Source organism: Pinus tabuliformis, chromosome 3_1, assembly GCF_031772625.1.
Source record: "Pinus tabuliformis cultivar Carrire ecotype Pingquan chromosome 3_1, CPIR1, whole genome shotgun sequence".
NCBI lineage: Eukaryota > Viridiplantae > Streptophyta > Pinopsida > Pinales > Pinaceae > Pinus > Pinus tabuliformis.
In genome coordinates this window covers 42,597,431-42,669,519 of record NC_142301.1, presented here as the reverse complement: position 1 = coordinate 42,669,519, position 72,089 = coordinate 42,597,431, and the positions used below count along the sequence as shown (strand labels likewise).

General features: G+C 39.4%; 1 protein-coding gene and 1 pseudogene across 4 annotated transcripts; one reads left to right on the top strand and one right to left on the bottom strand.

Annotated features, from left to right (window-relative positions):
• Window positions 1-14,074: 14,074 nt before the first annotated feature.
• LOC149185673 (uncharacterized) lies at window positions 14,075-23,547 on the bottom strand. Of its 3 annotated transcripts, none has more exons than XM_089412458.1 (3): window positions 16,233-16,506; window positions 16,089-16,147; window positions 14,075-14,624 (listed from the first exon to the last, which is right to left on the bottom strand). In XM_089412458.1, the coding sequence occupies exons 1-3, from the start codon at window positions 16,388-16,390 to the stop codon at window positions 14,458-14,460; spliced, it is 384 nt and encodes a 127-aa protein (XP_089268584.1). In that variant the 5' UTR covers window positions 16,391-16,506; the 3' UTR covers window positions 14,075-14,457. The 3 variants fall into 3 exon arrangements, 1 of the variants encoding a protein (XP_089268584.1); XR_016256067.1 differs by lacking the exons at window positions 16,089-16,147; window positions 16,233-16,506 and adding exons at window positions 23,148-23,263; window positions 23,378-23,547 and having other exon boundaries at window positions 14,516-14,624; XR_016256068.1 differs by lacking the exons at window positions 16,089-16,147; window positions 16,233-16,506 and adding exons at window positions 23,148-23,263; window positions 23,386-23,547 and having other exon boundaries at window positions 14,516-14,624.
• On the top strand, window positions 17,691-18,508 carry LOC149185674 (galactinol synthase 4 pseudogene; annotated as a pseudogene). The gene is made up of 3 exons (XR_016255562.1): window positions 17,691-17,913; window positions 18,008-18,142; window positions 18,263-18,508. The product of XR_016255562.1 is annotated as a galactinol synthase 4 pseudogene (transcript).
• Window positions 23,548-72,089: the final 48,542 nt, after the last annotated feature.

Here is a 72,089-nt window from a genome sequence, read left to right as displayed (position 1 = left end):
AAGTGGAGTCTATTCTGGGTTAATTCACATAAGGGAAAGCCAGGAAGTTATGAAAGACCTATGCGCTTGTGTGGCTGATGCGTGTTAGCAAGGCCACCTGGAGAAAGAGAGCGCTAGCTTTGAAATTTGTTTGATTTCAGGGAGGCAGAATCTACATTGGAGCATTTATGTGCTCATCTTGGAGAGTTCGAGGAAGAATTTGTCAAACAAGCATGGTTTGGAGAGTGTAAGGTTGTCTTGGCACAATTCCCAGAAATTCGAAGTCAAGTTCATCGTGGGAAGCCTCGTCCGATGACATATAAAAGGTAGTGACTGTTCCAGCCGAATTCTGTTGGATTAGCTTAATGCTCATTCTCATGCTGCCGAAGAGGTATTCATTTTTGGACTGAAAACCAGAACCTGAAGATCGATCCATCGTGAGCTGAGTTGTTTGGTTATTATCCAACAATCTAACGGTTCGCCATAAGATTTCGAAATTGTCATTGAAATTAGAGGATTCTACTGAGGATAGAAACGGAATCAGAATCAGAACCAGGACTAAACTTGTGTATATTATCTCTCAAGAAAAGATTCCAAATCCCAAAAGCTTTGCACAACTCTTCATTGCTGCTATTGTTATCAAAAGGTTGGATTGTCGAAGTTATGCTATTTTGTCAACACAAGCTCTCCTTGCAGCCTCCAGTTCCCGAAACGTAACAAAGCCATAGCCCTTGGAGCGCCCAATGTTCTTATCAGTGATGACAACGGCCTCCAAAATCTCTCCAAATTGATCAAAATAGTGCCTCATCATTTCGCGCTGAGTTTCCCAAGCGAGGCTGCCAATAAAGACTTTGGTAATAGTTTTATCTTCGAATTGGCCACCGCCACCACCATCAATCTGTTGCTGCTGTTAGCGCTTGAAATTTCACCTCAGGCTGAAAAAGGTAAACTCCAAGGCAACATCAAACCACTTAGCCTCGTAGCTAGCTCTACGAGGCAGGAGAGGGCTCTCTCCGGTCTATCTCGGTAAAGATCTTCAACGGGCGAGATAACCAATGAGGAAACACTGATTTTAGGCTAGTAAATTGATAAAAAGTTAGATTTGGGATTTTTAGGGTTTTGGTGGAAAGTTGGGGAAAGGCAATTCTGGGTGCGGGGATTGGACACAGTTTTTGCAGGGGGTTCTTTGGGGCAAGTAGGAGACTGTACTGATGCCTTTGAATTAAGTGAATGGATAGGATTGACCGGTGAGGAGCTAAAGAGAGCAAGAAACCTTCAAGGGTTCTCTTTAGACAGATGAAAACATAAATATTAAGCAAACTTAAAAGCAGAGCATGGCAATCATGAATTCTACTTTAACACTTCATTTGCCTAATTTGCAGAAGGAAAAGTAAGAAGATGAATCACATAACAAACTTACAAGTGCAAATAGAAACACACCATCAATACATGTAACCACAGGAATCCCAAAAAGGACTGCAAAACCCTGGTCTTTCTTCCTTTGCCAAAATTGCAGAGATACAATGAGTAATACAATAGAGCTTTCTCCCTCAAGATTCCAACCCTCCAACCTCTGAAAATGACTAAGAAAATACATAATATAGGCAAGCTAACACCTTTCCTTGCCTCTAGGGGTCGAGCTCATCCTTCTAGGAGCTGTTTCAACCAATTCTAAACTGAGCACTAAAATCTAGGTAGTCAAAACAACTTGCCTCTATAAGCTAGGAAACCAATTTATTCATTAAATGTTTGTTATTTTATGAATGAATCTTCTAGAATAGGTAAATAAGTGTCATGTCAATCATGAAAATACATTAATTACATCAAATAGGGTGAAAAATCCAATCACAAGTCAAAACTGCTCAAAGCTGGGCGAATTCCTGAGTTGTAGATGAATTCCTGTGAAAACTGCCCAACGGGTCGCGCCCTCTTTCTGAACGGGTCGCGCTACTTTGGAGCTGATTTTGTGGTACTTCCAGGTGTCCAAATGAGGCAAAAGTGGGCTTGTTGGAAAGGTCTGGATGTCTAATTTCCAACCCAAGTGGAATTTCTGAATGTGGTGGCCATTTTCCCCTCCAAAATTGCCATCTCCCAAGACTGCTTCCTGTGTGTCAAAAAGGTGGCAGAAAGTCATTTTTTGCTTGTTTTTTGACTTTCTGGAGGCCCAAAACTTGGTGAAATTTCTTGGAAATGGCTGAGCAAGTGTATCTTTGCATGAAAAATCCAAAAATTCTGAGTTTTCCCAAAAAGGAGTTGCCCAATGAAAGGGTCGCGCGCGGCGTGCGACCCATTTGTGGAGAAAACCTGTTTTTGGCACAAAAAATTCAAAATTGACAAAATTTTCTCCAAATTTCTTGAAATTTGGGCTGGGAGTCCCCAATAAAGTACCATGCTTATTCAAAGAGGCTTTGGCCAAAATTTGGAGTGGATCGGGCCTTTTTCGTCGTTTTAGTGCCTTGGCCAACCTCCTTGGATCTGGCGATTGCAATTTTGACATTTCTCTAAAACCATGACACCTGTGCAAAAAGTGAAGGAGGTTTTTCTTCTTTGGCATGTTATGGACAAAAAACTCTCTCTGTTTACCAAAATTCATCTTTTATTGCTCTGGAACATCATTTGAGTTCGACTTGTCCCGATGTGTGAAACAAGGAATTTTGTCGAAATGGAGTGAAATGAAGGGGATAGGGGGCTTCTAAATTCTTGGGGAAAATTTTGGGAGTGGGGAGGGATGTTAGGAAGCAGGGGAAAGTGGAATCTCAGAGATTGAGCGAGGGGAAGGGGTCCAAAAGGGAAAAACACAGGCCCAACCTAGAAATTGCCAGGTTGTAGCTAGAAACTAGGGTTTGTGCAAAAATGAGGATTTTGGGGGATCTCAGTGATGGGAAGCATTTGATAAGGTATATGAAGGATAGGGGAAGGTGTATGAACATCTGGATACAATATTTGCTGATGATTTGACCGTCCAAGAGAAATTGCCTTCAAAACCCTAGGAGAGGGAAATGACCTTACCTAGGCGCAACTGAAGCATGAACAAGGTGTACAATGACTAATTAGACACTGAGATGATAATGACAACCCTATGAATGATGATAGACTCAGCTGAATGATGATATGGACTGACATTTGGACAACTTTAGAATGAGTGAAAGCAAACCCTAGACCTAATGCCTAGTGACCAAATTTTGCTTGAAAACTCTTTGAAATGACAAAATTTGACCTGGACACTCTGAGACCACTTTGTAAGAGCATATTTGATCACTGGAGGAAGGCTAGAAAGACTGACACTAACATTGGCTCCAATGGGGATGGTAGCTCCTTGGAGGTGCCAAGAACCTCAGACCTCTGGGAGAGCAGACCAGTGTTTTCAACCATTGGGTGATGGAGTCAAAAACTCAAACTAAAATTCATGACTGAAAACTGATGACTCAGATGAGACAAATTGACTCTCACTCAACTAAAACTGACTCAATACTTAAACACAACCGACAAACTAGAAATGATGCTCAAAGGGGAGCTTATTCATCAAAACCTACTCTAACAGTTTCATTCATCACTTGATCAAGTGAAATGAAACAACCAGTGCAACCAAGTAAGTATTCCGTCTGCTGTTTGAATTCTCCGCAAATGCTCGCTTATGAACAACAAGAGAGAACTACTAAAAGGCAACTCCCATGATAACTTAGAAACAGATCCGTTGAATGATATGAATTCTCTATCCACCTCCAAAAACACTGCATAAGGATCTTGAAATTCAAGCACACTGGAACTTAGCTCATCCAATAGATTACTTCTCTTCTCCTCATACCATGAATGCAAACTTTGATCTGAGCCTTGTGACGAGACCTCTGCTGAAAATGACAAAGAAACCGGCTGCCGGATCAAATTCATATCAGCACATGTTTCAAGCTCACATGTAGTCAATGGAGAAAAACTTTGACTGCAAACCTCATCCAAAACATCAGCTATTGGATCATGAAAAACTTGAAAAGACTGCTGCAATCCCATTTCTATTGGTTCCATTGTGATTACATGATTGCCTACATGCTGCTCATTCTTCACTGAAGATGGACTATGCAAAATTCCCTTCAAATACTGAAATGATTCAAAACAGAATGGTAGGGAACCTTCTTGTATCATTTGATCAAATATGTCAGCTTCCATGCCTTCATCTGCAACTTGACAACCAATGGCATTTGGGGGATGCAAATCTGAATATGAGAAGTCTGGAACAAGGTTTTTATTGCCTTCAAGATGATTCAAATCAAGACTTGTTGACATTTGATTTCTGATTGCATGGTAGTTATCTCTGATGAACTGACATGAATCAAAACAAAAAGGCAAAGATCCTTCACTTACTTCAAACTTTGATGCACTTTCCTCATCAATGTCATAGCTGATATGTGATGGCTGAACATTGTTTTCAAGCTGCTGAAAATGAACTTTTTCCTCCTCCCACAAACTAGTTGTTGATTTGTCTGTAAGATTAGCTTTTGTTTGGAGAACATAATCATCATCATACTGATCAAACTGAGGCAAATCATCAGTATAAAAGACATCATCAAGCATGCATGTCATATCAACAGATCTCTCTTCTCCAAGGTGATCTACAAAACAATCATTATCAGATCTATGACAACTAGGATAAGAAACAAAATGTTTTGGATCAACAACTTGTTCTTCTTCAATCAGCGAGACATGAGCTTGAACATCATAATCATTCTTTGCGTTGATCTTGTCCATCATATTTTCCACTGCACTTACCAAAATGTCAAGCTTCACCTCTAGAGATGTTGATTCGGTTGGATCTATGTTTTTCATCTCTTCTTCTTTCAACCTTGCCCATCGGATCAGCAGATGCGCCTCTACATTTACTGCACTGTTTTGCATCTCATGAAGCGTTGCAATATCCCTTTCTCTCAGCTAAAACTCCATCTCCGGATCAAAGGCACCCGGATAGTGCAAGAGAGCAGATCTAGGAGAAGGTCTTATATCAACTGGCATTGAATAATAAACTTGGTTAAATCTGGCTGAAAATTGTTGTACTGTCTCCCCTGGCAATCTTTTCAGCTGGTTATACTCTTCTACAATCAAGAAAAGGTTTTGTCTGATCATCCACCTGTCGAGAAAAACTTTGACGAACTACTGGAAATCTGAGATGCTCGCATCAAGAAGGGTTTTGAACCAACTCTTCACTTTGGCTTGCAAAGAAAGAGCAAAAAGCCTAATACTAACATCTTCTTCATCAACTTCAGAAAGATCTAGAAAATTCTCAAAATTCTGCACATGTTGCTCAGTGTTGACATTCTTACATTCACCATCAAACCTCGGCAAGTATAGATCATAATTTTTGGGGAAATCATGAAGAACAGGAGGTAAAACAAGAGGTTTATACCGATCTGGAATTTTACAAGGTGTAGGGGTATGTACAACAGGTATAGAATCAGTCTTGGTTTCTTGGGGTTCATCAATTTGAAGATGGTCATCACAAAATTCGGAAAAAGGATCCTGATCAAGCTCAAAGGCATGCAAATCTTTGGTATTCACAATCATCAAAGGGAAAGAATCAACTGCAGGCCTGGGATCTTTTCTCAAATACAGTATACTTTGCAAAGCCTTCTTGACATTCTTGGGAAAAGAGAAGAAATAATTTATGACAAAGAACAAAATATCTTGGATGAAATTCCAACTTGAATACCTGGTCTGTCCATGTTGTCCTTTCATGTTTTTGTTGGTCGGGATCATCCTCCAGTGGAGTCTTTGGATCTGATCTCGAAACTGATTTAGAGTCACCAGGTGAATGATTTCAGCCTTGCCAGTGTCTGATCGTTGTCCACCATCAACAATCAGATCTGAACTTGATACATGTACTGGGGTGAAATGCAAATGAAGTGTTGTATTCACAAGCTCACGGAGATGGACTGAAGCAGCGTTTATCTACTTCCTCTTATGCAAAGCAAAAGCGTTTCGAAGGCTACCTGGCATAACTTTAGGCTCCGTCTAAGACTTATGAAACACACACATCAATCAACAGACAAGTTTGTTCTCCCCAGTATGGTCGCCAATATGTTAGCGCTTGAAATTTCACCTCAGGCTGAAAAAGGTAAACTCCAAGGCAACATCAAACCACTTAGCCTCGTAGCTAGCCCTACGGGGCAGGAGAGGGCTCTCTCCGGTCTATCTCGGTAAAGATCTTCAACGAGAGAGATAACCAATGAGGAAACACTGATTTTAGGCTAGTAAATTGATAAAAAGTTAGATTTGGGATTTTTAGGGTTTTGGTGGAAAGTTGGGGAAAGGCAATTCTGGGTGCGGGGATTGGACACAGTTTTTGCAGGGGGTTCTTTGGGGCAAGGTAGGAGACTATACTGATGCCTTTAAATTAAGTGAATGGATAGGAATGACCGGTGAGGAGCTAAAGAGAGCAAGAAACCTTCAAGGGTTCTCTTTAGACAGATGAAAACATAAATATTAAGCAAACTTAAAAGCAGAGCATGGCAATCATGAATTCTACTTTAACACTTCATTTGCCTAATTTGCAGAAGGAAAAGTAAGAAGATGAATCACATAACAAACTTACAAGTGCAAATAGAAACACACCATCAATACATGTAACCACAGGAATCCCAAAAAGGACTGCAAAACCCTGGTCTTTCTTCCTTTGCCAAAATTGCAGAGATACAATGAGTAATACAATAGAGCTTTCTCCCTCAAGATTCCAACCCTCCAACCTCTGAAAATGACTAAGAAAATACATAGTATAGGAAAGCTAACACCTTTCCTTGCCTCTAGGGGTCGAGCTCATCCTTCTAGGAGCTGTTTCAACCAATTCTAAACTGAGCACTAAAATCTAGGCAGTCAAAACAACTTGCCTCTATAAGCTAGGAAACCAATTCATTCATTAAATGTTTGCTATTTCATGAATGAATCTTCTAGAATAGGTAAATAAGTGTCATGTCAATCATGAAAACACATTAATTACATCAAAGAGGGTGAAAAATCCCATCACAAGTCAAAACTGGTCAAAGCTGGGCGAATTCCTGAGCTGTAGATGAATTCCTGTGAAAACTGCCCAACGGGTCGCGCCCTCTTTCTGAACAGGTCGCGCTACTTTGGAGCTGATTTTGAGGTACTTCCAGGTGTCCAAATGAGGCAAAAGTGGGCTTGTTGGAAAGGTCGGGATGTCTACTTTCCAACTAAAGTGGAATTTCTGAATTTGGTGGCCATTTGCCCCTCCAAAATTGCAATCTCCCAAGACTGCTTCTTGTGTGTCAAAAAGGTGGCAGAAAGTCATTTTTTGCTTTTTTTTGACTTTCTGGAGGCCCAAAACTTGGTGAAATTTCTTGGCAATGGCTGAGCAAGTGTATCTTTGCATGAAAAATCCAAAAATTCTGATTTTTCCCAAAAAGGAGTTGCCCAATGAAAGGGTCGCGCGCGGCGCGCGACCCATTGGTGGAGAAAACCTATTTTTGGCACAAAAAATTCACAATTGACAAAATTTTCTCCAAATTTCTTGAAATTTGGGCTGGGAGTCCCCAATAAAGTACCATGCTCAGTCAAAGAGGCTTTGGCCAAAATTTGGAGTGGATCGGGCCTTTTCCGTCGTTTTAGTGCCTTGGCCAACCTCCTTGGATCTGGCGATTGCAATTTTGACATTTCTCTAAAACCATGACACTTGTGCAAAAAGTGAAGGAGTTTTTTCTTCTTTGGCATGTTATGGACAAAAACCTCTCTCAGTTTTCCAAAATTCATCTTTTATTGCTCTGGAATATCATTTGAGTGTGACTTGTCCCGATGTGTGAAACAAGGAATTTTGTCGAAATGGAGCGAAATGAAGGGGATAGGGGGCTTCTAAATTCTTGGGGAAATTTTTGGGAGTGGGGAGGGATGTTAGGAAGCAGGGGAAAGTGGAATCTTAGAGATTGAGCGAGGGGAAGGGGTCCAAAAGGGCAAGACACAGGCCCAACCTAGAAAATTGCGAGGTTGTAGCTAGAAACTAGGGTTTGTGCAAAAATGAGGATTTTGGGGGATCTCAGTGATGGGAAGCATTTGATAAGGTATATGAAGGATAGGGGAAGGTGTATGAACATCTGGATACAAGTTTTGCCGATGATTTGACCGTCCAAGAGAAATTGCCTTCAAAACCCTAGGAGAGGGAAATGACCTTACCTAGGCGCAACTGAAGCATGAACAAGGTGTACAATGACTCATTAGACACTGAGATGATAATGAAAACCCTATGAATGATGATAGACTCATCTGAATGATGACATGGACTGACATTTGGACAACTTTAGAAGGAGTGAAAGAAAACCCTAGACCTAATGCCTAGTGACCAAATTTTGCTTGAAAACTCTTTGAAATGACAAAATTTGACCTGGACACTCTGAGACCACTTTGTAAGAGCATATTTGATCACTGGAGGAAGGCTAGAAAGACTGACACTAACAGCTGCTATTGTTGCTATTCCATAGCAAAAAAACATCCTGAAAATTATCCTGAAATTCTCCGAAAGCCTTCGTACTCAGTCTCGATAAAAAATTGGAAGCAAGGATATAAGGATCCAGATAATCACCAATGTGTGATTGTATATATGGCGGTGGATTACAAAGCTTGAAGAGTTTCTGCTATGTCAGTGACAATCAGGTTCCAGTCACCCATATGTATCCGCCATGGGAATCAATCCTCCTCCAGAACAACAGAAAACTTTATTGAATTCGGATGATTCCTTCTTCCGATGTATGCTGGTGGCTCCAAGAGCTCGAGATCGCAGGTTCGAATCTCAGAGGGAATACAACAACCCTTTACCTTCTCACACGTGAATTGGATAGTTTAAATAAAGTGAAAAAAACATATAATAATAAATTTTACGTTGATGGTTGTTTTTTAAGAAAGTGGAGAAACATATAAGCGGAGATTATTGGATATAAGTGAAGTTTCAGAAGGTTAGTATGTAATAGAGATTTCTTGAAGTGATTTTAGTTTGTAATTTTTGGAGTGACTCAATCAAGTCCATTTCAAAGTCAAGTCAACGTCGAAGTTGTAATTGAGAAATTGCTTCAAGGGAGTGTGAGCTTGGAATTATCATTGCTTGAGAAGGTGAAGGTTGATGTACTCCCATATTTAAATAAAAACATATCTTTTTGGTGGTGATTGTGTCCTAGATCTGCCTGAAATTGAATAAGGGGATCTTAGGTACACCATGTGTATGTTTGTGATGGCGCATGATTCTTGATATTGTTTTGTTTTGTGTCTAGTTTTGACACTAACCTTCATGTGGTATCCTTATAATATGATACACATGTAGCACACAATAAATTAGCAAATTGAATTTCACATCATGTAACCAAAGCAATCAAGTTAAGGACGCTACAACAACAAGCATTTCAATCCAAGATGACATCAACATCATCAACTCTATTTGTATCACTTGCAGATGAACATTTTTTAACTGAATTGTACAGGTGAATTTTCGATTATAACCGATACCCTAATTTGAATTGTTAAGGTGAATACATTAAGTCAAGTAAGTATTCAACTGAGTCATCAAGATTGAACTTGTCATTTGTCTCTTGGGTGCATTTTCGATAGTGTTCGACACCCTTCCTTTTTTAAAAATCAACACATTTAGTGAGTACATTCAAGAAAGCACAAAGTGTCAGTAATAAATCAAGCAAGTTCAAGCAAGCCATCTAACAAGAAATCATCATCAAACAAGTGTATTCTATTCTTCAAGTGAACAATAAGCAATAAATCAAGCGAGCGTGTCATTCAAACAATCAATTCAAGCGAGTGTGTCATTCAAACAACCAAGCAAGCAAGCGTGTAAAAATGAAGTGTTAAAGTTCAAAGCACGACATCTACAACAAATGATCCATTGTGAAGTTGATTGAAGCATTCACAAAGTGTTAGTGAAGCATTCCAACAAAGCGATCATCATCAAGTGAGCGTGAAATCAAGAGTTCAAGCAACCAAGCTATAAAACTCTAGCAAGTGTTTAAAGCATCAACAATAAGCAACAGTACAAGCGAGCCTGAATTCAAAGTGAGAAAACTAACATGGCGACACACATTCAACTGTCCCAAATTCTTAACAATTTGATTTTATCATCAGCTGGCGACATGGTGAACATCAACAAAACAACTCTTGCTGATATTCAAGTGCATCTTCAACATGCACATGAAATGATTGAGTTTCTTCAACTAGAGTCACAACTTCAAAGAGATGAGTTGCAACAGAAGAGTGATGTTTCCAAGTCTTTCATCTGTACAAATGAAGATAAATATGTTGATTCCAAGACACTAATCCAACCAACTTCAAGCGTCGAAGTGGTCCCTAATCGAGTTCAACTTTCTTCCAAACCAATCATCAAGCCATGGGAAGAAATCCAAAGTAACAAAAATCGACAAGGCTTAGGATATGTCAAAGATGACGCCAAATTGCATATCCCAGATTATTCAAGGCCCATTAAGTTTGTTAGTGCAGGGTTTCTTGCACAAATCACATTGGCTAGTTTTGAGAAAGTTGACGACAAATAGAAATACACAAAAATTGAAGTTGCAATCCAACCAAACCGCCTTCATTGTCAAAGAACTGGTCATCTGGAAGATCATTGTTTTGATCTCCATCCTTGTCACCGTTGTGGAAAGTCAAATCATTCATCAGCACAATGAAACAAACAACAACAATCAAGCAGATTGAAGATTGATTATTCATGGATTGATCCTTGGGAATGGTCATCCATGGTCAGAAGATTGTATAAGTTTTACAATCGAATTCTACAGTTGAATGAGGGAGTACACCATTGAAGCACTCCTACACCTAAAGGGGGGGAGTTCAAATATAATTTGAAGAAAATTGTCTCTCCTTTCAGCTGACAAAGGGAGGAAAATGTCAATGAAATTGACAGTGGTTGTCAAACTAAAAGTCTCGACAACATCAACGAAGCAGCCAATGGGAATTTTTATCAGCGAGTGAGCATCAACAAATTTGCTAGTGGGTGATCGACAACAAAGTCAGCCGTGAGCAGTTTTCAAACACAACAAAAGCAACAATGAGTTTTTTTTCAACGTCATCAGCCAGTGGGCATTCTCTATATTTTGTCAGTGGACAAAGGATGCTGATTGCAAGAAAAGGACAGATGGATCCTTTTGCAGCTTGGCACGTGATGGAGTTGTCAAGCAACATTCAGAGATGCATCATACATGCAGTTGACTCATGGTCTCTTCAAATTGCAGTTTCTTCAGCGTTCAGCTTTGACGGTTTTTCAGGCAAATCCAAAAGCAGGTTATAGCGTACAACCTCAATATTAAATGAAATACTCCCTACCATATCCTCCTAATTGAAGCAAGTCTTTCCCCTGATTAAAAGCATGGCTATGGCTAGATATCTTATGTATAAGAAGTTATATAACATGGACACAAAGAGGTTTCCTAAAATTGCTTCTAACTCTGGCCAAAACCCCCACCTTTAGCTCAAGAGAGGGTGGCATAAGTATGTTTAGTCTTTGTCCAACCATTAGGAAATAAAGGAGGAGATCATCTTGCAGAATCCAGATAATATTAAGAACATTATTACTTCTAAATTTAAGGATAAAATGTGGGGAAATAAAGAGCTAGAGGGAAATAAAAACTATGATATTATAAGATAGTGATGAACCCTAATATCAAAAACCAAAATTATCTGTGTCTTGACTAGTGTTAAGAAAGAAAATTAGCATTGCCAAGATATGAACTAATTCATGAGCTTCATAGTGAAACTATGGGATGAAAGAGTTTGTCCCCTATGACATCCTAACAAGGTTGAAGATGGAAAGCATTTTGTCCTAAATTGTTCATCTTATACTTACATTCTTTCTAATTTCAAAATATCTATCACACTGACAATCTTCTTAACACTTTAGCTCAACAATACTATGGTGGTTTAGGAGTGCTTCTCTCACTTCTTTTTGGACATATAAATTAAATCTAAAAAAAACCTCTCATTAATCTCTTACCTTCTTAAGATTCAGTGATCTTAATAGACGTTAAATTATTATTATCATCATAATCATAAAAAATATTTGATTTCATTTTATTCTCTGAAATATTTTTATTTTTTTTAATTTAAAAAAAAAAATGAAATTATTAGGAAAAGCATTATATAATTATATAAATGTAAATTTATATAATTTTTTATTTCAATTATTTTATTATATTCTATTATTTATAGTAAATAGTTAAAAAAAAACTAAAATATATAATTAAATTATTTTTAAAAATAACATAATAAAAATGATTAAAACTGACTTCACGATTAGATTAAATGATTCATTTTAAAATATTATAATTTTATTAGATAGTTGCAATAAATTAATTTGTATTAATACATAATAATAAGTGAAATGCCTTTTTTATTTTGAGTAAGATTGCTATTTTTAGTTATTTAAAATGTATTTTTAAATGTTTAGTACCATGAAAAATATTGAAGAACTCAAATTTGGAAAATAATAATGTGATTAATCCGAAAGGCATTCTCATTTATATTAAGTTTTGGTGGAACATCATGTCAAATATATCATCCCAATAGGGAAAGATAATTGAATGGATGACTTCACATGAAGGAGTGCCTTAACAAATCACCTGATCACCTTTTATACAAGACTCATGGACTATTAATAATATATTTAAAATTTCATATATCACTTTCATATTAAAAATTAAATGAGTTACACATCTTCCTCTTTTCTTTTGTGGAAGCAATTGAATTTTTTTTATTTCAATTTATTTTCTTTAAATGTTAAAATATTTTGTTATAATTAACATACATGTGTGCATGTGTGTGAATTTTTCTTGGGTGGTTTGGTGAAATAGTTGTTATCCTCCCCACCCAAGTTCAATTCTAGTAAACATACATGTTAACGCTTTGGAATTGGTTGTAATATCAACAATGTGTCTCCTTGATACTGGTGGTTATACATAAGCTAGAGAACGAATATTGATGTTTTATAACACCTTTAATGTTTTTTTCTAAAACATATTTTATGTATATAATATTGCAACTTGGGAATCCATCTAATGGACTAATTGTCATTTTGGAAACATGGATTAATCATCTAGTCAAAATGATGTTATTAGTTTATAAATTAATTGGTTATAATATCAACAATGTGCCTCCTTGATATTGCTGATTATACATAAGCTAGACAGATAATATTAATGTTTTATGACACCTTTAATGTTCTTTTCTAAAACATATTTTATGTATATAATATTGCAACTTGGGAATCTATCTAATAAACTAATTTTCATTTTGGAAACATGGATTAATCATCTACTCAAAATGATTTTATTGGTTTATAAATTTACTAATGCCCTATAAATTTTAGTGTAATTAAAAATATATATCACAACCTTAACATAGGAATTAACTATCCCATCTCAATAATTAATTGCAAAAATATAAAACTAACCACCTACCCAAAATAATATTACCATTTTGAAAATTTAACAATAACTATAATTTTTTATATAATAACAAACCTTTATGGTATTTCCATCATAAAGTTCATAAAGATTCATATAAGACGATATATAGAAGTATTCCTTACATTAAATTTTTAAAATAAAATATAACATTTCCTTTTTCCAAAATGGAAGCATAAATTTTGGTGAAATAATTTTTAAATGACTCTAATAACAAGTTTCTTTTTATTTTATACAAAAACATCAAAATAAATTATAAAAATAAATGCAAATTATATTAATTATTTCAATCTCTCCGATCAGATCTTCAATTGGAAAAAAGAGACAGCCTACCACCATCCCTCCTGGCCAAGTAGCAATGAAATGGGGCAGCGGCCCTCCCTGAGTGAATTAATGATTGCATTGGATTGTTTATAACCATTGCTTTATCCATAATCCATACGAGCTTATCTGCTTACCTCTATTTTGTACCCTAGTGTAATATCCCTATCTATAGAAGTCCTCTATTTACATTTGGCAGTCATGATAATATGAAAATATTATTAATATAATATGTTGAACTAATACTGGCCCTTTTCCTCTCAAGTAATGGTGTTTCATTAAAATAAAAACAAAGCTCCACCTCTAGAGCCATAATCAATAACAAAAGTGAACTTTGTAACATTGAATAAGCAGAACACGGTCCCAAAATTAACAATGCTGATGGCCGTAAGTTATAAATAATACGCAGGCAAAACCTTATGTTCCCAACCAATTGCAAAGGTCCCGGCACTATTGATGTGTCAAGTTTTTTCGACCCTTTGTAATTCAACCATATTACAAAGTGTGTTATCCCTGAACAAAGCAGTCCTCAAATTTATTGACAGAACCAACACTCATTGGAGTTCATCCTTAACCATGTTAAACGTGAACCTTGACAGCTGCAGCGGAATAGCTGAGATAAGCGGACCGTAATTCTGCAAGAAAGTACTGTAGCATTAGTATATGTATTATGGACTAAAAGACAGAAAAGGTAGGTTTAAATAGGCAACTTGCAAGTAACCCAATTTTGTTTAATTCCAGAACAATGAACACACTGTAAGAATTGTAGAGCCCAAACAGTGCAACAGCGACCAGATTCAGATTTCTGGGGACTGCAAAATATTCTTTCTCCAGTAGATGAACAAGGAAAAGCTTCTTGCATTCCTGCAGGAAAGGCAATTCAACAAATTTGGCATACCACAACTGAAATCAAATGCGAAAAACGTTAATCGATAAAATTAATTAGTCACATTTAGATCCGATCAGCACAGAAGACTATGAAATTCGACAACGAAACTTAAACCAAACATGAAGATTGTCGATTAAATTTGGCCCTGATAAACACAAAATTTTAATCTACAAAATCAACCAATGAAACTTGGCTCCGATTACCAAACATGAATTTTAATCTACAAAACTAACCAATGAAATTTGGCTCCGATTACCAAACATCTAATGGAAATTGATACCAGAGATAAAACCAAATATGAAAATCTTAATTGATAACTACCCAATAATCGTAAGAATCAGAGGTTTCTGTTCAGCATTCTCAAATGGACTCTCTATTCGGGATCATCTGTTTATATTGGCCTTGACCCCACTCTCTACAACCTTGAATCCCACATTTCCCCGATCCTGATCGCCTTCCTACACTCTAGGGGCATTTTTACTTGGTCCAGGCTCATAGAATCTTGGTCCTCTCTCTCGCCCATTTGGAAGACCGAGCAACAGCTTCATATTCCTCCACACCTCCGTCCTTTTTGGTCCACCGCCACCCAGAACTTTTCCTCTCTGAACATCCTACAGATGGGTACACATGACGCTCTTATATGCTCCACTGACTCTAACATCCATCCCATTACTGTTAGACGTCTTTACTCCGCCCTCCCCACAATCTCTCCGTCCAACATCTCCCCCTATCCCCTTACCCTCTGGAAAGCCAACTGCCCCCTAAAATCCATTCTTTTTGGCTGGCTACTCTATCATAACAGGAATCTTGTCTGGGATGTCCTTCAATCTAAGGGGTGGCAGGGTCCGAGTCAATGTGTTTTCTGCCATCTGGCATTGGAAACTAATATTCACATTTTCCTTCAATGCCCTTTCACCTCCTCCATCTGGCTTGAGTTGTCAAACTGTTATGGTTTCACTGCTCCCCCCTTCTCCTCGGTCTCGGATGCTTTTCTCTGGTGGTCATCACAGCGACCTCTCTGGCAGGCTATCTTCCTTCTCTCGGTTTGGCACGTATGGAAGTCCAGATGCGCATGCGTTTTTCGGGATCTCCATCCTCATATACAGTCCATCTCTTCAATGATCTGCAGCTTCTTGCCTCCTGACTAATGGCTCCTCCGGATGCTGGCTCTTTTTCTCTGGTTTGCGCTAGTTTTTGGATCGCCATATATCTACATGTTGTTTATATTCTCTACATTTTGCACAGATCCTGTGTATATTTTCTCTATGTTTTCTACTATTTTGATCTATTCTTATATCGCACAATGATGATCCAAAATGCCGGTTGGTCTCTTACCGGCCATCCATTCACGAATTTATCATGGAAAATTGTAATCTTATGACAGCTTATATGATCTCAATATAACAAATATAGCTTTTTTTTCCTCTGAAAAAAACTACCCAATAAAATTTGGCTCCGATACCGCTTCAGCTTCATCAAAATCAAATTGTGAAATAACCTGGCCGCCAATTCAGTGCATTAATATATATGTTAGTCCCACAAACTAATATTAAAGTAAAGTTACAGCGTGGTTATAATATTACCTTTTAAGGAGATCAGCTGGCAGTCCCTGCTCGTTGAATCTCCAATCCATGTATGCTTTGGCCGAAATTTCCATAGAATACTTACCACTCGTAAAGCATTGCTCGATTATGCCTCCTGCATTTATCAACGATTGACGAGCAGATCGATTGATCTCCATAGTATTGCGAAAGTGAGGGATGAGCAACTTGTGAAGTGGGTGCAGTTTGCTCAAATGTCTATGGGCAGAAATGATAAATGGCTCCACCACAGCATGAGTCCTGAGCCCTATGTATATTATCTGTTGTATCGCCGAAAGCCTTTTACACAGAGAAACTGTGCAAAACCATTAAGCGGATCAATTTAACGGACTTGAAAATTTATGCACAAAAGTTTTGGGTTATATTGGGTTCGGACTCATAATCACATCGCACCATCCGAGCGGTGTATGACAAAAGGCCTAGACCCGACCTTTTGCGATTGTCGATTGCGACATATCGCATCGGGGTTTTGGAGTGGAGGCAACATATTATAAAGTGGCATATTGCGATCGCCAATAGCGATTAGCGATAATCGCATCGGACCCCGCCAAAGGATAGTTCATTTTGAAAAATTCATAGTCGAGAGGACAATGCCAGTAAGGACCGCCCCCATACTGAAAGCTATAATTGTGCGGATGACCATAATAATTCCCCAGCGATTCTCTATAATGATAATAAGGTTCTGTCGACGGTACTGAAATTGGCTGGGGGCGTGGTACATTTGGCAAAGCCCAGTAATATGGAGGATAGGTGTGTGGGCTGGGTTTGGCATACGTGTACATAGGACTCATTTTGCAGCTTCAAACAATCAAGCGGCACTTCGTCCTCTAAATTAGGGTTCAAAGAGCTGTAGCGTATTCTGAACGGCAACGGCAAGGGCTAACCAACCATATATTGAGTCATAAATGCCTTTGCCATCTATGTATGTGGTGCATGTCAGTGGGATGGCATACATAACTCCGGCGGGCGACCTCGCGTTTCCGGTGACATACGCGGGACCCACCAACGAGGGCCCGCCCGCCCCGTCTCGTTTTTGACTCTGGCGGCCAGCATGTGTTTCCGGTGGAGTATGCGGAGGAGTAGTCGGAGAATGTGTTTCAGGCCGCGTGGGGATGAGCATTGACGCAGATAATTAATTACGTACATTTCTCCGCAGTCCGTCGTTTTACTCGCTGCTCCCAACACCAATCATGAAGCCGCGCGATTCACCGATTTGAATTTGAATTGATTTATCGCGCCAATTTCATTTTCATTTGCAGTCAATATCCGAGGATTGAATCGTGGAGTTTGGGTTGTTTTGTTACAGTGTTGTGGAATCGAGTTTGTTTGAGGTTAAGGAATGGGATGCAATGGACAAAACCTTTATGGGGCACCAGGGCTCTTCTTCCTCAATCACTTTGGATGGGTATGAAGGGTAATTCCCCATGGATATTTCTACGCGGTTATGGATTGCTTCTGCGAGAAGACATGGAGCCACACTCTGCAGTACAAGATCGGATACTGCCAGCAGTGTCCAGAGAAGGTGTCATGGCCCGTGGAATTAGGGCAACGGCCCTCTCCATACTTCAACGCTGGAATGTTTGTTTTTGAGCCGAGTCAGCTGACATTCGACTGCCTTTTGGAAACTCTGATGGCTACTGTGCCAACGCCCTTCGCAGAACAGGTCTGGATCTGTTCTCATTTCAGTGAGGATCATGCACATTTTTGTTTGGTTTACCAGATCTAATTTTGACTAAATTGTGGTATATGTTTTGTAGGATTTCTTGAATATGTATTTTGAGAAGATATACAAGCCCATTCCTCTGGTGTACAATCTGGTTCTAGCCATGATGTGGCGGCATCCCGAGAACGTGGACTTGGACACTGTCAAAGTTGTTCACTACTGTGCTGCTGTAAGCTTTCTTTTCACTGCAAATTTGGGTTCGATAGAAACAATATGATTTATATATGAAAGACGAGATAGGTGTTCTGAGCGTACAGGGTTATATTAATGGATGAATGTGGATGTGCAGGGATCGAAGCCGTGGAGGTACAGTGGGGAGGAGGAAAATATGGAGAGGGAAGATATAAAGACGTTGGTGCAGAAATGGTGGGACATATACAATGACCCCTCGTTGGATCACTCGGGATCATGCGACATAATTCCAGATCCAATTTCAGAGTTGGATGGAAAATCAAATGATCTGCAACGAGTGGCTGCTAATTCATTCTTTGCTGCTGCGACGGCAACAAATCCCAACTTAATGCCTGCAGCTTAAGAGATTTCAAATTTGCAGAAGTCGCCTGTAGCATAAGATATTTATATATGTATATTTTAATCCACCGGCATAGACGGGGACAATTTGTATATCATACAGAAGATCATACTGTATGTCCTCAAAGATGAGGATATTGCTGTTGCGCTTACAGTTATTGGTTGTAAATTAATCGAATTTATTTAATATTTGTAAATATACAAATTGACATTTGTATGACTGGACGTACATGGTTACTCTTTCGTTTTCTGTAATTCAAAAAATATTTAATTTTCATTTAATTCTGCATCGATATGAAAATATTTACACGCATGCAATGTGACGTAATTATGAATTATTATAAAATTTAGTAAACCCTGATGGCTAGTAAAAGCCAAACTTCACTGGTATCTTTCATCATTAGTCATCAGCAATGTTATATAGTTTTTTTGGGTAGGAAAAAGGTGTAATTTATATATATATATATATATATATATATGCATTTAAATATGATGATTTATTAGGATTCTAGAAAGAGGGGTTATATAGTCATCGTTTTCCAAAATAACTATAATAAAACTAAATATAAATATCAAAACAATGTTGGTACGTGTAATTGTTATATGAGATAAGTATGAATAAATGGAGATATACTAAAAAGTCTTACAAAATGTTGTTGAAGTATGTGAACTTAAAGAAAATTGTTATATTTAATCAGTTTTATTAATGAATGGTTTATGATAAAATTGATAGAGCTGATCATTTTGTTGTTGTTTTTTGATCTATGAGGTCCCAAAATCCAATCATAATTTTTTTTAGAAAGACTATCTACTCTATTCTCAATTGTAAACATAAACAACAATTTTGAGGATAAGAGTTGTGCATAGTTTGTTGGAACTTGCTCCCAAACCCATTTTTAGAGAAAATAAATGAGTTTCCAAAATATGTAATACAAATCCTCCCCCACATCCAAAAGTGTCTCCTTGCGAAGTCCCATCAAAGAATTCCCAAGGATGAGATCTATCAACGACTGTTGGATTTAGGATTCTATTGTTATTATCTCTTTGGTCCTTCAAGAGAAGGTCATAAACAACTAAAATTTGTGTCGCAAAAACTTCAATGGGAAAGATGTCATCTTCAAAGATAGCTCTATTTCTTGCAAGCCAAACTCCCCAAACTATTAAAAGAGGCAATACTTGATACAATTTGTTCTCCCTCAATGAGTCCACTGAATACATACCTCCATTAACTCTTCACCTAACCAAATACCTGCAAATATGAACTTTTTCATAACATATTTCCAAACACCTTTAAAATAAGGACACACTAAGAATAAATGATTGAGAGATTCTTGAATCATCAACTTTGCATAGGACACATTTGTTTGGGCCTTGAAAACATCTCCTTGTTAAATTCTCCCAAGTTGGGAACTTTAATTTTCCATAAAAGTTCCCACCAGTCCTCATGAACATCCTACAATCTATCAGATATAAGAAAAGCATATCCAAATTTTAGCGTATAAACCCCTTAGGAATCATGGGACCAAACCAACTCATCCTCCTCTTGAGCTAATATGAGATGTGTTGCAGGTAAACTGCCAATGTATCTAATCTAGAAATGATGAAGATGCATGGGTATGCCTAAATGATCTTTCAAAACCCAACCTCGATTCCATAGATTTGTTTGTGCTAGATCTACAATTTGACTCAAGTAAGCGAGGTCATTACCATGTAGATATTCAATCAAATGTTCAAGAAGTCTGTGATCAATATGAATTCCAATCCAAGGATTGATCAACCTTTAAATGTGATCCATCACCCACTTTCCAAGCTAGGCTTGAATCAATCAATAAAAATTACGAGAGAACAACTTTCCAAATGATAAAAACATTGCTTTTCAATTTATTGGGTAAGCAAATCTAGTCCTCTCACTGCATAGGGTGTATATATTAGATATACACCACTTTCGTCCAATGAGAGTGAGTTTTTAGTAAATTCCAACCAACTTTAGTTGCTAAAGCTTTTGAAAAAAAATGTAAGTCCTTTAAACCCTAACCTCCAAAATCTTTAGGAACAACTATTATTATCTGGATTACCCATGGAACAATAGATTGATCTGATAAACCTGACCATAAAAGATTACAACGTTTTTTTTATCTTGTTTAATATGCCTTTTGGAATCCAGGAAAGCCACATCCAAGAAACTAATATTGCCTCAAGGATTGATTTAATAAGAAAAAGTCTTCCAGCTCTAGAAAGCCATCTTAAGCTCCAATTTTTAAGCCTTTTTTCAATTTTTTCTATTAACCAAAATCCTTCTGCAAATTTATATGAGTTAGGTTTTAACTTAAATCCAAAATATTTCAATCCCACAACAATCTCATCTGTGACAAAGGGAAACATACCTTGATAAAATACATATCTTCAACATTCAACCCACAAATAGATAAAGTAGATTTTGTTATGTTAATCTTAATACCTTTAACAACTTCAAAAGAGCAAGTGCATATTTGATGGTTGTAGAATATCTTCTTGTAACATCACAAAAGATGAGAATGTTATCTACAAATAGTAAATTTGAAGTGAGAAGCCAAAAAATACACATAATTGTTGGAAATAATACTGAGAGGGGGGTGAATCAGTATTATTAATTTTTTTTCAATAAATTATCCAGATTTATGCTTTAAATTATTCTTCCAAAATTGATAATTAACTTGTATGTCAGTACCATAAAATGATGAACAAGAACAGTTAAAAACATATTGTCACACAACGGAACACCTGATATAAGGTGGAAACCCAATGTAAGGTGGAAACCCAATGTGGGTGAAAACCACTTGCTGCAATATGTCTCTGTCTTCTTTCAAATAGAATTTCTTTTACAATGAATTTTTACTGGTGCAGTCCTTTACGAGTACGCAGGCTGCAACCTGCAGAGGGCTACAACCCTCTCTCGTTTTCCAGTCTCTCCTGGAAAGAGCTACAACCCCCTACTTCGTTCAAGGACCACGTTTCATACTGAAAAAACCCCTACTTCGTTCAAGGACCACGTTTCATACTGAAAAATTCATAGTCGAGAGGACAATGCCAGTGAGGACCGCCCCCATACTGAAAGCTATAATTGTGCGGATGACCATAATAATTCCCCAGCGATTCTCTATAATGATAATAAGGTTTTGTCGACGATACTGAAATTGGCTGGGGGCGTGGTACATTTGGCAAAGCCCAGTAATATGGAGGATAGGTGTGTGGGCTGGGTTTGGCATACGTGTACATAGGACTCATTTTGCAGCTTCAAACAATCAAGCGGCACTTCGTCCTCTAAATTAGGGTTCAAAGAGCTGTAGCCTATTCTGAACAGCATAAAGACAAGGTTCTTTCCCAAATTTCTGACAAATTAACCAGAGACTGTACTTCTGAATCCTCGAATGCATTCTGGAGCAGAGAAAAGTACTACGTCTCTCTCCCTGCTCCATGCGCTCTGTTACGGCACTGGTCACGATTTTGGTTTTGGAGCGTTTCGTACCAGCTCTGAAAATCACAAATAAATTAATTTAAGTTAACTTTTAACTTAAATTTAAAATTAATTATTTATTTACTATTTTTAAATATATTTTTATTCACATTCATTAATGAATGAACGATCAAGTCTGTTCAGGTTAACATGCATTCATTAATGAATGAACGATCAAGTCTGTTCAGGTTAACATGCATACTTTGCATGAAAGGCTCTCTGAACCATGCAATGATTAAATCTTTAACCTTAGCTGGTTAAATCTTTAATTACCTAATTTATAAATGGTCCTAGACTCCAAAATTTTTGAACACAACTCCAAATTTATCTATAACGTGACTTTTTTTGGTGGGTTTTTCCGATCGAAATCCGGCAGGAATTTATTGGAATCGCAAGTTTTATAACTAGTTTCTGCACAATGAAAGCGTCCCAGGGGTTTTCGAGGGTGCTGAATCCAAATATGCAGTTAAAAAACCATTTTAACTGCAACAAATCAAGATTTAACCTCAATTTCTTCCGCCGGATTCCGTCACTGGAATCTCCAAAAATTCGCATTATAGACAACTCCAATTTATATACATGTGTCCCGGTACATAACAATAAATCAATATAACAAACAGAGGTGATATAACAATAAATTAATATAAATTTAAATGCGAACCTGCATAAAACCTACAATGCAACACAAAATAAGGTCCAGATGATCCCAGTTTGACTCTCCCTCTCCTACATTTCTTTGCACGCCCTCTAAATATATCCAGTCTCAATGCTTCTAAATTCTAGAGATAGTTATAATAATCCGAGCACCAGAGATAGAAGAAAAGTAAGATGAATATAAATTCAAAATCAGGATAGCCAAATAATTCTAATAAATAAAAATAAATCAATCCTGCACACCTATACGCAAATGTATACGATGAAAACCTGCAAATGTGATGAAATTAATCTGAATCTGTGTAAAATCTATATTGATGAAGAGAAGAAAAAAAAGAAAATATATACCTAAATTAATTCATTCAAGAACAGCGAGTCGAACATGAAGTTGAGCCGATTAAATATAAATTTACAAAGGTCGATCTCATGCATAGAATTTAAGTAAACAAATAAATCTGTCCAAACCAGCAAATCTATCCGGTTAGGAGAAATATACCTAAATTAATTCATCCCTGAGGAGAAGAGGGCATGAGGAGACGATTAAATACATCTATCAATCTCTCTCCGTGTAAAGATTATGCTGCTGCTACTTATTGAACAGGGTTTGATGCCCTGTTATCAGACAAAACCTATTATGTTATCAGACGCACTGATGAAGATATAGAAATGTATATACCATAAACGCAATGGCACTATATGTAAATCAAATAAGCTGAGACAAATTACCTATAAACCTTGAGATCGCGGTCTGGAGCTGGTCACTCAAAAAAATAATAGATAAGCTGAGATCGATAACAGTAGGAGCAGAATGAAGGAACATGAAGATGTAGTTTCTTTGTTATGTTCCATATATAACAGATGCATTCATGATGACCGTTTTAACCAGGAAGGCCTGCTCAAATAATTAAATGGTCGGCAACATAAATTTAAAATTTAAATCCCTGGCTTAACCTTAATTCCCATCGCACCGACTCCATCGCTTAGTTGTTCATCTTGATCCAGGTGTCGTTAGGTTAATGTAACCGAATGAAATGATCATGCGAATAGGCTTACGTTTCAGAATACGAAGAGCTATAAGATGCACGTTTCATCTTACGTTTTAGCTATAAGATGCACGTTTGATGACCGCGTCCTTAGGTTAATGTAACGAAATGAAATGATCATGCATGTTTCATTATTTATTCTCTTAAATTTTACATTATTTATTTTTTTAAATTTTATTTGTCTAAATCCTTATACATGTCCATAATTTGTCCTAATCTTTATAATTGCACAGTGAATTTTTAATCATGCTTTGTAAAAATTAATTTAAGTATGGTCTAAGTATGTGTTCTAGACATGCAAGAAAGTTACTGTAGCGAAGTTCATTTATTGATTTAGTGAGGACATCTTTCAATTCAGGCCATCCAATAAAAAAGATTAATTAAGAAAGTGATTAACTTGGCAATTCTGATAGGGAGTCACGTCTATCGGCGTAAAAATACAAATGGTCTTGTGCAGTAGAACAAAAAATAAAAATAACAAAGGAAAAAACCAAGTACAAATCCATGTAGTTTTTAAATTTTATACAAACACCATAACGAGTTTCAGTTGCTGCTGCTTGAACGCTGTACATTGAACAAACCAAACTCGTTCAACCTCATGAACTAGCCTCCATATGCATCTCTGATTTTGTTAAAGTGGCTGGCATCATTTATCCTAAAACTCTGGAGTAAGATTGGTTGTCTGCAATTAGAAAAAATATTGACCCAGTCCCCGATGCTGTACTTGACTAGCTGCATCATCTAAGGGCGACTCCTAGCTACAATAATCCTCTTATTTTGGAAATAGGAGAAGAATTCCTTGTTCTCTTTCTCCAATTCATTCCACACCACAGATTACAGTAATTATAACTAAATAACAGACTTGGATGGACGAGGGATTTCAAATGGTGCGAAGTAGCAGTATGTATGCGTTGCAGGGTTAATAATTAAATACCTATTATGGTAACTAATGGTAGGATATTGGCTTTGAAAGCCCCTCCACGCATTGTCTTTGATCCATGTTGAACAAAAGGCATTTTTCAATCAAATGCTGCACCTACATGGTCAGCACCCTTCGCCCATTTTATTTGAATGATGATCCACATGATGCAAATTATATGAGGCAGATTATATGATGCAGGAGGTTGATGAAAATGAGGTGGTAGTTTGAAATTAGACTACTGGTTAACTTTGTAACCGATCAACTGCGCTTAAACGGATTCTGTACATGTATTTCCCCCTGAGGGTCCCACTTACATGACCAATCACCATCAGTCCCTCATTGACTTCTCCTTTTGTTGAGTGCTTCAATCCGCGCCATTGATCTCACTTCTCTAGATCCAATGGATATCGCGTCGTCTGCTCATCAACTTACCCAGACAATCTCCGTCGTCGATGTGACCCATCTAATCTAACGGCTATCGTGCAATCTCACACAGATTCTTGCACAAATGATATCAAGTCGGGAATGCGCGAGAAAAGTGGTTTTCTCGTGCTATGTGTCAACCGCTAAAGGTAATCGTGTGAAATTTCCCAATGCCATTTACAACCTTTAGGACGAGCAAGATATCACTTCCCACTTATGAAATACAACCCACATGCTTAATTCATACTTTAGGAAAGGAACTTAAAGGAAAGCTTTAGCGCTTAAGTACAATATTAACCCTTAATACGAATCGACTGAGATTTATAAATAAAATGTATAAATAGAGGAAAATACCCGACCAGGGTCCAAAACACCAATACACAGCTACAAATGAATTTCTACACTAGAATAGTGCGTCCACACCACACTTCATCAATTATTCAATAAAATGGAAATTACAGAGTCTTGGCCCTCTCAGCTCGATTACAGCAGTTTTTCTGACCTCTGTTTCAATCTCAAACCCTATCTCTCACTCAAAACTCTCTCTTACTCACTCTATCTCAATCATCTAATCTCTCTTTCATTACATTCTTTTTCCTTTTATGAATCAAATCCTATCCTAACTGCATTGACAACTCGATCTCTACTTTTATCAACTCAACCATTAAATCCCTATTCTCAAGCTCTGATACAAACCTATACTAACAACTTATCCCCTATTCTAAAAATAATATACTATTCTAATTATTACAATAATTGAGATAAAGATTAATTCGAGAGATCCAACCCTCTCTACTAAACTAATTTTTGACCACTCAAGTCAATGAAATTAATCTCTTGTTAGCCACAACATGTGAATATACAATCACATTGCTGGCTAAGTCCAGATGCTCCTACATCAGAGTCTCGGGGAAGAAAAGAATTCTTCATCAAACTTTCAGGATTTACTCCATACTTATGTAATTCTATTGTTGTTATCCAACTAGCATCCTCTACTGCTTGTCCCTTCCATTTGACTAGCTACTAAAAATAAACCTGTCATTTGGTTCTTTTGGATACTCTTTTCTCCAAAACAACTTCCACCTCTTTCTTGACTGTCTTTGGCATTTTTCCTTCCCAGTTTAAAGTTTGAACTTCATCTCCTACAAGTTCCTTTTGTAGCTCTAACTCTGTGTCCTTGTATGGATACAAATCTGCAACATTGAAGATAGGTGATATTCCAATCCCTTCTCGAAAGTCAATTTCATAAGCATTAGTTGAAAACTTCCTCACAATTTTGCATGGTCCTATCTTTTTCATCTTTAGTTTATTGTAAGTCCTAACAGGAAATCTTCCTTTCCTCAAGCATACCATCATTAGATCTCCCACTTGGAATTCCTTTTCTCTCCTCTTCATATCAGCTCTCTGTTTGTATTTTCCATTGCTTTCTTGCAATCTGTCTTTGACATCTTCTTGTAGTCTCTACGTCTGCTCTACAAACACTTCAGCTTTTGCACTTCTTGTCTCCTATTTACCCAAATTTTTGAGTTCGTACACACCTCTTTGATTCATTCCAAAAACAATCTGAAATGGACTCATCCCAGTACTTTGGTTTGGAGTGTCATTATAAGAAAAATTAGCTTGAGCAAGTGCTAAATCCCACTGCTTCGGATTGTTATACACTAAACTTCTCAACATGTTTCCTAAGCTTCTGTTTACCACTTCGGTCTGTCCATCTGTTTGAGGATGGTATGCTGAACTAAAACTAAGGTTGGCACCTAGTTTCTTCCAAAGAATTCTCCAGAAATGCCCAACAAACTTTGTATCCCTATCAGACACAATACTTACAAGCAATCCATGTAACCTTACTTACAAGCAATAATTCCCTCTTTGAGTTCTAGGTAACCCCAAAACAAAATCCATACTAATTGCATCCCATGGTCGGTCTAGTATTAGCAATGGATGGTACAATCCTGTATTTTGGCTTCTCCCTTTAGCATGCTAACATATCTTGCACTTCTCAACAAATCTCTTAACATCAATTTGCATCTTTGGCCAATAGTAAAAAGCATTTACCTGAGCAAAGGTTTTGTCTTGTCCAAAGTGACCAGATAATCCTCCACTATGTTTCTCCTTGATTATGTTTTCCCTCATAGAACATTTGGGAATGCACAATTTGTTACCTTTAAACAGTAAACCTCCTTGGATAAGATAATCTAACCACTGACTTTTGTTATGAACTATTGGATTTTGTACAACTGCATAAATATCTTTGAATTCTGCATCATCTTTATACATATCAACCATTTCTTCAAATCCTACAACACCAACTCTTAATTCTTGTACAATGAAATTTACCCTGCTCAAAGCATCAACAACTTTGTTCAACTTACCACTTGTGTGTTTTATCACAAAAGTAAAACTCTGTAAAAAATCTACCCACTTGGCATGTTTTTGGTTCAATTTTGGCTGGTTGTTTATGAACTGTAATGCATGATTATGAAAATATAATACAAACTCCTTTGGTAGCAAATAATGTCTCCATTTTTTTAAAGCTTGCACAATAGGATAAAATTCTTTATCATAAGAAGAATACTTCTTCTTAGCTTCATTTAGTTTCTCACTAAAGTAGGCTATTGGTCTCTGTTCCTAACTCAAAACTGCTCCAATTGCAACTCCACTAGCATCAGTTTCAACTTTAAAAACTTTCCCAAAATCAGGTAAAACTAAAACTGGTTTCTCTGTAATTTTCTTCTTCAGCAACGTAAAATTTCGGTCTGCTGCTTCTGTCCACTTGTATGGATTATTAGTCTCTTTGATTGTTTCAATAATTTGTGCACAAATCTGACTAAAACCTCTGATAAATTTTCTATAAAAACTTGCAAGACCATGAAAGCTTCTTAACTCAAATATGTTTCTTGGAGTAGGCCAGTTGCAAATTGCTTGGACTTTCTCTGCATCCATTTTCAAACCTTCTTTAGAAACTACAAATCCCAAGTAGATTAATTCTTCTTTCATGAAACTACATTTCTTCAGATTTATCAACAGTTTCTCTTTCTACAGAGTTCTTAAAACCAACTTAAGATGTTCCAGGTGTTCTTCTTTGCTTCTACTGAAAACTAGAATATCATCAAGATAAATAATGACAAACTTTCCTGCATATTCCTTCAAGACTTCATTCATTAATCTCATGAATGTGCTAAGTGCATTAGTGAGTCCAAAAGGCATCACTAACCATTCATAGAACCCACTATTTGTTTTAAATGCAGTCTTCCATTCATCTCCCTCTCTAATCCTTATTTGATGATATCCACTCTTCAGATCTATTTTAGAAAAATACTTTGACCCATTCAAACAGTCCATCAAATCATCCATGTGTGGTAAAGGAAATCTATACCTGATATTAATATTGTTTATGGCTCTAGAATCTGTACACATATGCCATTCACCACCTTTCTTTGGACTGAGTACCGTTGATACAACACATGGACTAAGACTCTCTCTGATTAATCCCTTATCCATCAGTTCATGTACTTGTCTTCCAACTTCCGCATTTTCTTGAGGAGTTAACCTGTATGCTGCTTTGTTTGGAAAACTTGCTCCAGCTGTTAGATCAATATGATTACTAATACTCCTTATGGGTGGTGATGCATTTGGAAACTCATCCACAATAATATAAACAAAATCATTCAACAGAGTTTTGATTTCTTCAGATAAATAATCTAAGTTTGTGGAAGTTAAAATTACCTTAGGTCTCCTTATGACAAAAAAATTTATCTGTTCATCCTTCTTAACTTCTTGTAGCAGTTCTTTCCCACTCATGAGCATAACACTATTTTCAGACACTTCTTTTCCTGCTTCATCCTTCAATGGTAGTAGTGTGTGTTTATGTCCATCCTTCTCCAGAGTCTAAGAAACTGTCAAGGTCTTCCTAGCAATATGTGGCATACATCCATTGGCATTACATCACACAATACCACATCCTTATAAGTACCAATTTGGATCTCTACCTTGCATTGTTCTGTCACAATAATTTGATGTCCTTTTGCAACCATGATACTTTGTAAGGAGTAGGGTGTATTGTTTTCACTAGTCCTAACTTGTCCACCATTTCTATAGAAACAAAGTTATCAGTGCTTCCACTATCAATTATCCCTTTACAACATTTTCCTTTGGACTTGCATGTAGTTCTGAATAAACTCTTTCTTTGAGCTGGTTCTCCTGTCTCTTTTTCTGCCTTAAGCAATACCCTTTTCAAAAACAAAGATTCTCCTACTTCAGGTAATTCTTCCTTGTTTGCAATTTTAGGTTTCTCTTCCCTTGCCTCAACCACATTCACATTTCTCTAATTTTTTGCTTTATTATGAGGATAGTCCCATGATCCATGTCCCCATTCTCCACACGTGTAACACCGAATTTATCTTCCTTGGCTTCTTCCTCTGGGTGCAAATCTTCCTCTACTAAATTCTCCTCTCTGTGGTAGTCTACTACTTGAACTTCCTGCTTCACCCTGAGGGTGCTGAAATCTTGATCTGGTAGTTCCTCTACCTCTTGCCAAACTTTTCCTATATTCCTCTGATTTTGTTTCCTCAACATCTTCTCTTCACCCTTCAAAACCGCTTGATAGGCATCTTCAAATGTCTTCAGACTCAGCAAGCTGATTTCATCTTGTATGTCATATCTCAACCCATTTATGTATCTAGCTACCTTTTCTACATCATCCTCTGCATGTCCTGCTCTAATACTCAGCTTGTAAAACTCTTCTCTATATTATTTGATAGTCATTCCTTTTTGCCTCAAATTTTGTAACTGTCTGAAAAGATTTAACTAATAATATTTTGGCATAAATTTGGCTTTCAATATACTTACCATTTTATCCCATTTTTTGATCTTGGACTTCCCTTTTCTTGCTCTTGATTTTTATAATTCATCCCACCAGATAGCTGCATGACCCTTCAATCTGGTAACTACAAATTTCACCTTCTTTTTGTCATCAACCTCCTCCTCATAATCAAAATACTTATCCAATGAAATAATCCAGTCCATCAACTCTTCTACATTGAGATTCCCATAATACAAAGGTATTTCCATCTTTGGTCTTCCACGTGCTTTGCCCAATATCTTGAGAACTTTGGTAGCTTCAATTTCATCCTCTTCTTCTTCCTCAGAATATTCTTCTGTAGCACTAGCATCTCCTTCATCAGTTGCTCTCCTTTGAGTAGTCTCCATTGTCTCCATCCTTGTACGTAGACTCTGGATCTTATTCAGCAGAACTACATTTGCTACAGGTCTCCCTCAACCTATGCCAGCTCCTCTCCTCGGTGGCATGTTTACTGTATCAAAACTTAATCTCTAGGCTCCGATACCAAAATGACACAGGAGGTTGATGAAAATGAGGTGGTATTATAGAATTAGACTACTGGTTAACTTTGTAACCAATCAACTGCACTTAAATGGATTATATACGTGTATTTCCCCCTAAGAGTCCCGCTTACCTGACCAATCACCATTGGTCCCTCGTTGACTTCTCCTTTTGTTGAGTGCTTCAATCTGTGTCGTTGATCTCACTTCTCCAGATCCAACGGATATCGCGTCGTCTGCTCATCAACTTACCCGGACGATCTCCGCTGTCGATCTGACCCGTCCAATCGAACGGCTGTCGCATAATCTCGCACAGATTCTTGCACGAACGATATCAAGTCAGGAGTGCACAAGAAAAGTGGTTTTCTCGTGCTACGTGTCGACCGCTAAAGGTAATTGTGTGAAATTTCCCAACACCATTTACAACCTTTAGGGCACGCGAGATACCGCGTCTCACTTATGAAATACAACCCATGTGCTCAATTCATACTTTAAGAAAGGCGCTTTAAGGAAAGGTTTAACAGTTAAGTACAATATTAACCCTTAATACGAATCGACTAAGATTTACAAATAAAATGTATAAATAGAGGAAAATACCCGATTAGGTTCCAGAATGCCAATACACAGCTACAAATGAATTTCTGCACCAGAAAAATGCGTCCACACTGTTAGCGCTTGAATTTGGCCTCAGGCTGAAAAAGACAAAATCCAAGGCAACATCAAACCACTTAGCCTCGTAGCTAGCCCTACGGGGCAGGAGAGGGCTCTCTCCGGGTCTATCTCGACAAAAGATCTTCAAAGGGCGGAGATGACCAATAAGAACACTGATTTTAGGCTAGTAAACTAATTGAGAAGGTTTGATTTCAGATTTTTAGGGTTTTGGTGGAAAACAGGGGGAGAGCAATTTTGGGTGCGGGGATGGGACACAACTTTTGCAGAGGTCTTTTTGGGGCAAGGTAGGAGATTGTCTTGATGCCCTTGATTTAAGTGAATGGATAGGAATGACCGGTGAGGAGCTAAAGAGAGCAAGAAACCATCGAGATTTCTCTTTAGACAGAGGAAAACATAGATATTAAGCAAACTTAAAGGCAGAGCATATAAATTATGAATTCTACCTTAACACTTCATTTACTTAATGTGCAGAAAAGAGAAATAGGAAATTGATACACATGACAAATCTTACAAGTACATGAGAGAACACACCATCAACACAAATAACCACAAGAATCCCAAATAGTGCTGCAAAACCCTGGTCTTTCCTTTGCCAAAATTGCGGAGATACAAAGTGTAATACAATAGAAGCTAATCCCTCTAGAGTCCAACCTCTCCAACCATGAAAATGATTGAGAAAATACATAATATAGACCATGCCAACCCATTCACTAGCCTCTAGGGGTCGAGCTCATCATCCTAGGAGCTGTTTCAACCAATTCTAAACAAAGCACTACAATCTAGGCAGTCAAAACAACTTGCCTCTATAAGCTAGGAAACCAATTCATTCATTAAATTTTTGACTTTTTATGAATGAATCTTCTAGAAGAGATAAATAAGTAGCATGACATCATAAAATTATATCAATTACATAAATAAGGGTGAAAAATCCCATCACAAGTCAAAACTGGTCAAAGTTGGGCGAATTCCTGAGCTGTAGATGAAAAATTGAGAAAATGTGCTGATGCGTAGCGCCCTGAATCTCAACGCGTAGCGCGCCTTTGGGCCTGCTTTTGGGGCACTTCCCGGAGTCCAAATGAGGCAAAAGTGGGCTTGTTGGAAAGTTCTGGATGTCTACTTTCCAACCCAAGTAAAATTTCACAATTTGGTGTCCATTTGCCCCTCCAAAATTGCAATCTCCCAAGACTGCTTCCTGTGTGTCCAAAAAGGTGGCAGAAAGTCATTTTTTGCTTGTTTTTTGACCTTCTGGAGGCTCAAAACTTGATGGAATCTCTTGGAAATTGCTGAGCAAGTGTATTTTTGTATGAAAAATCCAAAAATGCCGAGTTTTCATGAAATGGAGTTGCCCATCTTCAAGGTAGCGCGTGGTGCGCTACGCGTTGAGGGCAAAAACCTGTGTTTGGCACAAAAAATTCACAATTGACAAAATTTTCTCCAAATTTCTTGAAATTTGGGCTGAGAGTCCCCAATCATGTACCATGCTCCTTCAAAGAGGCTTCGGCCAAAATTTGGAGTGGATCGGGCCTTTTTCTCCGTTTTAGTGCTTTGCTCAACCTCCTTGGATCTGGCGATTGTATTTTTGACATTTCTCTAAAACCATGACACCTGTGTAAAAAGTGAAAGAGGTTTTTCTTCTTTGGCATGTTTTGGACAAAAACCTCTCTCATTTTTCCAAAACGCATCTTTGATTGCTCTGAAACGTCTTTTGAGTGAAATTTATCCCGATGTGTGAAACAAGGAATTTTGTGGAAATGAAGCGAAATGAAGGGGATAAGAGGCTTCTAAATTCTTGGGGAAATTCTTGGAAGTAGGTATGGATGTTAGGAAGCAAGGGAAAGTGGAATCGCGGAGATCGAGTGAGGGGAAGGGGTCCAAAAGGGCAAAAGACAGGCCCAACCTAGAAAATTGCCAGGTTGTAGCAAGAAACTAGGGTTTGTAGAAAAATGAGGAATTTGGGGGATCTCAGTGATGGGAAGTGTTTGATAAGGTACATGAAAGATAGGGGAAGGTGTATGAACATCTGGATACAATTTTTGCTAGTGATTTGACCATCCAAGAGAAATTAGCTTTCAAAACCCTAGGAGAGGGAAATGACCTTGCCTAGGCGCAACTGAAGCATGAACAAGGTGTAAAATGACTCATTAGACACTGACATGATAATGACAACCCTATGAATGATGATAGACTCAGCAGAATGATGACATGGACCGACATTTGGACAACTTTAGAAGGAGTGAAAGCAAACCCTAGACCTAATGCCTAGTGACCAAATTTTGCTTGAAAACTCTTTGAAATGACAAAATTTGACCTGGACACTCTGAGACCACTTTGTAAGAGCATATTTGATCACTAGAGGAAGGCTGGAAAGACTGACACTAACATTGGCTCCAATGGGGATGGTAGCTCCTTGGAGGTGCCAAGAACGGCAGATCTTTGGGATAGCAGACCAGCGCCTTATCCATTGGGCAATGGAGTCAAAAACTCAAACTAAAATGCATGACTGAAAACCGACACAAACTAACTTAACAACAAGACTGAAAATTGACTCACAAAGGACTCATGACTCAACTAAAAACTGACTGGATACTTAAACACAATCGACCAACTGAAAATGATGCTCAAAGTGGAGCTTATTCATCAAAACCTACTCTAACACTTTCATTCATCACCTGATCAAGTGAAATGAAACAACCAGTGCAGCCAAGTAAGTATTCCATCTGCTGTTCGAATTTTCCGCAAGTGCTCACTTATGGACAACAAGAGAGAACTACTGAAAGGCAACTCCGATGGCAACTTGGGAACAATTCCATTGAATGATATGAATCCTCTATCCGCCTCCAAAAACACTGCATAAGGATCTTGAAATTCAAGCACACTGGAACTTAGCTCATCCAATGGATTACTTCTCGTTTCCTCATACCATGAATGCAAACTTTGATCTGAGCCTTGTGACGAGACCTCTGCTGAAAATGACAAAGAAACCGACAACCGGATCAAGTTCATATCAGCGCATGTTTCAAGCTCACATATAGACAATGGAGAAAAACTTTGACTGCAAACCTCATCCAAAACATCAGCTATTGGATCATGAAAAACTTGAAAAGACTGTTGCAACCCATTTTCTATTGGTTCCAATGTGATTACATGATTGCCTACATGCTGCTCATTCTTCACTGAAGATGTACTATGCAAATTTCCCTTCAAAAACTGAAATGATTCGAAACAAAATGGTATGGAATCATCTTGCTGAACATATGTTTCAGCTTCCAAGTCTTTATTTGCAACTTGACAATCAAGGGCATTCGAGAACTGCAAATCTGGATATGAGAAGTCTTGAACAAGGTTTTCATTGCCCTCAAGATGGTCCAAATCAAGACTTGGCGACAGCTGATTTCTGATTGCATGGAAGTTGTCTCTGATGAACTGACACGAATCAAAACAAAAATGCAAAGATCATTCACTTACTTCAAAATTTGTTGCACTTTCCTCGTCACTGTCATAGCTGATATGTGATGGCTGAACATTGTATTCCAACTGCTGAAAATGAACTTCTTCCTCGCACAAACTAGCTGCTGATTCGTCTGCAAGATTAGCTTCTTTTTGGAGAACATAATCATCATCATACTGATCAAACTGAGGCAAATCATCGGTATAAAACATATCATCAAGCATGCAGGTCATATCAATAGTTCTTTCTTCTCCAAGGTGATCTACAAAACAATCATTATCAGATCTATTACAACTAGGATAAGAAACAAAATATTTTGGATCAGCAACTTGTTCTTCTTCAATCAGCGAGCCATGGACTTGAACATCATAATCATTCCTTGTGGTGATCCTGTCCATCATCTTTTCCACTGCACTTACCAAAATGTCAAGCTTCACCTCTAGAGATGTCGATTTTTCCGGATCTATGTTTTTCATCTCTTCTTCCTTCAACCTTGCCCGTCGGATCAGCAGATGCGCCTCTACATTTACTGCACGGTTTTGCATCTCATGAAGCGTTGCAATATTCCTTTCTCTCAGCTGAAACTCCATCTCCGGATCAAAGGCACCCGGATAGTGCAAGAGAGAAAATCTAGGGGTAGGCCTTATCTCAACTGGCATTGAATAATAAACTTGGTTAAATCTGGCTGAAAACTGTTGTACTGTCTCCCCTGGCAATCTTTTCAGCTGGTTATACTCTTCTATAATCAAGAAAAGGTTTTGCCCGATCATCCACCTGTCGAGAAAAACTTTGACGAACTGCTGGAAATCTGAGATGCTCGTATCAGGCAGGGCTTTGAACCAACTCTTCACTTTGCCTTGCAAAGAAAGAGCAAAAAGCCTTATACTGACATCTTCTTCATCAACTTCAAAAAGGTCTAGAAAATTCTCAAAATTCTGCACATGTTGCTCAGCGTTGACATTCTTACATTCACCATCAAACCTCGGCAAGTATAGATCATAGTTTTTGGGGAAAGCATGAAGAACAGAAGGTAAAACAAGAGGTTTATACCGATCTGGAATTTTACAAGGTGTAGGGGTATGTACAGCAGGTATAGAATCAGTCTTGGACTCTTGAGATTCATTAATTTGAAGATGATCATCACAAAATTCGGAAAAAGGATCTTGATCAAGCTCAAAGGCATGCAAATCTTTGGTATTCACAATCTTCAAAGGGAAAGAATCAACTGCAGGTCGAGGATCTCTTCTCAAATACAGTATGCTTTGCAAAGCCTTGTTGACATTCTTGGGAAAAGAGAAGAAATAATTTATGACAAAGAACAAAATGTCTTGGATGAAATTCCAACTTGAATACCTGATCTGTCCATGTTGTCCTTTCATGTTTTTGCTGGTCGGGATCATCCTCCTGTGGAGTCTTTGGATCTGATCTCGAAAATGATTTAGAGTCGCCGGGTGAATGATTTCAGCCTTTCAAGTGTCTGATTGTTGTCCACCATCAACCATCAGATCTGAACTTGATACATATACTGGGGTAATTAACAAGTTAGATGTCACGTTTACACGCTAGACCGGAGATTGACTGAAGCAGCGTTTATCTACTTCCGCTAATGCAAAGCAAAAGCGTTTTGAAGGCTACCTGGCATAACTTCAGGCTCCGTCTGTAGCTTATAAAACAAATGACATCAAAAAGAAAACCATTTGTTCTTCCCCAGTATGGTCGCCAATATGTTAGCGCTTGAATTTGGCCTCAGGCTGAAAAAGACAAAATCCAAGGCAACATCAAACCACTTAGCCTCGTAGCTAGCCCTACGAGGCAGGAGAGGGCTCTCTCCGGGTCTATCTCGACAAAAGATCTTCAAAGGGCGGAGATGACCAATAAGAACACTGATTTTAGGCTAGTAAACTGATTGAGAAGGTTTGATTTCAGATTTTTAGGGTTTTGGTGGAAAACAGGGGGAGAGCAATTTTGGGTGCGGGGATGGGACACAACTTTTGCAAAGGTCTTTTTGGGGCAAGGTAGGAGATTGTCTTGATGCCTTTGATTTAAGTGAATGGATAGGAATGACCGGTGAGGAGCTAAAGAGAGCAAGAAACCATCGAGAGTTCTCTTTAGACAGAGGAAAACATAGATATTAAGCAAACTTAAAGGCAGAGCATATAAATTATGAATTCTACCTTAACACTTCATTTACTTAATGTGCAGAAAAGAGAAATAGGAAACTGATACACATGACAAATCTTACAAGTACATGAGAGAACACACCATCAACACAAATAACCACAGGAATCGCAAATAGTGCTTCAAAACCCTAGTCTTTCCTTTGCCAAAATTGCAGAGATACAAAGTGTAATACAATAGAAGCTAATCCCTCCAAAGTCCAACCTCTCCAACCATGAAAATGATTGAGAAAATACATAATATAGACCATGCCAACCCATTCCCTAGCCTCTAGGGATCGAGCTCATCATCCTAGGAGCTGTTTCAACCAATTCTAAACAAAGCACTACAATCTAGGCAGTCAAAACAACTTGCCTCTATAAGCTAGGAAACCAATTCATTCATTAAATTTTTGACTTTTTATGAATGAATCTTCTAGAAGAGATAAATAAGTGCCATAACATCATAAAATTACATCAAGGAGGGTGAAAAATCCCATCACAAGTCAAAACTGGTCAAAGTTGGGCGAATTCCTGAGCTGTAGATGAAAAATTGAGAAAATGTGCTGATGCGTAGTGCCCTGAATCTCAACGCGTAGTGCGCCTTTGGGCCTACTTTGGAGGCACTTCCCTGAGTCCAAATGAGGCAAAAGTGGGCTTGTTGGAAATTTATGGATGTCTACTTTCCAACCCAAGTGGAATTTCTCAATTTGGTGTCAATTTGCCCCTCCAAAATTGTAATCTCCCAAGACTGCTTCCTGTGTGTCCAAAAAGGTGGCAGAAAGTCATTTTTTGCTTTTTTTTTACCTTCTGGAGGCTCAAAACTTGATGGAATCTCTTGGAAATTGCTGAGAAAGTGTATTTTTGCATGAAAAATCCAAAAATGCTGAGTTTTCATGAAATGGAGTTGCCCATCTTCAGGGTAGCGCGCGGCGCGCTACGCGTTGAGGGCAAAAACCTGTGTTTGGCACAAAAAATTCACAATTGACAAAATTTTCTCCAAATTTCTTGAAATTTTGGCTGGGAGTCCCCAATCAAGTACCATGCTCCTTCAAAGAGGCTTCGGCCAAAATTGGGAGTGGATCGGGCCTTTTTCTCCGTTTTAGTGCTTTGCTCAACCTCCTTGGATCTAGCGATTGTATTTTTGACATTTCTCTAAAACCATGACACCTGTGTAAAAAGTGAAAGAGGTTTTTCTTCTTTGGCATGTTTTGGACAAAAACCTCTCTCAGTTTTCCAAAATTCATATTTGATTGCTCTGAAACGTCTTTTGAGTGAAACTTATCCCGATGTGTGAAACAAGGAATTTTGTGGAAATGAAGCGAAATGAAGGGGATAAGAGGCTTCTAAATTCTTGGGGAAATTCTTGGAAGTAGGGATGGATGTTAGGAAGCAAGGGAAAGTGGAATCGTGGAGATCGAGTGAGGAGAAGGGGTCCAAAAGGGCAAAACACAGGCCCAACCTAGAAAATTGCCAGGTTGTAGCAAGAAACTAGGGTTTGTGGAAAAATGAGGAATTTGGGGGATCTCAGTGATGGGAAGTGTTTGATAAGGTACATGAAAGATAGGGGAAGGTTTATGAACATCTGGATACAAGTTTTGCTAGTGATTTGACCATCCAAGATAAATTAGCTTTCAAAACCCTAGGAGAGGGAAATGACCTTGCCTATGCGCAACTGAAGCATGAACAAGGTGTAAAATGACTCATTAGACACTGACATGATAATGAAAACCCTATGAATGATGATAGACTCAGCAGAATGATGACATGGACCGACATTTGGACAACTTTAGAAGGAGTGAAAGCAAACCCTAGACCTAATGCCTAGTGACCAAATTTTGCTTGAAAACTCTTTGAAATGACAAAATTTGACCTGGACACTCTGAGACCACTTTGTAAGAGCATATTTGATCACTGGAGGAAGGCTGGAAAGACTGACACTAACACACACCACACTTCATCAATTATTCAACAAAATGGAAATTACAGTGCCTTGGCCCTCTCAGCTCGATTACAACAGTTTGTCTGACCTCTGTTTCAATCTCAAACCCTATCTCTCACTCAAAACTCTCGCTTACTCACTCTATCTCGATCATCTAATATCTCTGTCATTACATTCTTTTTTCTTTTATGAATCAAATCCTATCCTAACTGCATTGACAACTCAATCTCTACTTTTATCAACTCAACCATTAAATCCCTATTCTCAAGCTCTGATACACACCTATGCTAACAACTTATCCCCTATTCTAAAAATAATACAATATTCTAGTTATTACAATAATTGAGATAAATATTAATTCGAGAGATCCAACCCTATCTACTAAACTGATTTTTGACCACTCAGGTCAATGAAATTCATCTCTTGTTAGCCACAACATGTGAACATACAATCACATTGTTGGCTAAGTCTAGATGCTCCTGCATCATTATAGTGAATACCAAAATCTATGAAGAAATTGAGCAAGATGGTAGCAATTAATATAAGTTGTTACACACTCACCAGTAGAATATATGAGGATGAAGAAGAGGAGGATGATCCATCCGACATTAGAGGGCAATCACTTGCTGTAGGTGCTGCCATTTTAATATCCCAAAAAACTGCAAAGAGTGCTTCATCTGAATGATCTCTTGCTTGATTAGAAAAATAAATTCAAATATAGAGAGCACTGAGATCGATGTAATGCGGATGAAAGTGAGATCTTATCTTCTCGCCAAATAATAGAGGAGATTCTTGGTTCACGGGATTCCAGATTGAATACATTTTTTACATATGCAATGATCACCTTCTGGTGGGATAGTTTATAGTGAATTCATAAGTAGAAATCGTAAAGGTTGTCTTTTATTGATGTTTTTAATAAAAGTTGATGTAATGGCCCATAATCACGAGGTGGCCCCAACCATGGGTTCATGCGGTGCACACCCTCCCAACGGAAAATATTTAAAAATATGCAGTGGTGGATCAAGCGGGCTAGCCATGATAAGTAGAGAGGGATGCTTCCGACCAGTATTGGTGTTTTCCGAGCAGGTTGTTGATAAATTTTTGTTTCACATTTTCTGTTTTGTATTTTTTCCATTACGAAGGTGAATAAAATTGTATTTATATAAATAAAATTTAGATTAAAAAAAAAAAGTTCATTCAAAAATTAAGCAGTACAATGGTTGATATATGATGATGATGATTAAAGTCCAGTGAGACCAATGCGGTAGATCGGACTTTAAGAAGAATAAGGCTTTAATTGTAATTTTTTAGAATCTTATTTTTATGTTCAAAAATAAGGGAAAAAAGTGCACCAAGATCATTATAGTTGGGTTCACTTAACAAGTCAAGAAGATTGGAAATGTGGCAGATGTTGAAATGAGAGTGAATGTGAGTAAGGGCTAGACAATCTAAAAAAAAGATTTTTCATCCTCCACCTTATGATAAATTTTATCTTCCCAGGGAGTCTTGGGAGTAGACCATAGGCTGGTTTCACTTTGAAGCTCATGAGAATTAGTTCTAATCTTACTGATGTTCATTATCTTCGAATTGGTGAAAACAGAGAGATAATTTTTGGTTCTCAAAGGTGGGGTTGATCACCTCCTTATAATATCTTAGCTTCCTTTTACCCTTCAACTCCTTATCCTCTCATAGCTTATCTTTACATTTGAAGGTGAGAGTATCTTTGACACTATCCTTGCTTCCTAGGATGATCTCTTCATTTATCCCCTAATGGTTGAGCTTATACTAGACATCCTTACGCCATCACATGCACAACCACATTAATAAATGTGGTTAAAATACGACTATAAAAATTAGTTATTATTATAATATTAATTAATTATAATTATAATCATTATTGATATATTAATTATTAATTATTAATATTATAACAACAACAACAATAATAATAATAATAATAATTATTATTATAGTTATTAATATATTATTTATTATTTATTAATATATTAATCATTATTATTATTATTATTATTATTATTATTATTAAAAACCCTATGAAGAAAATTAAACCATACGAATTTTGATATTAAAACTAAGCCATTTAATATTAAACCCAAGTGATTTATATTATAAATAACATATAAAGACCCTAACTATGCTACATTGAGCATGCTCCCTCATGGTTGAACTTCATGGATTTCCACATGAACACAATCTTTTATTATGTGTAAAAGAAATAAATAAAGACCCTATATAAAAATTTATCTTCTTTTTTTCCATTTTTTTTAAATAGTTATTTTTTTTCTCTAAAAAGGAAATAAAATAAGGACTCTTTATAAAAATCTCTCCTTTTTCTCCCCTTCCTTTTTGTAAATAGTTATTTTATTCAAAAATTCTAAAAAAAATTGCAACATAAAAAGTATAAAAAAAAGATATAAGTTGAAGGTCAAAGGTCAGACCTTTCTATTTCATAAAACATCACTAAAGTTATCGATATTCTAACTCTCGTCTAAATCGGGGTTAGGCCACATATTCGAACAAATTGAAAGAACATTCTTCGGAATTAACCTCCCGACTACCAACTTCCATCTTACCCTGACTACACTACGCGTCGGGGTTAGGGTCTCTGCGGCCATAAACTTTATTTTAACATCATCCTGACTTCTAACCAGTCGACTAGTTACCGCTATCCGACTTCCGGCTAGCCAACTTCTGACTACTCAACTGGCTTCAATTTAACATCGTCCCGACTTCCTATTGGCATTATGATGCATGTGTTGTCCTTGATGACAACTCACTTGTAACAAAACAAGTATATGGTAACTAGATGAATCCACAGGTTAGTTTAGAGCTGATAGAGTGATGGAACAAAATAACAGAATGATGGGACGAAGGTTTATAGATTGGAATCAGAATTTTGATAAAGGTGAATATTTGAAGATCTATACGTGGGTTCGTCAAGGCCAAGTTTTTAAAATACCATAGGTAAATTCCATGGGTGGGTAAATACCATAGGAAAATGAATACCATGGGTTGATGTCACATACAATACCATGGGTGGATGCCACTTACAATACCATGGTTGTTGGAATATAATCCTAACATCTACATTTATTTTTTAGCCTAAGTATCCTTGACTTAGCCACATACACTAAAAATCATGTTCACACTTGGTTTTTGCTAAACTAGCTCGATGGACCAACTTTCCCTTGTTTTTTGCCTTTAAAGGCTTAATATTATGGAAATATTGGTACAACCACTTTCCTAAACCATTTAGACATCTAAGTTCATGTTCACACCTAACCACACCTCATCCACTTGAGTTATTTGAGGATTGGCGCCGCACATGAAGATTCCCCCTTAAATCAAGGGATTTGGTCCCCGGGACCATTTTAGCATGTTTTAAAGTTGCCTTCCTTGGGAAATTCACCCCTCCTCATGCTTTCCTCGTGGCTGATAGTTGGCATAGGTTGTCTTGAGTCATTGTTGCTATTTTAGGCCTCCCTTTAGCTTTTCTTAGCATTTTCTAGTTTTTTACTAGTATTTTTCCTAGTTTTCTAGATTCAGCAATTTATATATAAGCACCTCCCTTTGGGATTAGAGGTTTGGTTGCTCATGTATTACTATTGTTCATTAATTTAATACATTGATTTTATGGAGAAAATTCTTTCTCTTCTCTCTTGAATATCATCAAATTACTTGTGTTTAATTTAACTAGAATTCTAGATCTATTGGAGTTTCTGCATGAATTCTACATGGTATCAGAGCTAGTTTGAGTCTAGTGGATTGTACACTATTTTATTTGTAGGTATAGATCATCAAGAGGCGCAAAATGTAGTAATGGATCATCTCTCTCAGCCCACAAAACTCGTTCTAAATCCTTTCAATTACTTCGAATGGAAGACAAAGATCACTCTACTCCTCCGAAGCAAAGGGCTTTATAGGGTAACATTGGGAACAGAGACTGAACCGACTTCTGCAGTGGATAAGATCAAGTATTTAAATAAATTAGATGAAGCAATTGTGTTGATATGCCTATCAATTTCCAGAGAACTCCTCTTTCATGTCAGCGGAGCCACTACTCTCGATGCGGTCTGGACCACATTGGAAGAACTATTCGGCAAGTAGGATGAAATGAGAGTGCATCAACTGGAGAATGAACTCATATCCCTCTATCCAACTCATTTTAGCAACCTAAAATAATAATTCACCAAGCTTAAATCCCTCCTCATTGAACTTGATGCATGTGGAGTCAAGAAAGAGGAAGATCAACTCATCCTTTTCATTCTCTCGAAATTAGGCCCTGAATATTCCGTATTTGTATTGTCTTTTAAAGCATCTAAACTGACTCAGGAAAAATGGAAAATGCCTCCATTGAATGACTTCATTACAAAATTGACTTAAGATCAAGCTAATTTAGTCCAAATGGGTTCCATCAAGCGTTCAAAGAACCAAGCACTTGCGGCTATTGATGCTCCAAAGAGCAGTGGAGGAGACAGGCAAAAAGGGAAGGGTAAATTTAATGAATTGAAGAAGGAGAGATGTGTAGAATCTTCAGAGAGCTCTTCTTTGACTAAGGGTAAGAAGAAGAAGGAAAGAACACTTTGTAGCTATTGTTCCAAAGGTTTTCATCCCGAAGAAAATTGCATGAGGAAACAATCGATGAGATGGCTAAGCAATTGCAGCAGCACAATCTCACCGTGCCCAAGAATGCAAAGAAGAAGGATGATAACAGAACAGGAGATGGGAGAGGGAGAGCACAATATGGTCATGCTTTAATGGTTGTCACATCCACTCCATTAGCTTGGATCCTTGATTCAGGTGCATCGAACCATATGGCTGCATCAAAAGATGAATTTTGCTCCATTGAAGAAAGCACCAAATCCCCAATTTACTTGGGAGATGCCACACCTGCAAAGGTGTGTTGAGAAGGAATTGTAGACCTTGAAGGGGGCTACTTCACAAATGTGCTTCATGTTCCCTCACTATCCACAAACCTTCTCTCGATATATCAGATCACTTAGTCCAGCTCTGGAAGGAAGGTGGAGTTCACTCCAGACTCCGCAGTGATTACCAACATTTCCACGACCTCATATCTTGCACATGGAACTGTAGATAACAATTCTCGTTTGTATTTCTTCTCCAACTTTGTTCCTAAATATATTAGCACTATATTTCTATCATAATCTAATGATATTAGTAGGTTATGGCATGAAAGATTTGGCCATCTAAACTATAAGTACTTGCATCAACTCAGCAAGGAAAACATGGTAGAAGGATTGCCCGCTATTAAATTCACAAGCGGTGTATGTCAAGGATGCATTCTTGGCAAGCATCCGGAGCAAAAGTTTGACAAAGGGAAGGCACAAAGAGATTCTTCACCTCTTGGGTTGATTCACAGTGACATCACGGGCCCATTCCCATAGCCTTCAATCAGTAAGGCTCAATATGTACTCACCTTCATAGATGATTTCTCTTGCTTTACTTGGGTATTTTTTTTGAAATTAAAATCGGAAGTATTTGAATGCCTTATAGAATTTAAAGCACTTGCTGAGAATGAGTCTGGGTGTAAGATTAAGATACTCCATATTGATAATGGGGGGGATTACGTCAACAAAGATGTGCAACAACTTTGTATTGATGCAGGTATACAGCTGCAACACACAGTGCCATATACACCGCAACAGAATGGTGTCGCAGAGAGGAAAAACTGGTCGTTAAAAGAGATGGCCAATTGTATGATACAATCCAAATAATTAGCTCCTAAGCTATGTGCTGAAGCTATTAATTGTGCAGCATACATTCAGAACCGCATTCCTCACAAATCACTCAAAGGCACCACTCCATTTGAATGTTGGACCAATAAGAAACTGAAAGTGTCGCACTTTTGTATTTGTGGTTCACGAGCATCAGATCACATTCCCACATATAAGAGGAAGGATTTGGAGCCTCAAAGTGTTGAATGTATCTTTGTTGGATATCCTAATAGTTTCAAAGGATATATATTTCTGGACTCTCACACTAAAAAGTTCCTTGTAGCTTGAAGTGTGAAGTTTGAAGAAGAATCACTACATGATTTTTCTGTTGACCCTGCCGAGGAACCACTTGTTGCCACTGATGAGGAGGAGTCCAAAAATTCTTCAAGCACTTCAGAGAAGCCATCAAATAAGCCTCTTGGGTTTGATTTAGACGATGAGGAGTAGGTCATGGCTACTCCAACTCAGCTGCCAACTTGGGCAGAGAAAACCCTGCAAGATGCGGGTGAACTAATCAGTGATCTTGTGGATGCGAGAAGGACTAGATCACATGTTTTTGGGGCTCCTCAAGCCCTGGCTTCCATCGAACCATTTCTTCCGATAAATTTCTATATGCCACTTGGTTCAGATCCACAATCACACTCTGAGGCTGTTGGAAACTCGCTTTGGGAGGCTGCTGATGAGCCCCAATTTTGGTACAATTTGGGCTCATTTTGGCCTATTCTACTTGCTCAAACCATTCATATTTTATTGCTTATGCATGCATTTCTTAGTTTGTTTGTGTTGTTTGTAGGAAGAAGGGTAGACATATTATCTACGTGACTAATGCATGATGCTTTCAGGTTTTTTGCATTTAAAGGGAGAAAAGACACGAAAAAGGAGACAAGGGGACAATGAGGTGGCACTGCTGGTTTTTAGGAGAGGATGTCCACAGTCTTGGGGACCTTCCTCGTGATTCCCACCGTAGCTCCGAGCTCCAACCAATCTCCCCACCGAGCATAGAGCACCGAACATAGAGGCAGCCAACTGTTCTACAGGAACAGCAGTCATAACTGTTCTACAGGATCACCAAGTTAAACTTCAGTTGGACAGCCGAGTTCCTAAAATCAAGGAGACCTGTTGGATGATCGTTTTTGCATAAGTATAGAGGTCGTAGCCTTTGATAGGTTGTTGAAACTTTCGCATTACTATTGTAATTTTTGAGCACAACTCGGTGTTAGTTCTTGTTGTAAGCCAGTTTTGGCATAACATCAGATTATGAATAAAGAAGGCAGATTTTGATCTAGCTCTGAGTTTTCTTAAGGAGACTATAGCTCTCAGGTTAGGGCCCAACCTGAGAGCCATAGATCCCCTCTGCTGTAGTGTTGTTTGCATTTCGTTTCAGCACTCTGAGTTTTCATTTTCACATGCAATTTGAATTACAGGTTGTTGAATTAGTCTTTTTCATGAGCATAGGTAGGACTAGTTTATGGTTGAATTGCTTTCGGTTGTTTAGTTAGATTAGCAGGTTGATAATACATTGGAGCTCCAGCAAAAAAGGTTGAGGAAGTCTCCACTGCCATCTCCGTTTGGAGATTGGAGTGCAGCCTATACCAGCCACAAAAACACGCAGTTCTTCACTTCATACATGCTGCAACATAGTCTCGTTATGATAGATCTTTCCACATGATTCACACCTGCACACACGCCTTCATCACAGCTTCATGCACATTCTCCTTCGCGTTTTGGATTGCTGTTCATTGAATTTATACACACAGGTAGTTTAGGTTGATGCATTTTCGGTTTGGTGACAGTCATAAGCATTTGTTTCACTTACACTGCTCTCTCTCTCGTTCCATTACCTCATTCTCCATCTTGATCACGCATGCAAACACATCGTTGACCCCTCCTCTGCTCTGTTATCTCCCAAAGTCTTTCACTCCTCACATAGCTTCATTCTCTAGCCCTTTCGTTGACCTAGTCCTCTATCTTCCAACCTACTCCCTACACTCACTCCCTATCCTATTCTTCCACTTCTGAGCCATCACCAGCCTTATTCCTACCTTACACATCTCCCCCTACCATTCCATCACTCCTCCATCACTTCAAACACTCACGGTAGGTCATCCTGTAGCAATTTGTAGACATCCTGTAGAAATCTCTGCGTATCCTGTAGGATCCCCTGCAGACATCCTGTAGGAGGCCACTCACTTGGTTGCTGAGCATCTGAATGCGAGGAACCTCTGTGGATGGATGCTAAGGATCCCTAGGGACCTCTCCTAGCCTCCCCAACCTGTCCCACGCTTTCCTTCCTTCTCCATCCCATCTGCACAACCAAACCCTAGTTAGCACAAAATCACAATCATTCCATCCACTTAAAGGAAAAATACAAAAACATGTCTTTTATGATGCAAGTAGCTTAGATCCATGCATTTCCACTTATTAGAGGTAACAGCAGCATTGGTAGAGGTTTCATTCACATTCTTTGCATTATAGAGGTTAGACTAGTTAAATTAGGGTTTCCTAGGTTTACATGCTTTGATTTGCTTTCAGTCCATTTTGTCAAGTAGAGTAGTTTTCCTTTGAGAATAGCTTTCGTCCATCAATTAGCAAGCTTCTTCTGAGAGCCTATAGAAGTTGGCTTGAGCCCTAGCGGACTTGTGCCAGCTGACCAAGTGACAGCTGCGACAAGAGCTAGTACTTGTGCATATAGCACCGTCGCTTCCAAGTTTGTACGAACTACCGGGTTGATAAAATGAGAGACAGGAAGCCCCAGGAGTTGTAGCATTATTGCTACAATACTGGAGCTCACCATCTTTTTGGCGCCGTTGCCGGGGAAGCGTCAGAGTATTAGTAATTGTTGCTCTTCTTCTACTTTCGTACTCTTACTTCTGCTCAGTAGTTTATTTCATTTCCATTCTGCAAAAGTAGCTTAGTATTTCTTGCTTTCCTAGCTTAGTATTTCCTGCTTTCATAGATTAGCATTTCCTGCTTTCCTAGATTAATATTTCCTGCTTTCCTAGATTAATATTTCTTGCTTTCCTAGATTAATATTTCTTGCTTTCCTAGATTAGCTTTCCAATTCCGCAAATTTCATTTGAGAAATATATTTAGTTGTAGATCACTCTGTTTCATTTTTGCAGGTACCAAAGAAAAAGCAAAAGCACTCAAAAAAAAAAAAAAAAGTCCTTTCCATTTCATGCCTCGTAGGAACCGAGATAGATCAGGCAAATTCCTACCAAACACCCCCACCACATCACTGAGTCACCCTTCTCTCTTCTTTGGTGACAGTGACCCAGAGGAACCTATAGGTGAACATCCCGAGATATACCAAGACCCTATAGAAGAAGAAGAGTTAGAGACCACTCCATCTGAAGCCATGGCTGATAATAGAAGAGAAGATGAGAGAATAGAAGGAGCTTTCCCCATCCGAGAGACCAATGGAGAGATGAAAATGAAGAACATTAGCCCCTCCGCCTTGCCTCACTTCCATGGACTGACCACTGAGGATCCTGATACCTTCTTGTTTGAGTTTGTTGTCCTTTGTAGAACCTATGACTATACTGAAGATGAGAAAAAGCTGAAGCTTTTCCCTTCCACTCTTAAGGATGCAGCACTACGCTGGTTCATGGGATTACCTGGGAATAGCATCGCTACTTGGGCTCAGATGCAGCAAGCCTTCAATACCAAGTATCGGGATTACTGTAGGTCTAAGGAAACCAAGGGAGAGATCTTTCGGATGACCATGGGGAGTGATGAGTCTTTAGAGGATTATGAGGAGAGGTTCCAACTTAGCTATAAGCGGGCCAGGTGCACACTTGACCCTGAATCCCTCAAGTTGGTTCTACTCCGAGGAGTCCCTGAAGATCTCTTAGACACCCTTCACATGTTAGCTGGGGGGGACATTTACCAACTGCCTTATGAGGACATCAAGACTGTGTTTAGAAATCATTCCAGGGCAGCTAGGAAACGAGGTAGAGGAAATCTCCTCTCCACTGGTGTCCCTTTCTCCAAACATGAGTTTACAAACCAATTAGAAGATCTTAAGAGTGAGGTGAGACAGACCATTGCCATGCAGCTGGACACATTCAGGATCCAGCAGAAGAAAGAAGAAGCTGAGAGAGCCTTGGCTGTCTTCTGTCCTAGGTGCACCAGAAGACACCCTAAGAACGAATGCCCATTGCATTCGGTTGAAGTGTGTTTCGTTTGTGAGGAGGACCACCCAACAAATCAGTGTCCAACCTTACCTGGGTTTAAAGCCATGTACCAAGGGACCGAAGCTCCCACAGAGCCTCTCTATTACCTCAACCAAAGGAGGCCACAAGGATCTAGACCTTATCAGCAGGGGATGCAAGGGGCATCTCAAGCTTATTACAACCCCAACCAGTCAACTCCTATGCCTTCCTGGGGTCCCCCTGCTCATCCTTCATGGTCCATGCCTCCTCCATGGTCTTATCCACCTCAGTACCCCACTCAACCTACTTCTCATCCATATCACTCACATACCCAGCCACAGCCTCAATGGAATGCACCTCAGTCGGGGTGGAGGCCTCAGTACAACACTCCACCCGACATTCTGCCTCCACCTCCAGTTCAACCACAACCATTACCTCCTGCTCCTCCAAGGCAACCTCAAATGCCTGCTCAACCGAACCCGAACCCCAACAATAGACAAGCCCAGCAGGTATACACTGGGGAAACCTCATGCCCTACCTATGCTGTGGAGATCCAGGAGATCAATCTTAGATCTGGAAAGACTCTTCCAGATCGCCAGCCTCCTCCCCCAGAGGATGAGGAAGACCATCAGGAGAGTGAACCAAAGCCTATTCCACCCTTTCCTGAAAGACTAATAGCCACCACACAACCTAACCCAGAAGAAGATGAGCTTTTGGGTGAGCTCAAGCAGTTGTGTGTAAAAATCCCACTTCTCCAAGCCATCAAGGATGTGCCAATATATAACAAGCTGGTTAAGGAGAAGTGTTTCAAACACCCAGGCAGACGGAAGAAAGATGCCTCAACTATCAATGTCATAGGACGACTGTCTGACCTTATGCTAGGACAAGTCATCTGCCCAAAGTACCTAGATCCTGGAAGTCCTGTAGTAGATGTTCACATCAATGGCACCATTATCCCCCACACCTTGATTGATCTGGGGGCGGCCATCAATGTGATGACCAGGGATACCATGCTTAAACTCAATCTTCAGGGTTCCTTGAGAAAGACCTCGACAGTACTGCAATTAGCAGATCGCTCCACCGTGACTCCCGAAGGGATTGTGGAGGATGTCATGGTCTCCATTGATTCTTGGGAATACCCTGCAGACTTCCTGGTTCTGCAACCAAAGGCCAAGCTTACTGGATATCCTCTCATTTTGGGAAGGCCTTGGTTAGCTACTGCAGATGCTTACATAAGTTGTCGGGCAGGAAACATGACCATCAAAAATGGTCCCATGTCCAAGCAGCTAGTCCTATACCCTCCTGCCCAACCTTCTTTAGAGCATGATTTACCACTCTGGTTGGAAGAAGGAGAAGAAGACGAGGTGTACTCAGCACCTCTGTGCACCTTAGATACCACTAGGAAAGACCCCCTAACCGAGGATGACTTGATCGAGACCTTGATCCAGGATCCACCTACCAGTGCACTACCCTTAGAGGAATTGGTGGAGGATGCCCAAGCTAGCACCTTAGTGGATCTTTGTACAACCAACCCTGTCACTCCCAGAGTTAAGAATGTGGAGTTCGGCCCTGAGAAAGCATTGAAGATCAGCTCCTCCTTATCTCCTTCCCAGGAAAAGGAGTTGTGTAGTCTGTTGGCCAACCACCTAGATGCTTTTGCTTGGAGCTATAAGGAAATGAAAGGAGTCCATCCTTCGGTCTGTACCGATCATATATACATCAAAGAGGATTGTAAACCGGTTAGGCAACCTCAGAGGAGAATGAATCCAGCTCTTAAGGACATTGTCAAGGAAGAATTGCAGAAACTGTTGGATGCCGGATTCATCTACCCCATCTCAGATAGTGAATGGGTGTCCCCTCTAGTGTTGGTTCCCAAGAAGAATGGGAAGTGGAGAATCTGTGTGGATTACCGGGAGCTGAACAAAGCTAACAAGAAAGACCATTTCCCTCTACCTTTCATAGATCAAGTGTTGGATGGACTGGCAGGAAAGAAGTTCTTCTCTTTTCTGGATGGGTTTAGCGGGTACAATCAAATCCAAATCAGCCCGGAAGACCAAGATAAGACCACCTTCACTTGTCGTTGGGGTACCTTTGCCTACCGAGTCCTTCCCTTTGGGCTATGCAATGCTCCTGCTACTTTTCAGAGAGCTGTCTTGAGCATCTTCTCGGAGTTGGTCCATGATGCAGTGGAAATATACATGGATGACTTTACTCCTTATGGGGCCAACTTCCAGGAAGCATTGTCCAACCTTGGGAAAGTCCAAATCAAATGCACCGAGATGAACTTGTCCCTTAGTCCTGAAAAATGTGAATTCCTAATGACTGAGGGGACCGTGCTAGGCCATACTATTTCTTCCCAAGGATTGCAGGTGGATCCTAACAAAATTGCTCTCATCAAGAGGGTTCCACCTCCTCAAAAAGTAAGGGATGTCCGGAGTTTCTTGGGATTAGCAGGATACTACCGGAGATTCATTAAAGATTTCAGCAAGCTAGCCTCGCCATTGTTTGGTCTGTTGGCAAAAGATGTGGAGTTTAAGTGGACTGACGATTGTCAGAAGAGTTTGAATGAGTTAAAGGACAAGTTGGTGTCAGCACCAATCTTGAGAGGTCCAAACTGGGCCCTACCTTTCCACATCCACACTGATGCCTCGAACAAAGCCATAGGTGCAGCTTTAGGACAAGTTGAGCAGAAACTTCCATATGCCATTTACTTTGTTAGCAAAAACTTGTCCAAAGCTGAGCTGAATTACACTGTAACCGAGAAGGAATTCTTGGCTGTGGTCCATGCATTAAACAAGTTCCGACATTATATTACTGGTTACCAGACCTTTGTACATACTGACCATGCTGCTATTAGATATTTGATGAATAAACCAGATGTGAATGCTCGTATTATTAGATGGTTACTTTTATTGCAGCAGTTTGATCTAACCATTGTTGATAAACCAGGTAGAGAAAATGTTGTTGCTGACTTCTTGTCTAGATTGGATTTGTCTGCAGATGAAGATGGGACGGTGGATGACCAGATGCCTGATGAGCATCTGTTTGCTATCTCAGTACTCTCTCCATGGTTTGCTGATATAGCAAACTACCTTGTTTCGGCTCAGTTCCCTCCGCACCTCTCTTCAAAAGAGAAGAGCAGAATCATCAGAAAAAGTGCCTCATTTACTTGGATTGGGGGCAACCTGTTCAAGCTTGGCCCCGATCAGATCTTAAGGCGTTGTGTAAGGGAGGAGGAAGTCTTTGATATCCTCCTCACTTGTCATGATGGGCCTTGTGGAGGGCATTTTGCAGCAAAGAGAACTGCCTTCAAGATCCTGCAGGCAGGCTACTATTGGCCCACACTTCATCAAGATGTCAGAAGATATGTCAGTCAGTGTGACCAATGCCAAAGAATGGGGAAACCGACCCAAAGGGATGAGATGCATCTCCAACCTCAAGTGACTCTTGAGCCATTTGAGAAGTGGGGCATGGACTTTGTGGGTCCAATCAATCCCTCTTCGAGGCAAAGATCCTACATCATTGTGTGTACTGACTATTTGACAAAGTGGGCAGAGACCAAAGCAATCAAAGCAGCAACAGAAGAGAAAGTGGCCGAGTTCCTAAGAGAGAACATCTTCTACAAGTTTGGCTACCCAAGAGAGCTGGTGACCGATCAAGGGAGCCAGTTCACATCCAACTTGGTTGAAGATCTCCTAGCTCATCACAAGATCAAGCATAGGACTTCCACTCCCTATCATCCTCAAGCAAATGGGCAGGTGGAAGTCACCAATAGAGCATTAGAGGGGATCTTGACCAAAGTGGTGAGCAGCAGCAGAAAAGATTGGGCAGATCGCCTGGTTGAGGCCACATGGGCTTACAACACCACTTGGAAGACCACCACCGGCTTCACACCTTATGAGCTGGTCTATGGGAAGAAAGCTTTGCTGTCCATTGAGTTTGAGTACAACACCTTGAGGATGGCAGCTCAGCTGGATCTAGATCTCAGCCATGCACAACAAGAAAGGCTACTGCAGCTGAATGGACTGGATGAGCACCGCATGCAGGCCCTCCTTCACTCAGAAGTGGTCCAACTTCAGAGAAAGGTGTGGCATGACCAACATCTCCATGACAAGCAATTTCAGCCGGGAGATTGGGCTTTGTTGTATGATTCCAGATACAAAGATTTCAAGGGGAAGTTGAGAACCAGATGGCTAGGACCATATACAGTGGAGAAATGCCATGACAATGGATCTGTCCTCATTCGAACCATTGATGAGGAAGCCATTCCCATGCTTGTCAATGGGCATCGATTGAAGATCTACAGGAGACCTCTCTCAAGACAAGAGTTTATCAAAACTATGGAGAAATCTGTATTGGTCATAGAGAAGGGTTCTACCTCTGCCTCTGGCACACCCTGAAAGAAGATCTGAAAAAAAAAAAAAAAAAAAAAAAAAAAAAGAGAAAAAAAGAAATAAAGATCCTTGGGTGAAAACCTCTCCGAGGCGCCCAAGGCAGGTAGTAGGGGTGAAAACCTCATTCAGGCGCTCCTATTGCTTTTGTAAAAATAAAAAAAAATAAAAAAAAAAAGGAAAAAGTTGAAAAGATCCTTGAGTGAAAACCTCTCTGAGGCGCTCAGGGCAGATGGCACGGGTGAAAACCTCCTTGAGGCGCCCCTGCTATCTTTCAAAAAAAAAGGAAAAAATAAAAAAAAAAAACAAAAGAAAAAAACAAGATCCATAAGTTATTTGCATGCAGATTGCAGGTGTTCTATGGAGGAGAGGAAGCCTCTCAACTCAAGGTCAAAGGTCCTTATCATGCAGCCAGGACACCTCACCAGCACCTCCTCCAAGAATGCTTATGTTCTTCAAGGTATATGCACTGTCATTATAGATTGAGTCTCCTACAAGAAGACACATATTTTCTACAGGAAGGTGCGAGTTTCTACAGGAAGGTGCCAGTTTCTACAGGAAGAGCTGCCTGTCTACAGGAAGCTCTGTATTTCTACAGGAAACTTCCTGTAGAGGCTCAGAACGGGCCAGAATGCATTTCATGAGCAGATCTGATGACTACGGGTTGGTGTGAACGCATGCAAGCCTCTTTTGGGCCCATGCACGACGCTGTTACCTTGCTCCACCATCCTCGTCAACATGCATCCAAGTCCCCTGCACCAGCAAAACAGATCAATGAGTTCTTGCGAAAAAAGGCATTTTCAAAGATAAACAAGCGCGGAGATCTTACACCACAGGCATCAGAAGCTCCGGAAGCGGGATTGAAAGACCAGATCCTCCGCCGTGCAGCATACACCCAAGGAAGAAGAACTGGTACGAGACACCCGCGGGAATCCTGTAACAGTTCAACCTGCTGGAGTGGATACCGTTCACAACACCGCCATCTCCAAGGTAATGTGAGCACATGCAACCACAACATTCCCTCCATCGTCAGCAACCTGTAACCATGAGCCTCCGGGTCTGTGTGAGTGCGCATGCAGCAGGTAGATCCGCTCACCATCATCGAAAAACTGGAAAAATCGTGTGCAGCCACGCAGGTAAGCGTCTAACCCCTTCCTTCCATCAAATCGCATGAATATTACTTTGATTTGTTTGCATGGCGTAAAGGTGAATGGTTGAGCAGCCGTATGGCCAAGTAGACTGGCCACGTCGGCGAGTTATGGTATAGTTGAATGTTCGGGTGGCGGCCACAAAAAATCAGCAGCACGCACGTGAGAATCCGTGGGAATGAGTTCAGCAGAAAAAGGCAGCGACAGATCTGTGGGAATGAATGCGGCAGCAAGTGAATATGCCGGTGAGTGGTTGATGACGTCGCTCAACGGTCCGGCGGGGGATGAGCTGTCCCCCGCGCCACGGATCGCGCCGATTCAAAATCTAATCGGCTAGATTTTGACATGCATTCAATCAACCACCACTTCGAACTCAAGTGGCTATTCCGATCGTCTCTGCACCTTGATACGCCGAGCTGTTGGCTACCAGAACACCGGTGAAGCGCACCTCAACCGCGGTCCAATTGCAGTCCTCCCGGAAATTTGCGCACTGCTCCTATAGGAACACAGTTCTACAGGAACGCAGTCTACAGGAACGCAGTCTTCTACAGGAACGCGGGTGTTCACGTAAAAAAAAAGGTGGCCGAGTAACGAGGTAACCCTGGACTTCTCATGCAAATGGTCATGTAAGGTGGTAGAATTTTCAGTTACTGTCTGGGTATAGAGAAAGTGGTGAAATTGCTGTCTGTAGACTTATACTGTCATTCTACAGGATTGTTGAAGTAGTTAGACTGTGTTGTAAAATTTTGTGGATTATACGCATTGTTCTGCACTCTGTCACCGAAACTTCACACTCCTCCACCATCACCACCTCTGGTTAAGAAAATTGTCCATCATGCCGGGTGGATTTATCAGGCGAGAACCCACAGATTCAGAAAAATTGAGGAGAAATCAGGGCGTGGTAGAGCTTTTTACACGAGCACAGTGGATGTCTTTTTGTGATAAGTTGCAAGGGTACGATGAGGAAGTGGCCGAGGAATTCTTGCAGGCCCTGAGGCCAAAATCCAAGGTGCTGGCCATAGTCAATTTCAGAGGCCTAAGCTTCAAGATCACCCCGGAGTCTATCAGCAGAATCACTGAGCTTCCTATGGGTCTCCCGTGGGATAAAGAAGAACGAAAGCTCAGCCAGCAAGCCAAGAAAGAGTTCTTCGCACCTGAAGAATCATTCACAGAGGACAAAAATGGGGTGAGAAGGACAAGCCTGTTGCCACCATGGAACGAAGTCAGTTTGCAAATCATGAAATATATTACCTGTGAGGGTCGTTACAGCATTGTGTATGCATATCACTTCCGGCTGCTCAGTGAACTAAGACACCGGATTGATCTTCCTGTAGAACAGAAATTAAGCATTCCTTATTTCCTGTTACAATCCTTGATTGAGTGCGCTACAAAGCTCAGAGAGGGCATACCAGATCAAGTCACACACCATGGGCTGATCAAGCTTCTTGTAGGAGACGCGCTCCACTCACAAAAGGTTCCCCTCTCATGGGAATCCTTCCGGAATTTAACTCGAGAAGGAGACATAAAAATGTTGATGGAAGAAACGGGGTCGTCTAGCAGTGAAGAACAAGAAGCAAAGGCCGAAGAAAAGAAGGAAACTAGCCCAAGTACCCCGACTACCATGCAGGAGAAGCAGCACGAAGAAAAATATGCTGAAGAAAAAGTTGACTCCCCCATCCTGTCAGCAAGGGAAATAAGGTCAAAGAGCAGAAGGGACAAAGTTGGGGCGGGCCATGTCAGCCCAATTACCTCTCCAGCACTCACAAGCAAACAAAAAGCAAAATCCATGCAGCCAAGCAAGAAAAGGTGGTGAGATTTGCATCTGCAGGAACGCAAAAACAGGCTTCTACAGGAAGCCCGGAAGCAACACCTACAGGAAAACAGAGAAGGGGTCTTCTACAGGAAGCCCACAGCTCGTAAAGAAAGGGTCTTCTACAGGAGGGCTGAAAGTGGATAAAGAGGGGTCTTCTACAGGAAGCCTGAAAATAGAAAGGGAAGGGCCTTCCACAAGGAGCACCGGGAAAGTAAAAAGCAAGGGAGAGAAAGCTGATCCTCTCGAGAAGGAGGCGGCCAGCGCTCAGTACACCTGCGAAACCAACAGAAAAGAGGGAGAGGGAGATCCCTCTACCTTCCGAAACCAGGAGAAGTCAGAGGATGAAAACAGACATGTCGCAGCCTCCTCCCAGCAGCCAAACCACTTTAGGGAGTGTTCCTACTTCACCCAGTGAGAAAACTCCCTCTAAGACACCGGCCACCCCCAAGAAAGGAAGCCCGAAGGTCACCTCCTGGACACGAAAGATAGGCCAATCGCCTTCCGAAGCCCGGCTCAAAGAAACAGGAAAGAGGGAAGAAGTTCCACCCTCGTCACCACCAGGGGCAGAGAAGGCAGGGCCATCAAAAGCGGAAAAGAAAGAGCCTGTTCCGGTCCTGAGTCCTCGGCCAAGGACAAGGAGTAGGAGCAAGGTTGCTCAAGGATGAGCAAATGGTTCAGCTGGGGGGTGATGATGAGCCCCAATTTTGGTACAATTTGGGCTCATTTTGGCCTATTCTACTTGCTCAAACCATTCATATTTTATTGCTTATGCATGCATTTCTTAGTTTGTTCATGTTGTTTGTAGGAAGAAGGGTAGACATATTATCTACGTGACTAATGCATGATGCTTTCAGGTTTTTTGCATTTAAAGGGAGAAAAGACACGAAAAAGGAGACAAGGGGACAATGAGGTGGCACTGCTGGTTTTTAGGAGAGGATGTCCACAGTCTTGGGGACCTTCCTCGTGATTCCCACCGTAGCTCCGAGCTCCAACCAATCTCCCCACCGAGCATAGAGCACCGAGCATAGAGGCAGCCAACTGTTCTACAGGAACAGCAGTCATAACTGTTCTACAGGATCACCAAGTTAAACTTCAGTTGGACAGCCGAGTTCCTAAAATCAAGGAGACCTGTTGGATGATCGTTTTTGCATAAGTATAGAGGCCGTAGCCTTTGATAGGTTGTCGAAACTTTCGCATTACTATTGTAATTTTTTAGCACAGCTCGGTGTTAGTTCTTGTTGTAAGCCAGTTTTGGCATAACATCAGATTATGAATAAAGAAGGCAGATTTTGATCTAGCTCTGAGTTTTCTTAAGGAGACTATAGCTCTCAGGTTAGGGCCCAACCTGAGAGCCATAGATCCCCTCTGCTGTAGTGTTGTTTGCATTTCGTTTCAGCACTCTGAGTTTTCATTTTCACATGCAATTTGAATTACAGGTTGTTGAATTAGTCTTTTTCATGAGCATAGGTAGGACTAGTTTATGGTTGAATTGCTTTCGGTTGTTTAGTTAGATTAGCAGGTTGATAATACATTGGAGCTTCAGCAAAAAAGGTTGAGGAAGTCTCCACTGCCATCTCCGTTTGGAGATTGGAGTGCAGCCTATACCAGCCACAAAAACACGCAGTTCTTCACTTCATACATGCTGCAACATAGTCTCGTTATGATAGATCTTTCCACATGATTCACACCTGCACACACGCCTTCATCACAGCTTCATGCACATTCTCCTTCGCATTTTGGATTGTTGTTCATTGAATTTATACACACAAGTAGTTTAGGTTGATGCATTTTCGGTTTGGTGACAGTCATAAGCATTTGTTTCACTTACACTGCTCTCTCTCTCGTTCCATTACCTCATTCTCCATCTTGATCACGCATGCAAACACATCGTTGACCCCTCCTCCGCTCTGTTATCTCCCAAAGTCTTTCACTCCTCACATAGCTTCATTCTCTAGCCCTTTCGTTGACCTAGTCCTCTATCTTCCAACCTACTCCCTACACTCACTCCCTATCCTATTCTTCCACTTCTGAGCCATCACCAGCCTTATTCCTACCTTACACATCTCCCCCTACCATTCCATCACTCCTCCATCACTTCAAACACTCACGGTAGGTCATCCTGTAGCAATTTGTAGACATCCTGTAGAAATCTCTGCGTATCCTGTAGGATCCCCTGCAGACATCCTGTAGGAGGCCACTCACTCGGTTTCTGAGCATCTGAATGCGAGGAACCTCTGTGGATTGGATGCTAAGGATCCCTAGGGACCTCTCCTAGCCTCCCTAACCTGTCCCACGCTTTCCTTCCTTCTCCATCCCATCTGCACAACCAAACCCTTGTTAGCACAAAATCACAATCATTCCATCCACTTAAAGGAAAAATACAAAAACATGTCTTTTATGATGCAAGTAGCTTAGATCCATGCATTTCCACTTATTAGAGGTAACAACAGCATTGGTAGAGGTTTCATTCACATTCTTTGCATTATAGAGGTTAGACTAGTTAAATTAGGGTTTCCTAGGTTTACATGCTTTGATTTGCTTTCACTCCATTTTGTCAAGTAGAGTAGTTTTCCTTTGAGAATAGCTTTCGTCCATCAATTAGCAAGCTTCTTCTGAGAGCCTATAGAAGTTGGCTTGAGCCCTAGTGGACTTGTGCCAGCTGACCAAGTGACAGCTGCGACAAGAGCTAGTACTTGTGCATATAGCACCGTCGCTTCCAAGTTTGTACGAACTACCGGGTTGATAAAATGAGAGACAGGAAGCCCCAGGAGTTGTAGCATTATTGCTACAATACTGGAGCTCACCAGCTACCATGGATGAAGAGTACTTTGCTCTCATGGAAAACAACATATGGGACTTGGTTCCACTTCCGAAAGGAAGAAATCTTGTTCGATGCTGATGGATCTATCCAACAAAGATTGTTGTATATGGTGAGATCAAAAAGTACAAAGCTCAACTTGTTGCAAAATGATACTGATGGGTACATGGCGTAGACTACACAGAGACATTTGCACTTGTTGCAAAAATGGACTCCATTCGACTAGTTTTAGCTATTGCTGCTTCATGCAGATGGGAAGTTCATCACATGGATGTGAAGAGTACATTTCTTCATGGAGATCTCAAGGAGGAGATATATAAGGAGCAGCCACAAGGATACGTTCAGAACTCTTCCCTTGTTTGCAGATTAAAGAAATCTTTGTATGGCCTAAAACAGGCTCCTAGAGCCTGGTATGCGAAGATGGATTCTTTCCTGCTTTCCATTGGATTCTTTCGATGCAAATCTAATCCGAATGTTTATTTGCTACAAAATGATGATTCCATTTCACTGATAGTAATTTATGTAGATGATTTACTGATGACAGGGAACCTTACCTTAGCTATTGATTTGGCAAAATTAGCATTGCACAATTGATTTTCCATGACATATTTGGGACTGTTGCACTACTTTCTTGGTCTTGAAGTTTCTCTGTCTACTTCAAGGATCAAGATGGCACAATCTATGTATGCATCAGATCTACTTGTCTGCTTTCAGATGATAGAATGCAAGCCAGTAGCATCTCCCTTTCCTTTGGGGATCAGATTTGAGGATGTGGGTACTACACATTTGGTGGACAGTACACTGTATCGACAGTTGGTTGGGAGTTTGTTTTATCTTACTCACACTCGACCTGATATATCTTTTGTAGTAGGAGATTGTTCCAGATATATGCAGGAGGCCCACGAACTTCACTAGAAAGCTGCAAAGAGAATCCTTAGATATGTGAAAGGTACTTCCAGTTTTGGTATCTTTTATGCTGCAGATTGCCCACTTTCACTGATTAGGTACACAAATTCTGATTGGGCTGGCGATGGCATAGACCGCAAGTCCACCTCTAGTTATGTTTTCAACTTTGGTTCATGGCCTTTTTGATGGTCTAGAAAGAAGCAATCCATGATTTCTTTATCTACATCCGAGGTAGAGTATAGAGGTGCAATGACTGCAGCTACACAGGTTGTTTGGTTGCAGGGGCTTCTCTCTGAGTTTGTTATTTAGTATCCACTTCCGACTGTCATATTTTGTGACAATTAGGTGTCCATTTAGATATCGATTGATCCAGTTCAGAGGCAGAGGACCAAGCACATCGAGATTCACATGCATTACATCCGCAAGCTGATTTGTGATTGAGTCATATCATTGCAGTACTACCCCACTGAGCAGCAGGTTGCCGACATCTTCACCAAGTCTTACACTGAAAAGAAATTTTCAGAACTGAGAGCTATGCTTGGAGTGGTGATGACAACTGAGTATTCCCTTCTGGCCACTTAGCCCTTTTTTCCTCTTTATTTGGGGGGTGGGGTGGGATGGGGTTCCCACGAGGTTTTCCCTCTTTCTTCATTTTATGAGGATCTTTTATTTATTGTACCTGAGTACCTAACATGGCATCTTGACCGAGACTCAGTTTAGATAAGTGAGTTAGGATGGAGGGAGGGTGTTGGAATATAATCCTTACATCTACATTTATTTTTTAGCCTAAGTATCCTTGACTTAGCCACATGCACTAAAAATCATGTTCACTTTTGGTTTTTGGTAAACTAGCTTAGTGGACCAACTTTCCCTTGTTTTTTACCTTTAGAGGCTTAATATTATGGAAATATTGGTCCAACCACTTTCCTAAACCATTTAGACATCTAAGCGCATGTTCACACCTAACCACACCTCATCCACTTGAGTTATTTGAGGATTGGCGCCCCACATGAAGATTCCCCCTTAAATCAAGGGATTTGGTCCCCCAGACCATTTTAGCATGTTTTAAAGTTGCCTTCCTTAGGAAATGTGCCCCTACTTATGCTTTCCTCATGGCTGATATTTGGCATAGGTTTCTTGAGTCATTGTTGCTATTTTAGGCCTCCATTTAGCGTTTCTTAGCCTTTTCTAGTTTTTTACTAGTTCTTTCCTAGTTTTCTAGATTTGACAATTTCTATATAACCACCTCTATTTGGGATTAGAGGTTTGGTTGCTCATGTATTACTATTGTTAATTAATTTAATACATTGATTTTATGGAGCAAATTCTTTCTCTCCTCTCTTGAATATCATCAAATTACTTGTGTTTAATTTAACTAGAATTCTAGATCTATTGGAGTTTCTACAGGAATTCTACAATGGGTAAATTCCATGGGTGGATGAATACCATGGGTAGATGCCATTTACCATTTGGATCATTCCTCACTCCTTAAGAAGCTATGGTCCCCATTGCGTGAATTTCCCTCCTCAGAAGACTGTGTTGAATATGAAGATCCACTAAAGAGAAGGGTTTTATGTGGTTAACCCATAACCGTGATGAACAAAGATCCAAGGATAGAGATACCCTGTAATGTGTGTGACCAACTGTGATACTAACAATGTGTGGCCTAGAAAATGGACTTCGATGAAGTGAGGCTTTGTGGATGACCCATAACCATGAAAAACGAAGATCCGAGGATAGATATACCATGTAATGCCTGGGACCAACTGTGATACTGACAATGTGCGGACTAGCAAATGGACTTTGATGAAGTGTGGATTTGTGGATGACTCAGAACCATGAAAAATGAATATTTGAGGATAGAGATACCTTGTAATGCTTGTGATCAATTGTGATACTAACAGTGTGCAGCCTAACCAACAGACTTTGATGACAAGGATTTTGCGTAGTTGACCCATAACTGTGATGTTGATTGTTGATGAAGTAGCAGGTGCCTACATAGCATGGGGTGGGAGGACACGTCTCCAAAGAACCCAAGCTAGATATTTCTATGCTGAAACTAATGAATTTGAAGCATGTGCCTATTAAAGAGGGGTAGGAGGGCACGTCTCCAAAGGGAACCCGCTCTGAATACTGCGCCAGATTTAAAATGAGCATAACTCAGTCAATATAACTGAAAAATTTTATTATAACCTATTTTTGGAAATATAATGACCATTCTGCATCTTCCCATGTATTGAAAATCCTTATCTAGACATTCTGGAATCTCATATTCTTACTGCAACTGTTCCATCGTCACGAAAGTTCTGAAAAAATAGCTGATTTTAAATCAACGATATCTCCCACATCCGAACTCCAATTCGACCCAATTTTTTTTTTAAATTGGGTGATTTTTAAAGAGGAACTCAAATAAGAAATAAGTGTTCTAAATTCTACACAAAAATGACAAAAAATTATAGGAGTGTCTCCATCCACTAGTTGTCGTCAGAAAAACTTCTACAACATAGCTAATTTTAAATAAGCTATTTCTCTCTCACCCGGACTCCGATTCGGCCAATTTTTTTTTTGAATTTAGGTATTTTTTTGCAAGGAATACAGATCTATTGTTTTTTTTATAAAATTTTCACCAAAAGTTCTAGATCGCATCCACAAACTTGCTGCCCAAAAAATATTCCTACAAAAAAATGAAAAAAAGAAAAATTATTCCCGCTTGGCCCAAGATAGTGCTTTGTGGAGGACATAGCATGTTCTTGAAGTTTGTTGAATATTGATGTAAAAATTTGAAACTAAAATATGCATCAAACCCTCATTCCCATGGAATCATAACTTTCTCTGATACCACTGATCTAGGTCTCGGGGGGGGGCCAAGATCTAAAAAATTGAATTATCAGAAGAAAAAGAGGAGAATACCCAATAAATGAAACCACAAAGAAACTTTTTATTAAAACAGAGAATAACTGTAAAAGCTACATTGTGGAGGACAATCTGTCCTTTTACAAAATGTGACTTGTTACTTATAGTCTTTTTTTATTACAATACCAAGGGTAAATTCCATGGGTGGGTAAATACCATGGGCGAATGAATACCATGGATTGATGTCACATACAATACCATGGGTAAATTCCATGGGTGGATTAATACCATTGGTAGATGCCATTTTCCATTCAGATCAATATGGGACAAAATCATTCAAAGCTATGAAGGCAATACCAAGTTAAAAGGTGCTAAACTCCAAACTCTCAGAATTCAATATGAAACTCTCATAATGCATAATGGTGAAAGTATTGCTAGTTTTTTTCTACGTATAGATGAGATTGTAAACCGCATGAAAAATCTGGGTGAAGAAATAAAGGACACCAATTTAGTAGAGAAAATCTTAAGATCTCTAACTCCTAAATTCAAGTCAAAGGTGTTTGACATTGAAGAGAAGTAGGATCTGCAGACTCTTACTATTGATCAATTTCATGGGATCCTGACTAATTTTGAAATGAGGAAAGGAGGTACCTAAGAAGTTAGAGAAGTTGCATTTAAAGTATCTGCAAAAGGAAAATAAAAGGAAGAACAAAAGGAATCAGGAAATATATCAGAATAAGATGAGGTGAACTTTGTAAAGAAACTTCAACTAGGAACTGGAAGGTTCAGAGGTAAGCTTCCCTTCAAATGTTTTTCTTGTGGTATAGTTGGTCATTATGTTGCTAAATGTCCTCATAAATACAACCATGACAGAGGGAAGGATACTGCAAAAGGTAATAGGAGATGGTTTAACAATAGAATAAGTTATTATTGTTGGAGCCTTCATTAATTTTGAATGATTTTGACCAGTTTTGACTAACCGGAGGGCTGGGGAAGGACAAATGGCAGCAACAGTTGGGTGGTGGAATGAGCAATTGCAGAGGGGTGATGGCAAGGTGGCAGTGGAAGGCAAAGGTAGCTGAGGAGATGGGAAGGTGTAGAAGCAACCAAGGTAGAAAGCAGTCAAGCGAGAACTAGCAGTCCAGGTAGCCGGGAAGGATATAAAAGGGGAAGAACAGGAATGTTATGAAACCAGCTCAAGAAAAGATAGATCAACGCCTTAGAATTCAGCCTCTTCGAGGGGGCAACCTCCTTTACATTACATAAATGAACAATTCTTGGATGATTCAAATGAAAAAACCTCCTTTCTATATATAGGAGTCTAAGGAGTCACAATATAATCCAGCCGACCTAACAATAATAATATAAAGCCACAAAAATAACAATAGAGGAATTCTATGGGGCACAGTAATAACAATATGGGGGCAATAGGGGCACAACAATATTAATAAGGGGTATAACTACAATAGTAATGGGGTAATCACTAGTATTATAGGGACCCAACATGCCCCTCTCCTTCAAAAAAGTGTTGTCCTCAACGCTTGAGTAGTTCTGGATACTTCTGCATAAAATTCTCATCCTCCCATGTGGAATCTTCAGCGGCTTCCACTTGATAAGATACTCTGAAATTGATCGATTTCGTAGCTGTCGAGTTCTTGTTTCTGTGGCTGCTTCCGGTTCCAATATAATTTTTCCTTCCTCGTCAAGTTCTGGCAATATTGTTTGAACTGGGAGCTTGTCGCCTATAACCTTCTTTAAACATGAAACATGGAAAATTGGGTGCAATCGAGAAGCTGCAGGAAGCTCCAATTTGTATGCCATAGTACCAATCTTTTGCAACACCTTGTACGGACCATAATACTTTGGTGATAATTTATTATCCTTCTTAGCTTGCTTGAGGGACATTTGCTTATATGGTTGTAGCCGTAGGAATACCCAATCACCTACATCAAAACTTCTTTCACTGCGATGTTGATCTGCCTGTTGTTTTATTCTATTCTGTGCCAACACAAGGTTATCCTTTAAGAGTTGGAGGACTTGTTGTTGATGTTCGATGTGATGTTCCACTGCCTGAACCTTAGAATTTTCTCTTAAATATGATGTGATGGATGGTGGTTGATACCCATAAAGTGCCATAAATGGGGTCATTTTTGTTGCTGTATGGAAGGAAGTGTTATACCACCATTCAGCCAGAGGCAACCATTTGACCCATTGTGTCTATTTATCAGATACAAAGCAACGAAGATATCCTTCCAAACATTTGTTTACTATCTCAGTTTGCCCATCAGATTGAGGATGATAAGATGAGCTATGAGCTAACTGAGTACCAAGACAAGAAAATATTTCTGTCCAAAAATTTCCAGTGAAAATGGGATCTCTGTCACTTACAATAATCTTTGGGTTTCCATGTAGCTTTTGAATTGTTTCCATAAATGCAGTAGAAATTGTACTGGCTTTAAATGGATGTGATAATGCAAAAAAGTGTGCATACTTGGTAAGTCTGTCAACTACCACCATGATGACACTCTTTCCCTCAGACTTGGGTAAACCTGTGATAAAATCCATTGAAACCTCCTCCCAATGTTGGCTTGGAATGGATAAAGGTTGTAATAGACCCGGTGTCTTAATTGTTTCAACTTTATTTTGTTGGAAAACCAAACATTCTGCCACAAACTTTTGAATATCTGATTTAAGGCCATCCCAAAAAAATTCCTTCTTAACCCTGTGGTAAGTTTTTAAAAATCCTGAGTGCCCTCCTAAGGGAGAAGTGTGCAATTCCATAAGAATCTTTTGTTTTAGCTGGGAATTCTTACAGAGGTATAAGCGATCTTTGTACCATAACGAATCATTTTGCCAGCTAAATGTATCAGACGTACTGGAATCTTGTTGTAACTTTCGAATAAGTGCCCACACTTCTTCGTCATTCTTCCATTCCTCCCTTGCTTCGTTTATCCAATCTGGTTGGATAATAGAAATGGCGCACAACAATGCTTCCACATCCTCATCCTTTCTTGAGAGTGCATCTGCCACCACATTTTGCTTCCCTTTTTTGTAGATGATTTCAAAGTCATAACCCAACATCTTTGTGACCCACTTTTGTTGCTCTTCAGAGGATAATCTTTGTTCTAAAAAGTATTTAAGGCTATCATGATCCGTTTTTACCTTGAAGTGTCTTCCCATTAGGTAGGGTCGCCATTTCTTAAGTGCATGGAGTATTGCCAACATTTCCTTCTCATAAATAGCTTTGCTTAAAAAATTTCCCTTGATTGGACGACTTTCAAAAGCAATGGGTCTTTCATCTTGCATTAGAACAGCACCAATTCCATTTCCTGAAGCATCACATTCCACAATAAAGGTTTTTGTGAAGTCCGGTGTAGCTAAGACCGGTGCTTGGCACATTGCCTCTTTAAGATGTTCAAAGGCCTTTGTTGCTTCTGGAGTCCATGAAAATGCATCTTTCTTCAATAATGTTGTTAGAGGTGCTGCTATTCTCCCATAATTCTTAACAAACTTGCGATAATACCCTGTCAACCTGAGAAATCCTCGCAGATGCTTTATGGATGTGGGGATTTTCCATTCCTTAATGGCTTTAATTTTGCTAGGGTCTACCTTAACTCCTTCATGAGATACAATATGACCCAGATATTCCACCTCCTGGACTCCAAAGAAACATTTGGATCTTTTTGCATATAATTGTTTCTCCTCCAATAGTTGTAGCACCCTGTCAACATGTTCAACATGATCCTTCCAAGACTTGCTGTAGATTAGTATATCATCAAAAAATACTAACACAAATTTTCTAAGGAATGGTTTGAAAATTGAATTCATCAAACCTTGAAATGTTGAAGGTGCATTGGTAAGGCCAAAAGGCATGACCAAAAATTCATAATGACCCTCATGAGTTCTAAATGGTGTTTTCGGAATGTCTTCAGTCTTCATTCTGATTTGATGATATCCTGAACGAAGATCCAACTTGGTGAAGTAAATTGATCCATGCAATTCATCCAGTAATTCATCAATGACAGGAATGGGGAACTTATCTTTAATAGTGAGCTTGTTGAGCTCCCTATAATCTGGACACATGCGCCATGATCCATCCTTCTTGTGCACCAATACTACTGGAGCAAAGAAAGAACTTTGACTCGGTTGAATTATACCAGCCTCTAGCATTTCTGCAACCATACGTTCAATTTCACTCTTTTGGACATAGGGATATCTGTACGGCCTGATGTTTGGAGGAACACTTCCTGGAATCAGATGAATAGCATGATCATGATCACGCATAGGTGGGAGACCTTTGGGAGTCTCAAATACCTTGGAATGATTGTCCAAGACTTTTTGGAGATCTGGAGAAATAGATGATTCCAATGTGGAAACATCTAGCGAACATAATTGTGCAATTACACCTCTTTGCTCCTTTTTTAGAAGCTTTGTCATACCATTAGAGCTGATTATCTTTCCTGGTTTCCCTGCAATACCCCTTAATTCAACTTCCTTTCCTTCCGTAGAAAATTTGATGAAAAGTTCTTGAAAATTAAAAGCTATTGTACCCAAGGATTGTAGCCATTGGACTCCTAGTACAACATCAACACCTCCCATTGGAATGGAAAGCATTGGGCTAGTCAATACATATTCTCCCATGGATAGCTTGATATTATGGCACTTTCCAGAGCAATTTATTGTTCCTCCATTTGCAATCATCACTTGACACTCTGGTGCTGGATATAGGAAGCAATTCAATTCTTTTGCTACCTTACAATGAATAAAATTGTGGGTGCTTCCTGAATCAATCAACACTATTACCTTTTTCTTCTTGATTTGTCCTTCTATCTTGATGGTTTGAGGAGTGGTAATTCCTGCCAATGCATTACAAGATATGGTCGGATTTATTTGTTCTTCATCTAGGCTTTGTTCCTGGAGTATATCCTCTTCTTTTGACCTTTCTTGCTCCTTTTCTTCTTCCTCTTCACAATCTATGTAGAATAATTTCTTCTCAGCACACTTATGACCTTTAGTGTATTTGCTATCACAACTGTAACAAAGCCCTTTTGCTCTTTTTTCTTCCAATTGTTGTGGTGTCAACCTTATAGGTTGTGGAAGACTAGGGGCAACAACACTTCCGTCTTTATAGTTGTGAGTGGTATGCTTCCTGGTTGCCATAATTTTGCTTTCCATTTTTCTTGCTAACCTGAATGCCTTCTCTAATGAATCAGGTTCCCAAAGGCGAACATCATGTTGGATATTATCCTTTAAAAACCCTATGAACACATCAATCCTATGCTCCTCTGGAATATCTTTTACCCTTATGTTCAATTTTTGGAACTCCTCAATGTGCTCCATTATTGAACCCTTTTGTTTGAGACTTATCAATTGGCTAAAAAAAGTGTTGCTTTTTGTATCCTCATAATGTGCTATCAATTCTTCCGTAAAAATTGCCCAAGTGATAAATTGTTTACGAGAGCAAAGCCATTGATACCATACAAATTGATTTGGTTCCAAATATAAAGTTGCCATACGTACCTTTTGTGTATTTTGCACATTATTGAGATCGAAGAATTGCTCCATCTGTAATATCCATGTGGCGGGATCCTTGCCATCAAACTTCCTCATATCGATTTTTGGAACATGGTGAGTCTTTGATCCAACATTAGAGTCTATGGAATCATGATTAACATTTCTTTTGTTCTCATCATGAGTTTCCTTTAGTACCCTTTCACCCTTAGTGACCATTTCTTGTAGCAACTTATTCATATTTATCTTCAATTCTTCCATCTTATCATCCATGCCATTAATTTTAGCGTCCATGCCATTCACCTTAGCTTCCATGCCATCCATCTTAGCTTCTACACCTTTCTTTAAACCATCCATCTTAGCTTCTACATATTTCCTTAAACCATCCATTTTAGATTCTGTTGCTTTTTGTGCAAGTGACACTCGTTGCACTTGTTCTTGTAATTTTGATATATCATATAGCATTTCTTCTTCTTCTTCATGAGTCATGCTAGAGCTTTCAGGTTCCTTACTAGGTGTTTGCATTTTCTTTCCTCGAGGCATCAGTTACCGATAATAATGCTCTGTTATGCCCTTTGAATTCCTTCAAAATAAATTTTCAAACCAAGCTTAAGCAAAAATTTAAGAAAATCTACACACCTTTTTTCACTTTGTAGGAGCTCGATATTGCCTCTGATGTATCTCTGTAATTTTCAATCATCTAGTTCTGAATTTGTGATTTTTAGTAGCCCTCTGTGTCCTCTTTCCAATGCCACAAGTCTGACCCAAATTGGATTCTCCAAGGAAGAGTTATGCGAAATCTCCCACAGTGACTTGATTATAGACTAGTTCAGTAGAGCGAACTTGTATGACGTGCCACGAGTCAGTATTTCGACCTTTGGATCTGAACAATGCATACAAGAAACTACAGTCCATCCTCTTTTTGTACCTTCTTACGAAATTTCAATCCGATCCCCAGAGAGAACGTTATGACGATTTTCCCCAGGTCACCTGTTTTGAATGTAATTCAGGAGTCTGCAAAAAGACCAACTTCCTTAGATCATATCTCCGCAAATATCACACGAAAATTTCTGAACTTCGGACCCAAGGTTCAGCGTGATTTCTTCTCAAATGGGTTTTTTTTGCGACTTCTGAAACGTCACAGAAAAAAGTTATAGCGAAAATGCCACGATGACCTGTTTGGAGCAGCGAAATCCTAGAATCCAAAGCTCTGATACCAAATGTTATGAAACCAGCTCAAGAAAAGATAGAAAAGATAGATCAACGCCTTAGAATTCAGCCTCTTCGAGGAGGCAACCTCCTTTACATTACATAAATGAACAATTCTTGGATGATTCAAATGACAAAACCTCATTTCTATATATAGGAGTCTAAGGAGTCACAATATAATCCAGCCGACCTAACAATAATAATATAAAGCCACAAAAATAACAATAGAGGGATTCTATGGGGCACAGTAATAAAAATATGGGGGCAATAGGGGCCCAACAATATTAATAAGGGGTATAACTACAATAGTAATGGGGAAATCACTAGTATTATAGGGACCCAACAAGGAAGGAAGAAGGTTGTTGTTAAACCCGTCAGACGCAGGAGGAGTTGGTTGCCGAGGTGGTATGCAAGTGCAGGAGCTGAAGTAGAAAGAGCTGGGAGCTAAGGAACTGGGTTGCGGAGCTGATCTGACCCGAGCTACTGAGCCGGGTATTCTATGTATTGTTTATGGCAAGATGTCGAGTTATGATGTATTCTATCCAGTTGATTTAATATAACTAGAGCTGATGGTTGCCGAGACTTCTAATGTATAGTGCATCGTGTTTTATGGGCCTATTAAATTTTTAAATAGTCTACCTATTGCATGTAGATGGTGATTCATAGATTGATACTAATGTAGGTTTTAACCCCGTACAGAAATTACCTGCATACGAATTCTAAAACACAGAAAATAAACAATGCGAGATCATAACACATAAAACACATATACACAGATATTTTCCCCTAGATCCCAAAACCGGGACTACCAGCTTGATTTTTCATTATATTCATTTCAATGTTATAATACATATTTATACATGCCGAAGCATCCAATACCATGGACTAAAAACCATCGCGTCCAATACCATGGATCGAAAACCATCGCATCCAATACCATGGACCGAAAAACCATCGTGCCCAAAAAACATGTGCGAAAATCATGCATAAAACCATAGGTGGGTCCAACCAACCTAACATAGGGTCCAAAACCAAAATTTTCTGGGGCGCTGCCCTGGACCCCATAAAGTGGGGTTACGAGTGCCCTTCAAACCCCCTATTAACTACGTGGAAAGAATATAACACAAACCAACATTCTCCCACTTGTTGTTTTCTTTCCATAGGGGGCCACAAGAGAGATTAGTCATTTTCCCAGCCTTGAAATACCCATTGTCTCTCTACACCAAGAGAACTTCTCAGAGCTCACAGATTTTTTCAATGCATTTGCAGTATTCTTCAAAGTGTCAACCTTTACCAGCAACACCTTTTTGTCTTCTATCATATCCCTCACAAAGAGATACTGAACATCAATGTGCTTTGTATTTGAATGATATGCAGGGTTCTTTGCCAAGAAAATTGCACTTTGGCTGTCACAGTCTATCCTTATAGCTTCTTGTACTAACCCCATACTTGAATACAATCTCTGCAACCAAACTGCTTCCTTGCTTGCATGAGTGGCTGCCATGTATTCTGCCTTTGTAGTTGATAGTGCCACTACAAATTGTTCTTACTCATGCAACTGACTGCACCTCCAAATAGGTTAAATACATACCCACTTGTAGATCTTCTCTGATCTAGATCTCTAGCCAAGTCTGCATCAACAAAGCCACGAATATCCAACACTCTGTCCAGTCCTAGTCTTCCTTGGTAGCACAGACCATAATCACTAGTGCCACACAAATACCTGAAAACCCGCTTCACTACTATCCAATGCTCCTTTCCTGGTTTTGACATAAACCTTCTCAATACTCCCACTGCATGTGCAATGTCTGGTCTAGTACAGACCATTGCATACATCAGGCTACCGACTGCACTTGCATATGGAACACGGGACATGTCCTCTTTCTCTTCTTGTGTCTTGGGACATTGTTCAACAGATAACCTCACACCTACAGGAATAGGAACTTTTGTCGGTTTACTATCCTGCATATTAAACCTCTGTAGTATTGTCTCTACATACTTCCTCTAGTTTAACCAGAGCTTCCTCTTTGCCCGATCTCTTTTAATTTCCATGCCCAAAATATAGTTTGCAGCACCAAGATCTTTCATGTCAAATTTGGAGGACAATTGGCTCTTCAAATCTTGGATAATTTCCTTGTCATTTCCAACCAGCAACATATCATCCACATACAAGACCAGATAAATAACACGGTCACCAATTAATTTAAAATACACACAGTGATCTGCTTTTCTTTTTGTGAAGGCAAGTCCCCGTATAAATGTATCAAATTTATGATACCACATCCTTAGTGACTGTTTTAACCCATACAAAGACTTCTTGAACTTGCATATCAGTTCTTTCTTACCCTTCGCTACAAAGCCTTCAGGCTGCTTCATGTAGATTTCCTCTTCCAGATCCCTGTGAAGAAATGTTGTCTTCACATCCATCTGTTCTACCTCAAAATCAAAAGTAGCAGCAACAGATAAAAGTAATCTAATAGAAGTTACCTTGGCAATAGGAGAAAAAAGATCACCAAAATCAATTCCCGACACCTTGGAATAACCTTTTGCTACCAACTGAGCTTTGTATTTCTCCACTTTTCCTTCTTCATTTGTATTCTTTTTGAACACCCATTTGTTGCCAATGGGTTTCCTTCCAACTAGCAACTCCACCAGATCCCAAGCCTCTTTTTTGTGCAAGATGCCATTTCATCAACCATGGCCTCTTTCCAAAGTTTTCCATCCTCTGAATCCACTGCTTCCTTCACAGTTATGGGATCATCATCAGTAACAGACAAAGCAAAATTTGAACAGAAAGCAGATGGAATATACCTTTCAGGCTGCCTTCTTTCTTGAACTAATCTTCTCACAGCCGGAGTTTGTGGCTCTTCATCTTCTAATTCCTCCTCTGCTATAGAGTCTGATTCTTCCTCCTTTAGCTCAAACTCTATCTT

Excerpts from the sequence above, each read along its gene's own strand:
- LOC149185673 (XM_089412458.1), bottom strand. The coding sequence starts at position 16,390 with ATGGAGATCAATCGATCTGCTCGTCAATCGTTGATAAATGCAGGAGGC. Across the intron at positions 16,148-16,232 it reads CCAGCTGATCTCCTTAAAAG|GTTATTTCACAATTTGATTT; the intron begins GTAATATTATAA and ends ATTGGCGGCCAG. Across the intron at positions 14,625-16,088 it reads TCGGAGCCAAATTTTATTGG|GAATGCAAGAAGCTTTTCCT; the intron begins GTAGTTTTTTTC and ends CCTTTCCTGCAG.